The sequence below is a fragment of the Coffea arabica genome, chromosome 11c (genome assembly GCF_036785885.1).
Source record: "Coffea arabica cultivar ET-39 chromosome 11c, Coffea Arabica ET-39 HiFi, whole genome shotgun sequence".
In the NCBI taxonomy this organism is placed as follows: domain Eukaryota; kingdom Viridiplantae; phylum Streptophyta; class Magnoliopsida; order Gentianales; family Rubiaceae; genus Coffea; species Coffea arabica.
In genome coordinates this window covers 30,611,577-30,673,449 of record NC_092330.1, presented here as the reverse complement: position 1 = coordinate 30,673,449, position 61,873 = coordinate 30,611,577, and the positions used below count along the sequence as shown (strand labels likewise).

Sequence of the window (61,873 nt, the reverse complement as noted above, 5' to 3'; positions counted from 1 at the left end):
GTATCAATGGAAGTAAGGAAGCACAAACAAAAGGAAAGGAGGCAAGGAGATAGCGGAAGTACAAGTTATGCTCAACAGAACTCCAAAGTTTGGAAGAATGTGTGGGCATTACAACTGAAACACAAACTGAAGCACTTCATATGGAGGTGCCTACATCATAGCCTGCCAGTGAATGAGCAAATACAGAAGCGAACAGGCAAAGGCAGTCCAATATGTAGCAGCTGTGGGGAAGAGGTGGAAACGTTAGAACACATGTTGTTCTTTTGTAACATGGCTGAAACGACCTGGAAACTTGCACCCATACAATGGGATGGGTTGAAGGATATGAGAGGAAATTTTGTAAGACGGTGGGAAGGGATATTAGGAGCGAAAACTAGGGAGCAAGGACAGGAGCATATAGCGCTGACTGTGAATATCCTATGGCAAATATGGAAGGCAAGGAACAGGACAGCTTTTGATGTATATGAGACAGACCCAAGGAAAACAATGCAGAAAGCTGTGGGTGAGTGGAATGAGTATATAGAAGCCTAACAAGATATAACAGAAGAGTTCATTCAACAAACAACAAACTCAAGCAGAAGTAAGAAATGGAGGCCACCATCAAGAGGTACGATAAAACTAAATACTGATGCTGCATTTTCACAAAATTTGGAGAGAACAGGCATAGGTGTTGTGGCCAGAAATGTTGAAGGGGAGCTGATGAAAGTCTGGGCAAGAGCTGAACTAAAATATAGTGAGCCACGGGTGGAGGAAGCAGCAGCAATTAGGATGGGAATGCAAATGGCCTGGGAAGCAAACTAGAGGGCAGTTGAGATTCAATCAGACTGCAAAGACGTGGTGGACATGCTAAACAAGAAACAAAAGCAGCAAAACAACATCGTGGTCATCCTTGAGGATATAGCAAATATGAGAGGTTTGTTTGAACAATGTACTTTCTCTTTTGTGCATAGAGATAGGAATAGATGTGCACATAGTGTAGCAAAATTTGCTGTAAAGCTAACAACAAATGTTGAATGGGATGTATGTTTTCCCATGTGGCTCCAAGAGGAAGCCCAAAGTGACTTTAGAGGAAGCGAATCTGATGTATCTAAGTCTTGTACTCCCTCCCTTTTTTTATAACTGACGTTTAAGGTTTTGCACACCAATTAAGAAAAGCTTTTCATTACTTAAATTTGTACACTACTTTCTTTTTGTACCTTCATTAATTGTCCAATTATTAGGAGAGAAGCAATAATTACTAGGAGTAGTAATTAAGAACCATGTACTGGAAAAGAGAGATAAAAGGGTAAAATTGTGAAAAAATAATTAATACTGCATGGGGAAAGTAAAACGACAGATAAAAGTACACTGGAGCAAATTTCTTAAACGTCAGTTATAAAAAAAGGGAGGAAGTAATATCAAGTTTACAAAATGAAATGAAGTTATGATGTTTCGACCAAAAAAAAAAAAAAAAAAATCGAGACATGTGCACATATCTCCACTTATTTGTGCTCGTACGATCCTATGTGTACACAAGTATTAATATGTGCACTAAAGGTAATTTCATAGTTTTACTTACAAAATATATTTTTTTGCTATTCATGAACAATAACCCATATCTCAAAAGCCAAAACCAAATTAAGTAGAAGTTGAACCCTCTTGAGTATCCATTCTTCCCATTATTTTTTTTTTCATTTTAAATATTCCAGAAAAAAAGAGCCCAAACTCTGAAATGTGAAGAATTGCCGTCCCTACTTCGGTGGCTTATGTTTTCCTGTCTCCTCTCCCAAACTTTCTCCTCCTTCCTCTTCCAGACACTCAGCCGCCGATCTTTCCACTGCCCGCCTCTCTTCCTGGCCGTCCCTTCTGCTTCCGGCAACTGCCAGTCCAGTCGCTGCAGCTCCCCTTCTACAAAACAAGTAAGAACTACTAATTCAATTGTTTTTTTTTTCTTAATTGATTTTCTAGTTGTATACATTTAGTCAATCCGTTGATTCTTATTTCTGGGATATGAGTAGAGTTTTGAGAGAATAATTTAGAATTCATAAACCCTCAAAGAATCCTATGGTGCCCTTTCTCTGAAGCTATTTTATTTCTTGTAGAAAGCACCATGAATGCCCCTTCTCCTGCTCATGATGAGGATCCAGTAGAAGATGAAGAACAACTTTTTCTTGATGAAAATGATATTATCCAGGAAATCCCTGTTGATGAAGAAGGTCATTTTCTTTATTTCACTGTTTAAATTGATAAAGTACGTGTATAATCATCCAGTGTTTGATGTCTTAGTTCATGCTCATTTGGTTTTTATGTAATAGATTGGTTTTATGTTACTCGAACTCTGTAAAGTGTCTAATTAGTCAAGTGCCTGAAAACAGGATTTGGGGACATTTCTAAGACTGGATACGGGTTGTCCAAGAGAATAGTATAGGCTACAATCATTTAGCAGACAAACAACAGTAGTTTGATCAATATATAGGACCAGTATGCAGATGATTATAAACACCTGAGTTCGGCTTTTGATTCTAAAAAAGCTGTTATCTTCAATTCACGATTGCTTTTCAAAATCTAGTTTTAGCAGCCAAAAAGCTGAAAATCAGAAGCAGCAAAATAGGTGATTTTAGCTTCTGCTTCTAATTAGAAAATCAGAAGCAATTGAGAACATGCCAATAATTGCTAGTAGCCAAACATTGAAGAACTTGTGTGATTCCAGCGACATTGAATGCTTGCAAGCATTTAGAAGAACTTATCTTTTCTCCTCAATTATCATGCTGGGGGGAAAATAGACCCTTGCAGCAAGGCATCCTCAGAAAGTCAAAGCACGTAATGTATATTGACCGTGTCAAGTAGGTATCAGGTATCAGTACCAGTGTTGTCAAGTCTCGATGCAGGTAGTGGGCTATTGAAGAGTCCGAGTAACATATGATTGACTTGTTCATTCTGTTTAGAACTTGTACACAGGAGAAAAGTTTATATGTATCTCGTTTTTTCCCTTTGACTTGGTGCAGAGCTTCCAGACATGGATAATGATGAAGGTTCTGATGCTGAGCCCCGTGGTAAAAATTCTTTTAGACTTTCTCTTGATACATGGCTACTCTTGTTATTATACTAGAAATTTTGTTTTGATACACAATATTTATCTCCTCATTTAGTTGTTGGTCAATGCAATTCTTTCTGACAAATTCTAAGATCATGGATATTCCCTCTGATATTCATTACTGCTCTTCTTGTTAAACATTTGGTAGTCTGATAGAAGCATATGTTTCTCTGTTAAAGCTACTTTTGTCATCGAAGATTAGTTATTAATGTGATTGAATTTCTCCTTTTCCTCCAATTCGTAGTGCTCATTGTTACACTGTCTTGTTTTGCTGGTTTCAGATGAACCTGATGACTCAATTCACATATTCACTGGTCATACTGGTATGGAATGTATTTCTGTATTGTTTTCGTTTATATTTCATTGGAGTATGTCTTTATTCTCCTGGATCTATATGTTGGATTTGACAATTTTAATAAACTCCATAGATCATGTCATATAATTATATTCTTCTTTTTATAAAAATATGTTCTGTTCAGGAATGTCACCACATTCAAAACGAGTTTTTCAGGTAGTTTCTCGAAAAGAAACTTTTCTGAAACACTATCGGAAAAGGGGCTAACTGCACCTGATGTTTGTATGAATAGCTTGTTCTTTCAATAGTTGATTTGCAATGACCTTCAGCTTTGTAGTTACATGATTTGCATATATTTCTGGTTGCTTGTCTGCAAGTAGTTTCCTCCTAGACAGAAAATGTTATTGATACTATTTTCTAAGGCACTTCATCATGCTACTTTTAACATATTATCACTTTTTTTTTCCTGAAACAAGTACTTCTGTTTTTCTCTTACAGGCGAACTGTACACTGTGGTGTGCAGCCCAACAGATCCTAACTTAGTGGCTACTGGGGGTGGAGATGATAAGGGATTTCTTTGGAATATTGGTCAAGGTGATTGGGCTTTTGAGTTACAAGGTATATAACAAATCAGGAAAATTTAGTTCTTTTTGCTCTACTTGCTTTTGGCATCAAAACAAGGTTCAATGTCTTCTTTTACTCATAATGCGTTAAGTAAATTTTTTTGGCCATGCACGTTGGTCTTTAAAATTTTTGTGCAGGTCACTCGGATTCAATATCAAGTTTAGGATTTAGCAATGATGGTCAGTTGCTTGCATCTGGAAGCTTTGATGGACTTGTAAAAGTGTGGGACATGTCATCGCGAAATCTGAAATGCACACTTGATGGTCCTGGAGGGGGTATTGAGGTGAAACTTAGAAAGTATCCCCAGTATGAATCAATTTGATGTACTGTGAGTAGCGTATTAACATCAAGTATGATTGTTCAGTGGGTCAGGTGGCATCCAAGGGGACATCTAATATTGGCTGGTTCAGAGGATTCCACTGTATGGATGTGGAATGCTGACAGGGGTGTTTATCTCAACATGTTTGCAGGTCATAACAGTACTGTCACTTGTGGTGATTTCACTCCAGATGGTAATGCCTTTTTCTTTTTCTGTTCTGAGGATGAATGTATGCCTCCTATATGTGATAACATTTGCTTTTTAAGGTAGAATAATTTGTACTGGCTCTGATGATGCAACAATGAGGATATGGAACCCAAAGAGCGGAGAAATCATTCACGTTGTCAGAGGTATACTTCTATTTATTTTATTCTAATTTATTTTTTCTGCAAATTTTTTTTGGCAACTTAATGCATCATTATTTTTAGGCATGAGATTGTATATCAAGCTGAATATTTGTGTGGAAAAGTAGGCTTAGGTGTCAGAGTGATAGCCTTTCCTCCCTCACTTTGTTACTGTTTAAAAATATTTTATGGTATGTAGTTAAGGTAAATGGATACTGGCATTATATGGCATTATATGCATATGCTGAGGTATCAGTGGAGCAAATGATGTATATTAGCCATCATACTGAAATAGGTTGTGAGACCAAGATATAACTTGCGCAGTCTCAGTGCAGATGTGAAGAGATATACTGCTTAGATTGGGTGTATTCAGTGGGTTTACATAGCTTTTTTTCAAGCTGCCTACTTGTTATAGTTCATGAATGAGTTGGGTCAAATTTAGGTCAAATCTGTTGACCTGACTGACCAACTTTTTTCCTCTTTACTCCCTTTGGGCTAATATTTTAACATTTATCAGTAGTAAAGTAGTTCTGCTGAAAGAATTCTAATTGTTTTAATAGAAAGTAGATCCAGTGAGGGACATTGTTTTGCAAAATGGTTTCATAAGTTAGAAGTTCACTGGTAGGATGTGTTGTTGCTGAAGAATTGAAATGAAACTGGTAACTAAGTCGAAGTTTTTACTTATTTAAATTCTTAAAGCTACTTTCCTAATTGGTCAATGTACCACGAAGAGATAGTATTGCCCAACATGCAGACTTTGGTCACTTTGTGTGTTTGAATTCAGTTTAGAACAGCTTCATAACTGTTCTCGTATGGACTATTTTGTGCATACCTGAAACCAGCTTTTTACCATAGATTCCAGCCACTTTTGTTGGCCTCAAATTGGTGCTAGGTGCCTGTTACCATCTTTAGGGCTGGGAAACTTGTTAGACAGTTAGAATCTCCTTATTTTTTTGACTGACACATTAAGTTCATATCTCATTACTTCTCCCATGTAATATGAGGAAAAGATAGAACTGCATTGTGGATGTCTTGAACATATGAGCTGAAATAACAGAACCTAATTGAGCAATAAGGTACTGTTTACAAAAGCAGTTACTATGAGAGAATGCCAAAACATTTGAGCATGTCCTTGCATTCAGAGTAAAACCCACTGAAGACATCTTTCGAGTATGTTTGTTAGTCTTCTTGAACTTGGACCTTAATGCAACTGTTGTTCCTGGAAACGTTCTTCTGGGCAAACAAGAGCAGTCATGATGCGTGGCAGATTGTCATGTAGTTCCTACCCTAGCAGTGACTGTAAATATTATGACTGCATGTTGTAGGGCTTTGAGCCTATGTAAAGAAATGAAGGTAATGTATGGGTTAGCAGATTGCCACTTGTCAAGTACTTATTGGTAGAGTTACTAAGCTCTAGTACTAGCTATACTGCATTTATTGTCATGCCATGTCAAAAGGTTATTTGCCCACAATAGCCTGGAGTTCATGCCTGTCAGCCTCGGATCTTGTATTTTGAGCATTTCAATGTGCATGTACTTTGACCTTTTTCCTAGTAGAAGTGTTGTACATTTGTTCTCAGGATTGTCGCCGAGGTTTCTGTATGCATTGGATGAACATGTTAGCCAAACATCTTGGATAATCAGGGAGTTAGTAGGATCCTTACTAGGGTATATGGGTGCTCTATCATATTTAATAAGAACCTCTTAGTAGGATCCTTGCTAGGAATATGGGTACTCTAGTATGGGTTTTAATTTTAATAGCAGGGGGGGGGGGGTGTGATTTAAGAAGCTGGGAGGGAGAAGGGGGATTTGAACCCTAGTCCTCTAAGTCTTGGTGCCTTAACCTAAGCCACTAGACCAAGGCCGTTTTGGTGGGTGCTCTAGTGTAGTTAATAGTAAGCTCTATATCTGTATGATATGGTCATGCAAGCCCAAAGCAGGGATTGGAAGGATATGGTTTTTTTCCAGGAATACACACTGCAATCTTCAAAGACAAAATGGAATAGAATTTTACAAGAAGGGAAGTTCAAAGGCTAATGACCTCTTCAGGACTAGAAGGTTCTGAGAGCTTGAGCTGGAAGACAGCAGCAAAGCTATCAAATTTGCCCTCCTAACTATGTCATGGAAATTTGTTAGCAGAGAGTTTGTCTTGGATTAGAATGTCAACCATAGCTTAAGTACATAGGACCTTATGAATTAACAAAAGTACATGGTAGGACCTTCTGAATTAACAATGTATGATATGGTCATGATTGATGACTTATCTCTCTTTCCATTTTCATACCTCCATTTGTTTATCTGCTGACAAGTCATCTTTGTGTAAAAGTTAGTTTTCACTGCCTGTATTGGCTGTGTCTTTTATTTTGTGCTTTTTGCCTTATATCTTTTGTTCTGGGTAGACATTGGCTCATCTTTATTTTGCTAACAAGTTCTGAACTTCTATCATCTTCAGGCCATCCATATCACACTGAGGGATTGACATGCTTGAGTTTAAGTTCTGATTCAGCTGTTGCTCTTAGTGGTTCAAAGGACAGTTCTGCTCACGTGGTAAATATAACAACAGGAAAGGTTTGTGTCCTTATTGTACTAGTCAAATATTTCTCTGTCTTTTGCTCTACTTGGATTAACCAAGATTTTATGGCATTATATCATTAGTTTATAACTTCTTTTTTTCTGGTTGTCATACACAGGTTGTTGGTTCACTGAGTGGTCATTCAGATTCTGTTGAATGTGTTGGATTTGCTTCTTCAAGGTTTGTTTTACTTCTGACATTTGTCACTACATTTCTTAGCATGTTCTTTATATTCTTAGTTAGTGGTAGGGGGAGAGCATAAATAGCTAACTCTCACTAAGAGCACCATATATTCTTAAGAATAGAAATGCGGCCAGGATATTTGACTATGGTGAACCATACACATAGCTATTTGTAAACTTTTAAAAAGAAAAGGAAATAAACAAAAAACTCTGCTTTTCTTTGTTTTCCCACACATCAAATATGCTTACAAGGTAGGCATTTATAGGACAGCCCTATCATAGTTCTGCCACAACTTAAGGTAATAGAACCATGATTTTATGGATTACATAATCAACTCATATCCTATCTTTTATTTTAGTTAATCTATTCAAACTTGATTGATCATAAGCAAAAAAATCCCATAATCATGGGAGGTAATATCTCTCATAATCATGGGAGATAATATCTCCCATAATCATGAGAGATAATCATGGGAGATAATATGTCCCATAATCATAGGAGATAATATCTTCGACACCCCCCCTCAAGTTGGTGCATATATATTTATCATGCCCAACTTGCTTGTAAGAAGTTCAAAATTGGTCTGAAGAGTCCTTTGGTGAGAATGTCAGCTATCTGCTGAGCTGATGGAACGAATGGCATGCAGATAATTCCTCCTTCAAGTTTCTCTTTTATGAAGTAGCGGTCAATCTCAATATGTTTGGTTCAATCATGTTGCACAGGATTGTGAACTATGCTAATTGCCACCTAGTTATCATAATAGAGCCTCATTGGAAGTTCAATAGGTCTTTTCAGCTCCTCTAAAACTCTCTTCAGCCATAACATCTCACACACACCATGAGCCATAGCTCGGTACTCTGCCTCTGCACTACTGCGAGCTACAATACTTTGTTTCTTACTTCTCCAAGTAACCAAATTGCCCCATACAAAGGTACAATACCCCAAGGTTGATCTTCTATCAATGACTGATCCTGCCCAATCAGCATATGTGTAAGCTTCAATGGTCTTTCGATCTCCCCTTTTAAAGAACAATCTCTTTCTTGGAGTACTTTTTAAGTAACCTCAGAATTCGATATACTGCATCAAGGTGCTCTTCATATGGAGAATGCATAAACTGGCTCACAACACTCACTGAAAAAGCTGTATTAGGACAAGTGTGAGCCAAGTAAATTAGCTTGCCTACTAACTTTTGGTATCGAGTAGTATTAACTGGTGTTCCATCTTTTATATCTGCTAACTTGTGATTCGGATCCATAGAAGTGTCTGCAGGTCGACATCCACTCATCCCTGTTTCCTTTAAAAGATCCAAAACATACTTGCGTTGGGACACAACTATGCCCTTCTTGGACTGAGCTACCTCCATCCCTAAGAAATATCGTAGGGTTCCCAAATCTTTGATTTCAAAGCTAGAAGCAAGACTTTTCTTCAACCGCTCCATCTCAATTAAATCATCTCTTGTGAGAATGATATCATCTACGTACACAATGAGTACTGCTATCTTCTCGTCCTTGGAGTGTTTAACAAACATGGTGTGATCACTCTGAGCTTGGGTATAGCCTTGATCCTTTACCGACCTAGTAAATTTGTCAAACCAGGCCCTAGGAGATTGTTTGAGACCATATAACGATTTTTTTAGCTTGCAAACTCTAGACTGAAACTTCCCTTCAAATCCAGGGGGAGAATCCATGTACACTTCTTCCTCTAGATCTCCATTTAAAAATGCATTCTTGACATCAAGTTGTTGGAGTGGCCAATCAAGGTTTACTGCTATTGAGAGAAGCACCCTAATACTGTTTAATTTTGCTACTGGAGCAAAAGTTTCAAGATAATCGATCCCGTAGGTTTGAGTAAATCCTTTAGCCACCAATCGATTTTTGTACTGTTCCAATGTCCCATCGGAATTATACTTGATGGTAAAGACCCATTTACACCCTACTGTCTTTTTCCCTTGTGGCAGGTTTGTTACTTCCCATGTTTGATGCTTCTCAAGAGCATACATCTCCTCTTCAATAGCCTTTCTTCACTCTGGAACCTGTAATGCTTCCTGTACATTCTTTGGAATTTCCATAAAAGAAAGTTGTGAAGTAAATGCCAAGAAAGTAGGGATAACTTTTCATAAGAGACATTGTTAGTCATGGGGTGTTTGGCACAAGAACGCACTCCCTTTCGAAGTGCAATAGGAAGATCCAAATCAGCAATCTTTGAATCAGAGGAAACTTTATCTGAGGATTCAAAAACATCAAATTCTGCCCTAGGTTCAGATTCCTTGTTGTGAAGAGAAGGGGGAGCTTTATCTTTTCCTCGATGATTTTTCCTGACATAGGTTTTCAGGGTTTTTTCAGTTACATTCTCATCTTTTTCACTAAGAGAATTCGACTCTGTTATTGGCACTAAAGACAAGAGATCCTCTTCTAACTTCTGATCAATTTTTTCAAGTTTTTCAAAATCCTTTTGACGGGCAAATTGAAGAGTATCATTTGATTTTTCATGATTATTATCTTGAAAAGATTCTTGTTGAGGAAATTGTGATGTAGATTCTTCTAAAAAAATCAGAAAAATCGATTCTCTTGTCAACAAAATTTTGATCAGGAATTTGATTTTCAATACGCAAAACATCATCATCTTCTACAAGTTCTTCTACATGCCGAGTCCCCCCTTGAAGAGGATCTCCAAAAAAAGTTTTATCTTCAAAAAATATTACATCCATGGTTACAAACATTTTTTTTGGAAATGGGATCAAAGCATTTATACCCCTTTTGTGTGGGTGCATATCCAACAAAAATGCATATTCTTGCTTGAGGGTCTAACTTACTTCGACCTTGTTCATGATTGTGAACGAAGGCTATGCACCTAAACACCTCTAATGAGACTTCATATGTTAATCGAGAAATGGGATAAAGTGTTTTGAAAAAATTCAGAGGAGTTTGGAAATTCAAAGTTCTTGAGGGCATTCCGTTTATGAGATATGTAGCAGTTAAAATTGTTTCACCCCATAGATATTTAGGAACATTTCTTGAAAAAAGTAATGCCCTTGCCACTTCTAAAAGGTGTTTATTTTTTCTTTCAGCTACCCCATTCTGTTGTGGGGTATCATTGCAGGAGCTTTGATGCACAATCCCTTTTTCAAGAAAAAAACTTCCCAAAATTTTATTGAAATGTTCTTTTCCATTGTCACTCCGAACAATTTTGATTTTTTCTTGAAATTGGGTCAAAACCATGCTGTAGAAATTTTGAAACACACTTGCAACCTCTAATTTCTCTCTTAACAAATACACCCAACAAACTCTTGTTTGATCATCGATGAATGTAACAAACCACTTTTTTTCCAGATGGAGTTGAAATTCTAGAGGGACCCCAAACATCAGTATGTAATAGAAAAAACGGTTTTGAGGGTTGATAAGGCCGTATAGAAAATGTAGACCGATGATGTTTAGTCAATTCGCAGATTTCACATTGAAAGGAAGATGAATCTTTATTTTTAAACAAATCTGGCAATAAGTATTTCATGTCATAAAAACTAGGATGTCCTAGTCTAAAGTGCCATAACATAATCTCTTTATTACTAGTACTAGTAATAGAGACAGACCCATAAAAAAAAAAATAGAGACAGACCCGTAACATGTGTTTTTGATTGGTGTTGCCATATTTGATCCATCTTCAAGGAAGTAAAGTCCCCCATTTTCTCTAGCACATCCAATCATCCACCCCGTGGTCAGTTCCTGAAACTCACAAAAAGAGGGGAAAAAATTAATCCGACTCTTGAGATCCCTAGTTAATTTACTTATGGACAGCAAATTGCATGATAAATTTGGAACATGAAAAACTCTATGAAGTGTTAAGAGTAGGAGAGATGACAACGGAACCTATGCCAGCTATGACGGATAATGATCTGTCAGCAACCTTGACCCTTTTATTACCTGCACATGGACTGTAGGTAGAAAATAATTGTGATGAACTAGTCATATGGTCAGTGGCCCCAAAATCAATAACCCATACAATCCGTGGACAAGATGCATTTGATGTTTTACATGAAAGAGCAACAGTAAAAGGATTATCATTTTTAGCAAAAGAACAGAAAGGAGTGAAGCTTTTTGGCTCAGTGACTGAAAATTGTGGAGACTTAAAGAGTTTGTACAGTTGGCTTAATTGTTCCTTTGTGAAGGCCGGTGTTTCAGAGTCAGTTTGTTGCTTTTGAGAATCCTCATTCACAGTCTGCAACACCTTGCTATCACCTCCATTTTTCTTCTTGAAATTCGATGGTTTCTCATGTAATTTCCAGCACGTGTCCTTTGTGTGCCATGGCTTTTTACAGTGTTCACGCCAAGGCTCCCTTCATTTATCTCCGTCAAAATCTGTCCCCTTAGAAACCAATGCTGAAGTCTCAACTTCATACTCTGCCTTGGACTTTAGCATCACCTTACGCCTTGATTCTTCTCTTCTGACCTCAGAAAATACTTCACGAATGGAGGGAAGAGGCTTCCTGCCCAAAATACGACCTCATACCTCATCAAGTTCTTGATTTAGTCCGGCCAGGAAGACATAGACTCTGTCGTTCTCCTCCCGTTTCTTGTATCGAACACTGTCTACACGGCAGTCCCATCCATCTTCATAACAAATATCCAATTCTTGCCATAAAGTTACCATCTGATTGTAATAGATTGTAACATCTCTATCTTCTTGTCTTGATTCCCACAATTTCGTCTTGAGATTGAAAATTTGAGAGGAATTCTCTATATCCCGGACAGCGTCCCACACATCTTTGGCTGTGGGCAGAAATAAGTGTGGCTTTCCTATCGCTGGTTCCATAGAGTTTATCAACCAAGCGATAACCGGAGAGTTCTCTGAATGCCATCTCTTCAAATTGGGATCTTCAGCTGCTGGTTGTTGAATTTCTCCAGTAAGGTAGCCGAGTTTACCTCTGCCATCAATAGCCAGTTTTACGGATTGAGTCCATTCCAGATAATTGGAACCATTTAATTTATGAACGGTTATTTGTAGGGAAGAAGAATTTGAAGTAGAGTAATCTGTAGTTTGGATAACTACTGAAGACGAGGATGAGTCTTCTCGTGTGAGCAGTAGATCCAGTCATGGCTGCTCGGTAGTTCATGGCAGGAATTGGTACAGAGCTGGAGCTCTGATACCATGTAAACTTTTAAAAAGAAAAGGAAATAAACAAAAAACTCTGCTTTTCTTTATTTTCCCACACATCAAATATGCTTACAAGGTTGGCATTTATAGGATAACCCTATCATAGTTCTGCCACAACTTAAGGTTATAGAACCATGATTTTAGGGATTACATAATCAACTCATATCCTATCTTTTATTTTAGTTAGTCTATTCAAACTTGATTGATCATAAGCAATAAAATCCCATAATCATGGGAGGTTGGCATTTATAGGACAACCCTATCATAGTTCTGCCACAACTTAAGGTTATAGAACCATGATTTTAGGGATTACATAATCAACTCATATCCTATCTTTTATTTTAGTTAATCTATTCAAACTTGATTGATCATAAGCAATAAAATCCCATAATCATGGGAGGTAATATCTCTCATAATCATGGGAGATAATATCTCCCGTTGTCATGAGAGATAATCATGGGAGATAATATCTCCCATAATCATAGGAGATAATATCTTCGACACTATTATATGCATATAACCTGTTTATTGGGAAACACTTATATTTAGTTATGGTGAACCCGGCAATCTAGTCTATTGCCCACTTTGTCGAAATTGATATATCAGACAAGTTTGACTTTTGATCTTTGTATGGAACTTCAATGCTAAATTAATACATCAGAATTATTTTTGTGAGATCATACAAGATAGCAATTTCCAAGTTTTGTCAACTGCAAAGTTCTCTGCATTCTAGGTGCAAGTATTTGGATAGTATAAAAAAACTGGGGCAAAATTCAATTTCCTTAAGAAGGCTGTCTGTGTTTCATGTTGGTTGAAATGCTTTAGGAGCTTGTTTGGAGGTTCATAAGACATCTTTTATATGTTCCAAGTGCTCATACATGTAACTGTATGAGCTGCCAGGGTTGGATTCAAGTGGAGCTGTAATGCAGCTTTAAGTTTCAAATTATCTATCCCACACCTAATCCACTGATATTTCCATTGCTCTGCATAAAAGATCAGGTCAACAATTTCATGAGATTATTTAAGTGAAACTTTTTGTTGAACTTTGTTAACATGAGAATGGATTGTAACAATCTCCTGAGAGTTCGTTCTGCAGGACTCCTGTTTGTTGTTTCTTTCTTGTTTGAAGCCATTATGCAGTTAATAAACTCGATTTTTTCACCCATTTGTTGGCTACCATTATATAATACCTTAAACTACTATCTTGATTCAAACTTCGTCTGGCAGCTCTCCATGGGCAGCAACAGGAGGCATGGATCAGAAGCTCATTGTATGGGATCTTCAGCATCTGAGTTCTCGGTGCACCTGTGAACATGAGGTTGTCTTGAGTTGCTTTGGTTTTATATCCAATAAAGATGTTTCCCCCTTCATTTCTAGAATTACATTTACATTAGCTTTTTGACGAGTGACTAACGACTTGTGTTGGTTAATGCCATTGCTCAAATAAGCTTTGTGATTATCATCTGTCTTTTTCTTGCTGCTTTCCTATTAATTTATAATCTTCTGTCATGCAGGAAGGCGTTGCATGCTTGTTATGGCTGGGTGCATCCAGATTTTTGGCAACCGGAAGTGTTGATGGTAAAGTACGAATATGGGACAGTCTCTCTGGGGATTGCGTGAGAACGTTTAGTGGGCATGATCATGCCATTCAATCTTTGGCTTTGTCTGCCAGTGGGGATTTCCTGGTTTCAGTTTCTCTTGATACTACTGCCCGTGTATTTGAAATTGCAGAATTCAAGTAAGAAGACTCTTGTGACAGTGGAGGGTTAGTAATATGAAAAACAGACTTGTTTGTTTTCTTTCCCTAGATAATGTGCAACGGATGTTCATTTTTGAGTGCTGGTAGAATTTTTCCCATACAGCTTGATATAGATACGTAAGGCCTGATCTTGAATGCTTATTATTTCTGTATAAAAAATAATAATTTAAGAAGCATATATGTAATTGGTTTTATGGTTCCAAAATCAGCTTAATTGAAATGCAATGTAACTAAAAATTCTATCCATCTGTGCTGGAATTTTCATTTGATATTAGGGCATCCACAATAGTTTACACTCTTTACAGTGTAATTCACATGCCACGTCAGTATTTCATTTTCTCCTCTTTTATTACTTTCACTCACAATAGATTACACTCCACAAGGTGCAATAGCATGGATTCACAATTAAATCAAATATTTATTTTAATAATGAATAACTCATATCCCATAAATAAATAAGTAATTTTTAAAAATAATTTTTTAATTTTCAAAAAATAAAGTATAAACTTTCATTAATTTTTTTACCTTTTGAATTTTTTATTTTCTAAAAAGAATATTATTAATTTCTAAGTTTGAACAATATATCTTTTTCTATCTCTCAAAAATAATCTATTGTTATTTTTTAAAAAATAATTATGTAGAACATTAAACAAATATGTGATACCTCAAAATGCGAAGATATCATAATAATCCATACTTAATTAATAATTCTTTATGTAATTAGTTGAACTCCATAACATGATATTACATAATTTAAATCAAATAACATACAAATAATAACAAAATGAATACTAGTTTGAAACAAGTTGCAAAAAAATGAACGTTGGAACAAGTTTGTTGGGCAAAATTTTGTCTACCTGCTAAATTTTGTAATGAGTGGCTCACCCATTACACGTATCATTCTGATGATGCGTGTAATGGGTATTATACGGCCATAATAGGTGGCCGTGTAACCAACCCTTAAACTGTCAGATATTACACCGCTTATTGTACGCGGTTGGAGATGCTCTTAGTATGGTTAAATTAGAATTCAGAAGATTAGTTAATCATATCATTGTTTCTGTTCTTTTTCCTGATGTCATGTTTATAAAAATTTGAAATGGGTCTCAAAAGCAAATGAGCTAAGCTTTATCGGGTCTTGAAGCTAATGACTCTCTTGCTTGTCCAGAATCCCTAATTACCTTGTGTGTTTTCTCAAGTGGGAAGAACCAAGACTTGGTTGCCAGGTACTGAATTCGATTGTTTTCTATGCAGGAATTAGAACAAGAAAAACTGTGGCCCAAGAATTTAGTTTTGAAAGATGTGGCACAGTTCAAAAACTCAAACCAATATCAAATGTTGATGCTAGTCTGATCAATTGGAAGAGAGACCTTGATGCTTTTGAGCAGGAGTTTTGCAGTAATTGAAAAGGATAGCAACTGTTGTATCAAAGCACTGATTATACAAAAGAGAATACACTGTAAACTTTGAACACTATTGTGTGAGCTTCACACACCATTTTAAAATATACAATTATTTTTTTTCCAAATCTTAAATTCTCTGGAAATCCAAACTCTTGATCTCCCAAACTATCCCGACAAATTGTCTTTTGGGCATCATTGAGTCCCAAAAGGATTGAGTTGCATGCATTGCGAGAGGAGGAGAAATAATATGTCGAGTTGTTCAAATGCCTCCCATTCTGAGCCAGATTCAGAAATTTGTTTTTCCTAAAGGAACCTATGAAGGGAGTTAATCTTTGCTTCTGCACCTAATACCATTGTTCCCTAAAAGCGAAAGGATAAAAATGGGGGAAAACTGAACCCCAAACAAAAAAAATTAACAACTCGAACAAGCTTTATTTCTGGGGATTGGTCCAAAAAGATCTATGATCAGAAGATTAGTACAAAAAAAAAAAAGAAGATTAGTACAAAAAATTGTTCATTTTCAACATTTTCCAATTGTTAAGAGTGGGCTGAATTGGTCTCTGAATTTTATGAGATCACGAGCTTTTTTCCATTGCATCCAAAACCGAGGGTGCAATAGTTCAACCCTGCATTCTTGGCCTATGCATGTGATGTTCTAATCTTTTCGTTGAGAATGCATTGCCTGCGGATGATGAAACACCATCCGACCACTGTCTTCGATGTCTAAATCAGAGAACCTTGAAGGAATTTCAAGTGAAATGGTGCATAATTCTCCTGGTGCAGCTGGTTTATTCTTTCTCTCAAGTCATGTTGCTATGTTTTCTTCTTCATTCCAAAAGCTTGATGAGCAGGAGTTGAGACTTATACAAAACTATGAGGGAAATGGTATTAAGAAATGATATCACAGGCCATAGTTCATCATATAGGCAGATTTATAACTGTTTACGACCAAATAGGAAGCAAAAGAAAGAAATATAGGAAGAAGCAACAGTGTTTTTCTATTGATAGCAATGTAAAACTTGGGATCAGCTGATTCTTCAGCAATGGTCTCAAGCCTAGGAGCATTGATGGACGGTTTCAGAGGGCAAATCATTGCGGATGGAGCAACTTCAAGGACATAGCTCAGTTCCTTCCTCATTTTATCAATATAGAAGATCAGGAAGAGAATTTTTTCTTTTTTTCCAAAACTAGAAGGGTTTTGTTTCGGAAGTTCTTTGTAATGGGATGCTGGATGGTCTTGGGGGTTTAACCTTTTCTTTTGGCAAGAAAGAAACCTGGGATGGGGATGAATAATTGGAAGACTATAAATACTATTGTAGACATGGAAAAGTAGGGGAAGCAGTTGAAAATTATTTGTTGGCATTGGAGAACAGATGGTACAGCATGAGGCAAGAATTTAGCCAGATTTCTAGTGAGATCCATTCCTAAAAAAGATAAGTTTCCTGATGACCGAGGTCAATGTAAAAACCTAGTGGCAGAGGTTTTTGTTGCCTGGCAAAAGAAACGAATTTTTTGGTCAGAACCTGAAAAGCAGGGGCAAAATTTAAGGGCATCCTCTCGAATTGTTCTTTCACCAAATAAGCAGGATCCTTCCTTTTCATGATTCTTTGTTTTGATTGAAAATTGAATACTTCTCTCACCACTCACAAGATGCAGGTGTACGATTGGAGGGGGCATCAATTAATTAATTTATGTGATATTAAAAACTTTTAACCTGATTTAGACAAGCTAAAATAGCACATAATAAGATAGCAACACACAAACTGCTTCTTCTTCCTCATCCTGTCAACTATAAATTAGGCATTCTTATTTTCATCGTCACTAGAATGTGGTGCTATCCTGTAATTAAAAAAAAAATGGTTAACTGCAGTTCTTGTTCCCCAAAGTAAACAGGCTTATTAGCTCTACTATCATGCACCTGTAGAAGACGAAAAAGTGAGAAGTTTCAAGTATTGATTCGTCCATTTTCCAGATTACCATGCTCGGTAAAAAATTTATAACAAAACCAAGAATCAACGCTACCAACAACGATATAACAAAACCAATTACCTGACTGATGAACTAAATGCAATACTATCACTTTTTTGTACTGATTATCTTTTCTATACAGTGACCCAAAACCATTTTGGCATATAACTCGTGTCTACATCATCGCAATGTTCAAACTTCTATCAATCCTGTTACGTTAAGCTTCTGCAAGTCATGGACATCGACAATAAATTAGATCTTTTAAACTCAATATGGCTGGCAATTTCAGCCATACAGAAGCTTTTCAATTGAGCCATACTTTGCTTCTTCACTCGACTACCTCAAAAGGACACATGACATTGCACAAAGAACATGGTGTTTCCCTTCAATCACACAACGTCTTTCAGTTCTGCGAAGGCAATTCCACTGTTAAGCATCAGAATGCCCTATGAGCAGAGAAAACAACCCAAAACTGCTCCAGAGCACGTAGCAGATTTCTGAGCATGTGACTGCTCCAATGTGCAGAACCAGCTAAAGAGCACCAAGCCCGATATTTTAGAAAGTTACTGATGATCACCAGCAATATCCGTTCCTTGATCTGTATTCAACGCTGCAGTAGACAGTGAGACAAATTCAGCTCCAGAACCAAGTATTTTGGTACACCAATATGGACTAAGGTTCGTCCCTGACCTGAAAGTCAGAAATATATACTTGCACAACACAAAGGAATAAAGAATTTATTTCACCTCATGCATTTTATGCTCTATAAGAATTTCTAAAAAACCAAAAGAATCCAAAAAACCTATGTTTTCTACTCTTCACTTTGGTAAATTTTCCACAATCAATGTACACAAGGAAACTACTATATCTTTCCATGGGGCCTTACCATGGCAAGCCTGATTGTCCTTCCTGAGAGTTGTCTGACATTGGATAATAGTACCAGTATTTACCTTTAAAAATGCCCCATGACCCAATTTCTAAATTTTTTTCTCCATCTGATTTTGCAATTTCCTTAACAGTACAAGACAAAGATACAAATCATATATAGAGCTTAAAAGAAGTGACTGACTACAAATAGACCAGAACTAGCAACTGAACAAAAACATCCAATCACAACCAAAGGAGTCGTAGATATCAAGATTTTCTGCTAATATTTAGTAAGACCACATTACATGAAAAAGTGGATAATATCTGTGAAAGCATTGCATAGTTATATCTAAGCCACCAAAAAGAATGGATGATTATAATTAACGATTTTAGCATCTGTATGATATCATACTTGAAACAAGTAAAATGGGAAATAGACTGAGAAAACACTTTCTCACGCATATTTTAAAATGCAGTGAGAAGAGCATGAATATTTAGATTCATAAAAGAATTCGAGAATTGAGTACCTCTCTGACTAACATACATATCACCTTTAATCTATCGGTAATATTCATGGAACACATTAGCAACATGTTCTGAACCAAAAGCACGTGTATCTGAAGCTCCCTTCTGTCATGCATTGAGATAGACCTTTTTGAAAACTGTAAGCGAAGCATCCGACAACATTTATATTTTTAGGTCACATTTATCATTTTGTCTCCACTAAATGAGAAGATTGGTCTATGGCGCGAGGAACCATTTAGAGAACATAACTCAAAGATGCCGTTGTCCCAAGCGGCTTTTCTGATCCTGCTCAATCAAGGTCACCATCTTTTGATCAGGCCAAAAGCTATTATGCCACCACAGTTACTCCATCCACTTTTGGTCTCTCTCTAACTCAAGGTACAGCACTCTCAAATCCAATACATGGATTATTTGTAATTCATTTATAGTGAAGGTCACTAGTTGAAATTATACTGGTCAAGTAAATTGAACTATCAAAGTTCAATTAGAACCACATAAGTTTGACTAAACAAAGAGATGATATAGGCATTCAAAATGTTGACTTCCTTTGGTAATTGTTGCATTTGATGAAGAAATATAAAGATCATTAAAATGATTTGTATCTTATATGTTGACATTCACATAGGAGCAAAAAGCAAAATGTAAATTTCACATTGACAATTTGAACTTATTTACAAATACAAATATGACAACTTATCAAAACTTTTTCTTACATTCTAAAACAAAAACAATAATAGGTATTCCTACTTACAACATTCATCAAGCATTTTATGAATTATAGCAAATTAAATTTAAGTACATTCGCTAAATTCATGCATACCTTTTCTTTTCCAAATTACACTTGCGCTTTGCGCTTCCTGTGAACTTCTGATTCGACACTCTCTTTTAGTTTCTCCAAAGCTGGCAAAAGATAATTAATCAGTTAAGGTAGGATATGCAGACACTGGATTTCCAGATTAATAACTCTTTTATGTAAAGTTCTTCGCACTTCTGTAAGCATATCTATAATTTGTGAGGTTTTCAATAGTTAAATCCCACAGTTCCTCAACAATAGTGAGTTTGATGTCTCCCACTTTCCCTGTCTCATAGAATCATTGGCTCAATGAAAGAAAACTATTCCTTAATACACCCTTCGTGTGATGGTAAATAGCACAAAGTTTAAACATTAATACCGAATGGTCTTGCATTGAAACCCCACCAGTAGGTTGATACTAGCCCAACTCTAAGATGATTATAGTTCATGTGCTTGTATGTGGGTCTCCTATTACTCTAGGAACTGGCAAAAGTAGACAGAATACCTGAAGTGTAAATGGAGCGACGTGACTCCACTGATTGTGGAGGAATGTGATACAAGGGACACGAATTGTTGTCAGCTTTCTGTAATAGCTTTTTGAATCGCTTAACCTGAAACAAGCATAAAAAAAGTTAATTACACACATACTGCAGGATTCCCCATGGGTGTTGGGGACATAATGTAGGTGAACTTAGAGAATTACAAGTCTTTACCAATATAATAATCCAAATAGATTATATCAATGTGTAAACCCAGAAACTGCCCAAATGACTGCATTTGGAGTTGAATTAGTCATTTCACCAACAAACTTATTACCGCTAAAAGCAAACCCCAAAGATACTGTCAAATACAAATAAACATGTGTGCCCTACGCCCAACAAACAAAAAGAATTCTTGCTATCAATAAGCAAAAAAAATTCACAACTAAACTGGTAAGACCCTTCTTAATTTAAAGTTGCAATGGCTTTTGCAGGACAAAGACCGTCAAGAGGAACGGACAGCATGGCTTGTAAACACTAGAAGAGACTTGAAATTTGACAGAACTCCAACTTGAGTTTTAACTAAATGTTCTTTTGCAATTCTGCATGTTTAGGGGCTTTTAGTAACTTCTCTCATAGGTTCTGTTCTTAGGCAGATGCAGCACTTATGTAATTTTTGCTTTCTTGGAGCATAAGCCAACTCTACAAATATATCTGCCATAGGCAAATGCTACCAGATTTTCAGTACCAAGTTTTACTTGGAGCAGTTCTCTTTCTTGAAGTCTGCATGCCCTATAAAAGTAACATGTATGTATTAAGTCTTATGAGAAAAACTTAGGAACTGAAGAATATTTTGCAGAAATCAAACCCTCTTCTGTCACTGTGAAGCCTAAGGTCTCATGTCTTCTCTTCTACTTCTTCCTGTTCTTGTCTGATTTCTGAGCTTTCTGCACTCCAGTCATACAACCGCCAAAACTCTCCTCTCAACGTCACCTTTCATACCAAATTCACAGCATTCAAGCTAAACATTCTTAGTCCACAAATTTAGCAATCCCCTAAATCTTACAGCCTTGAAATACAGATAGACATTTGCTGGTTAGCTAAGTTTTGCTGCCAAAAGTAAAATCCTTCATAATAAAGAAGAAGAGTTTGCCACAGAAGTGGATAATATAAGTAAACAATGATGTCTCAAGGAGGGAAATATAGGTTAGTTCTCTCCATTTGATAGGTAAGTAGTACACTTTTCCCCAGTTGAGGGCTACACAGCCGAACGTGGAGGATGGGATAATCTACCATGTGCTGCTTGCTTGGTGTGACAACAAAACAATATGGATCCTTCACTTTTTCAGCAACTAAACTATAATCCCATCCTACCAATCTTTTAAAAGGACTATTTATGGCATATCCAATCAATAATTCAATACTTGACCAAACTTGAAAAAAATGTTTAAAGAGCATGAATAATTGCAACAGAGTCTTCCCACGAAATTCAATCTGAGGGTGACGCATCATCCCTTGTCCAATATGTGAACCAAAAGAGCTCTAAGAGAAGTAAAATAGGCCCCCAGAGAAGGACTTCAAAGTGGATAGGATCCTATAATTGATAGACAACAAGAAAGAAAGACAACTAACCTCATCTTTGTGAAGCAGTGTGAAACAGCAACCAGATTTACCCGCTCTGGCAGTTCGACCGGCTCGATGAATATAAGTCTTAATATATGGAGGCATGTCATAATTGATGACATTTCTAACCTCTTCAACATCCATTCCACGAGTCATTGCATCAGAGGAAACAAGAACACGGATTTCCCCTGCTCGGAATGCCTTCAAAGTTTTGCTGTAGAAGATTTACATTCTTAATGAAGTTCCATATTGTAAATATGCTAGTGGAAAAAAGGTATGAGGAAATTTAGGATTGTTCTTAAGCATCCAAGATCTGCTTTTTGCTTATTAAACTACTAGTACCATTTAAAGATATGATAGAAGTGCATTGATATTGGACAGTTGGTATACACCTTCTACAGGTTACCTTGCAAAAATTCATCCCAACCACAATAATACACAAAAGATTCAAGAAACCAACAAATATCATTTTGTTTTTTCTTTCCATCATGTGAATGATTTCTTTCTTTGTTGGTTAGAAAACTCTCACACATTCGATATCTACCAAAGAAGCACTTCTCTGAAAACAACACATATTAAATTACATAATCTGTGGCATCATTCTCGAACCAAACTAAATTTTGGTGAATATGGGCGATTATGGAAAATTTTTTTGTCATCCTAAGCAACTCTAGCTTGATTAATTGTATGGAGGAAAAAAAAAGGCTGAAGAGTTTCTAAGAAACATATGTGAACCTTTTAACAGTGGAGGGATTAGTGGGTTATAGATTTGGCCATCAAAGTTATATTGGCTCTTTATAGAAAGTGACCAAGAAGCATATTATATTCAGAACAACATGACAATGCAAAATGATTTTGAAGCTAATGAGAACATTAATGTTGTAGATCATGACAAGATCTATGCTTCATACTAATTCAGTACATCGCTTTTTCTAACACCCATTTCTAACCGGAAGGGAGCCTCGTAGGATTTAGTAGTTTTAACACTATTGTTGGTAAAAGAATGCTCATAACCACATTATTTCTAGTTTCTCTGTTCTTGTTTGAAAGAATACAAAACATCAATGAAGCTGTCTCTTTTTCTGTTCCATATTTTCAAAAAATAATCTAAAGAGAAGCATCATGAATACACATTCACTCAAGCACTGTGCCACTTAAAATATTTCATCATAAAGGCTTCTCAGCAACATAAATTTGTTCAGAATTAGAGTGCATAACATCTTCCTGTCAAAGGATGGCTTACCATCAAATTCAGCAGCCAAATTCGAAACCCAACATTAACCTGTGCATTGCTTCCTTTCTCAGGACAACAAAAAACCCAATAAAGTCTCAGTCCAACTAAAAACCCCTCAAGCAAAAAATCCACCTCAGTTTGTATATTTCCTGGGTCACTCCCTAGTCCAGTCTCCTACCAACAACATTGCTATATGAATGGCTATGTAGTTTTCAACAAGCCATCACTCACATCAAATAATATCCACCATCCCACAATTTTATGATCCCTGTTGCCAATGCCATCACTCTGTACAACCAACAACCACAACCTCCAATTAAATACACAACTTCTTCATGCCAGAAGCTTTCCCCAAGGAAGTACTTACTCGTGATAAAATGAGTGCCACAGCTACATTTTCAGGTAGGTTTTGAAATTATATTCTTGTTTTTTCATACTTAAAGAATCATGGAAAGGTACACTCACTAAGTGAAGGAATCAATGGCTTAGTTAACTCATTGTAAAAGAATAGGGCCAGCAGTTATAAGGTTTTGATATTCAGAAACCCCTGGTAAAAAGTAACAACAACAAAGCAAACATTTCTCTATCCAACTGTAGAGAAGACTAGGAGTTTCTCTTCCACAAGGTTAAAAATTATGCATCATTCTCATGATGGTAGCAAAGCTTTGATAGGTCATATCAATCTGTTAGTTGAGAAATATAGAAGGTCCATGAGCCAATATCTACTATAAAGGGGCCAAGCACAAAATCTACAAAGCTATATGAGCCAACTCCAAGACAATGACTTGGGCATAGCTAACTCCTTTAGGTACTTGAAAATTGTGCTTGGGCAAATTCACTGTTCTATTAGTAAAAAGTACAAGAATAGCCAGCATCTAGTTTGTGCCACTTCACATTGAAGATCTTGATAGCAGCTTAAGAACAATGTTCATAGGAAAATTTAAAGGCAATAGGATGTAAATGTTGGACGTCGGTGATGCAGAAGAGACCAAAGTTCTTCTCTTATGATTTTCTCCAAATTCATTGATAAATTAGTAGTGCCCTCTTGTGCTGGGCTTAAAGTTGCTTTAACAAAACGAAGATGATTACCTCACAAAAGAGGGCAATTAAACAACACCATCCAGCCAAAAGTTACTTCAACAATGTGAACTATTGGTACAACAGCTTAAAAAGATGATGAACAATATCCAAACATACGTTGCTTACCTTCTTACAGATTGGCGTTGAAGACGGGAATACTCCTTGATCTCAAAATTCAAGTCATCAAAAAAATTAAGTAATGTGCATAGCCTATGAGTTGACTCCACCGATGATGTAAAAACAATGCATTTCTCCCCTTGCAAACTCTGCAGAAGAGCTACCAAATAAAGGGGTTTAAGCTTTGATTCACATATCTGCAGAAAACAATCACATTCATTTAATAGTTTGTCTTGAAACACAGATATATAGCTATATGCGTACATGACTATATCCATATACATGCACAAATATATATATATATATATATATATATTCCAAAAATAAGTAGATTCATCATAATTAACACACCCCATTAGAAGAAAACTTGGATGCTTGTGAAGTAACCAAATTACTCATTATTGGAAGGAGAAAACTCCATTTCATAATATCCAACAGTTTGATAAAAACCACTATTATTCCCAACACATTAAGCTGTATATGGAACGAAAGATGATGTACCAATTTTCAGCCTAGCAATGTTTAAAACAAAAGGAAGAAATTTTCACTGCTTCATCAACATGGCAAGTTGAAGCTTCAATAGGTCTTTTATTCAGATTGGTAATGGAAGAATGTGTGGTAAAGTGTCAAAATCACTAGTTTACGTACGTCGCCAGACTAAAGCAAACGAGTTCCTGAAAACTATTACTTCACAATGAGGAGGAAGTAGGCTGGAACTGTACAAGAGAAATAAGAGGAATGCATGTTCTATTACCTATTCTAAAATATCTCCATCTAAAAACTGTAAGGGTGAAACAGATAGAAAGTAATTCCTATAGCAAGATGATTTGCTATTGCTATAGCCAATCATATATAGTAGATATTATTTTATACTCCCTCCACATTTCATCAGTCATAACTACTATTTTTGTCCTTGCCAATATACTTGTCATGGTTTAAAAAATCAAATAAACGAAAACTATTTATCCATTTCAACCTTTGTGCAATCTCCAAAGCAAGAACCTTATAGTAGAAACCAACTTTAAATCAAGGTTAACAGTAGAAATCAGAGTTTGATAGGTGATTTGTCTTGGTCAGACTTAAAATGCCGCAAACTATGCAGCAGTTACAATGACAAACAAAATGGGGTAGATAGTATTTTAAATTATGTTCAAGCAAGAACTGCAAATTCTTGATGCTGACACTAAAAACTTCTAAACCAGACATATACCAGCTTAAAACTCAAAAGCAGTACAGGTAGTATGTATAATTCACTTGTGCTTTTCAAGAACCAACTCCAAAAGCAAACCCTTTTAAGGGGAGATAATTATCAAACCCCATTTTTTAGGCTTTCAACTACCAAGTCTTTAACTGAACAAGTACCTCATCATCACACACTATTTTTGAATTGAAAACATTAGCACTAAGAAATTCCAATGCATCTGTTTAGCTCGTAAATCAACCTCAGTAGTAATTGAAGATCATATAGACAAAACATATATAATTCCAAGATACATGTGCCTGACTAAAAATGATTCAAGCTTCGGACTTGTCGAAGTCAAAATGTAATTTGTTTTTATGGACCCTGGAATACTTTTGACAGCTTTGAGGTAAATATATAATCCTAGTAAATGATTTAACAACATAAGAGTAATACAGTCATTAAACTGACTAGCAGGAAGTGTATGGAGGTAGGTGTTCCAACCCTACAGCACTTCACCACCACTATCAACAGTCAAACTTTATCTGGGGGGAAAAAATTTCACGTTTCTTTCATACCTTAAGAAATCAAATGGCAAGAATTTTAATGTCGTTTGGTGAAGGCTAAGTGAGATGAATGCTGGAAGGGGCCAAGTAAAGAGTGCTTTTATTATTCTTCTAATGACCTGGACAGATAATTTACAACTAGATATTATTAATGTTGTTTCACCTTGTATCTTGCTTGAAGATCTTTATGCCAAAGACTAAAATAATCTCCGTCTAACGAAGTAAATGAAATATGTTTGCTAGCTCACAAGATGGTCACAGGGTGATGCCCTTTGGGATTTACCACAAGCCCAGTAAGTTTGGTGGGGCATCACAGCTTGGAAGATTGACTTGCAACTTGTAGGGGGCAAATATTCATCAAGAGTGATGATTGAAACTTATTAAAGCTGTGCAGTGAAATTATACCAGCTACTTTGTTTTTCTAGTTGAGATGCCAAAATTAATGGACGACAGATATAAACAATTGCTAAAGAATTGGATCCAGGGAATACCAGAACTAACACTTAATGAGCCTAGAGGTGCCTAGGTAATAGCTAGTGGCAAAGGAAAATTATGTCAAGGGAGATCAATCAGTATAAACAAGGTGGCTTCCATTGGTGCCTATGATGAAGAAATATATAATTATCATAAAATGATTAATGTAAGACAGAGAAAGCCCCACTGTTCTCCTAGTACAATTCAGAGAGTTGTCAGTGTTCATACCACTTTAAAGGACTTCAACTGATCAGGGAGTTGATAACGCTTTTCTCCAGTAGTCAAGAACAAAGGATGATGCAAATCAAGCTGTGCAAGTTTGCCTGGGTCTTGTGTTAGAGTGGCAGATAGAACCATTTTCACAAGCCTTGGGTAAAGCTTACCCTTGAAGCCTCTTTCTACCCCACTGCACAATTCACCATATAACAAAGCCAAGTATAAGAGAGAGCACAGTATGAATCTTTGAACAGTAATGCATTTTGAGGAAAACAAAATATTCAAAAACTTTGATGAAAGAATATAATGAGAGATTTCAGGACAGCATGGACACAAGGTACACTCTCACATACTCCCAATGCCCATCTAGTCCAAACTTTAGAGGGACAAACAAATTCTGAAAAATAATAAAAAGGCAACAAGCTGGCATTTAAAAAGATCCTAAAAAATGCAAAACCAATTACAATTAACATTGCAACTAAGAGCATTACTAGTATAGTTCCCTTTCAGATAATACCACAATTTTCACTCTAATGTAAGAACACAGAACCATAACAATCTGGGTCCAAAATCTAGCAGCAAGCCATGTGCATTCTCCATAAGATATCTGCAAAAGGACCAAGTGTCTAGGTGCTCGGTGGGCATGTAAATTATGATCAGTGTGTTTCAGGTGGCTTACACAGGATTAGGGCAGGCCTGGTAGCATCTGAATGCAGGAGTCAAAGCAATTCAAGGAAGGGAAAAAGAGCTGAGAACGATAAAGTAGGCAGAACTCTAAAAGAAAAAAAAAACTCCTCTGAGCTGAGAAGTCTGCCATTTTGTAGTCAATGTGCCAAAGAAGCTTCATTCTTACAATAAAGATGGTCCTTTAGCCAAAGGCGGCAAAAACCATGTACATGAAGCAAACATGCTCAATGTTCTGTTCTACAATAAATAAAAAGAGATATAACAAAATGCATAGATGCTATACGAAATATGAAAAGTAAAAGGTACATTTCACGTATAGCGCTCTTTCTCCAACAAGGATGGTGAGTGTGGGGAACTTGCTGACAATGCCTTACTGATAAACTCCAAGCCACAAGACCACAAATCCTGTGCAAGGTCTAATAACCCCTAGACCAGTCTGATTTTTGATGCATGAATGCATGATAAGAGTAGCATATTGGCAAACATTGAATGACCTCGAGAAATCCATTAAGAGAATTAGTTAGATCAGTGGCTAGTGGTGGTATAAAAATGTGATTGCCCTTGGCAGGGCAAGCATGAACAGTCTGTGCCATGTAGGCGATGAAAAAACAATATGCTTCCACGATATTATCTAATGAACAAGGGTAAGGCTAGCTGGCAACTGTACTCAGACAGATCCGTTGAATTCGATGCGAATACTAACTCGTGTAACACATGCTACACCACACATTTTGTTAGCATTGACCTTCCACACCAAGGAACCATATTCATAAAAGTAACCTACTAAATTTGTAAAGGAAGCTGAAAACCAAAAACTCACTTTCTGCGAATGGTCCTCAGTGAACCAAATGTAGATGCACAACTGCCAGCAGAGGGGAAGAAATTGTTGTTGCAACATTGGGCCACTTGGAGGACTGTTGGCAACCAAGATTGATAAGCCTCCCTAAGTAGCCTATCTGTTTCATCAACCACCTATAAATAGTGACCTGTTAGAGAAATGTTTTTTAACATGAGAAAAAATTAATTCAATACCAATCTAAAGTATGAATACGAGGTTCACAGTCCTGATATGTCTCAACCTAGCCAGGTCTAGATTCAGTTGTAACTTTTGTAAGTCCAGCTTTAAGGGACATCAATCCAATGAAAGCATCAAAACAGTTATATAAATGGTGTTGAAATTCAGAATGTAACATTGATTTGTTATAAGCAATCAACAAGGCTGAACAACATTTGATCTGAAAGTCAACTTCAAATCCTTTGACAAATAAAAGAAGAAAAGAAACAAGAAATCCAGATCTAAACAATCTATAGAAGAGACGGCTATCAGTAGACAAGATGCCAGACAATTATTTCAAATTTACCATCAGCAGGCTAATCAAGATAGAGAATTTATACTGATGGCAAATGCACTGTGAATTCCTAAAATCAAAGAATAAAAAAATTCACATGCAGAACTAGATATAACAGAGTAAATGCCTTACAAGAAAAGAAAGGTGTTCCAACGTAAAACCCTTTGTGTTGCTGATATGATCCATCAACCTTCCAGGTGTAGCCACCAGTATATCCACAGAACTTTGGAACTTCTGCACAACATCTTCAGGGTCGTAACACATTCCTGCCTCAAGCTTAGGCTTCTTAATGAGCTGTGAGATCTCATCAGCAATAGAAGACTGACCAACAGCTAAACCCACAGACAGACCAACTGCAGGTGCAAAAGCAGCAAAGACATCCTTGACCTACAAAAAGGAAATGAAACCATATAAACATGTCCTTTAAACATTTGAAGGATAAAGGATGAGACAGTCTAACATCCAAGTGGTTTAGTTAGTCTGCACATCTTTCAAAAGAACCGAATTCAATTGACATAAAACTCCATACATGCTAATACCACTCCACTTGACCTAAAAGTCACTTTAAAAATAATAATAATAACAAGCCAAAACACTTTGATAAGATCACAAGAAAAAGATTGTGCAAGAATTCAACACATGATCTAGGACCAATCACTGTCCAATGAAAACTATTACCAAACTGAAACACCTTCAAATAATAATAATAATAAACAGCCATCGACCACTTCAGCCGAGTCAACAAATTCAGCAGAATTAGTAAATATTAACGTTTTAGGAAAAATGTACATCACGAGATAAATTTTCCATGAGACACAGTACGCATATAAACCTGCAAAGCCAAGTCACGAGTAGGCAAGACCACCAAAGCACGAAGACATTTTACTGCACGAGTCGACAACATTTGCACAATTGGCAGAGCATAAGCCAGAGTTTTCCCACTTCCTGTTGGTGAATTTATACAAAGGTCTCGCTCAAACGAACCAGGGCCAATCGTCTCTTGCCATGCCGCTAATTGCACCGGAAACAAAGAACTAATGCCCATTTTTTGCAAAGCCTCTTCCAGCCTAGGACATAGAAATGCGTAATTTAAAACAGATACAGAAACATTACAATCTGGAGAAATAAAACATATATCCGACTCAAAAAAGACCAAAGCTAAAATTCTAAGTCGAATTCCAATACAAGTCTTTTTTTGTTTTTCCTAAACATCAAAAATCAAAGCCCAAATCCACGTTATCACTATAACAAAACAACAATCTGCTTAGCTGCAAGAAACAAAATACTTAAACTAACTGGTACAATCATGATTTTAATATTTACTACCTCATGCATTTCTCACATTAGAACAACCCAATACAGAATAGAGCAGAACCCAACAAAAACAACGGCAATTCAGTAATAAAAAAAAAGAAAAAAAAAACTGCTCCAGGAAACTACATTGTTACCTGTGCCTTATAAAAATTGAAAACAAAAAAATAAATTAAATTAGACAAAGGGTACCTGGGGTCAAGAAAAGGGAGGAGCTTAAGAGGGCATTGATCAAAAGTTGTGATGTCAATTGGGTCTCTCATCCATGGAAGAACTGGGGCGGCACTACCGCTAGTAGTAGTACTAGTACTACTAGTGGTAGATTTTCTTTTGCTTTTTTGACCCTCCATCAGTTAATTTTACCACTATAACTAGCAATCACCACTGGAAATACTCGAGCAGATTTGTAAGAAAAAATGGCGGAGTTTTTGGGTGGGAGAAGGCCGACGGAAGCGAGTTTGAGGCTTTTATGGAAGGGGTGGCAAAGAATGGAAAATTGCCAGTTTGGTGATTTAACTTTTTTTTTTTAAATTTAAGCCAATTTATTTTCCCATCTTCCATCTTTAGTCAATGTAGTCCCTCAAGTTTAATTTTGTCATTTTTTTTTCACTTTGCATCACCAAGTAAAATTGGTTGAGCATAAAAATCACCAACAGATGAAGGCAATCTAGGAAATCCACAATTGTTCTATATTAAAATTTCAACCAAAAAAATTAGTCAATTATATTTGGAAGAAATAGGAGTGAAAAGAATCAAGTAAAAATTAAAGCTATATTTGAGTAGGAAATTGAGGGTTTCGAATAATTAGTATTGACTATTTTGCTATCAAAAATCGGAAAAAAAAAAAAGACGGAGGCAATTTTTAGGATAGGAAGTTTAAATAACTTTCTTGTGTAGTTAATCTTTTCAAGAGTTTAATCATGAGTCAAATAGATTATTTTTAACTTAATTTTATTTTACTTGTGTGAAGTTCTTTTTTTTTAAGCTAATCCTATGTACGGGGGAGGATGCCACCCCTATATTTCATTAAATAATTAAAAAAAAAAAGGAAGGGAACATAAGACTTTACCTCCAAAATACATGGGAAAGAAATTGGATCTGACATAACCAATTTGAGGTAAGGTTTCTTGGCAGAAAGGTTACTCAAAATGCTGCAAATTAGTTGAAGCAAAACCAGGCTTGAAATCGGCCCTTGCAAGCCTTGATTCCTGCCCCAGTTCCTCCTAGCTGAAATTCAACATGCAAGTTGCGCAAGTTGGACAGCTTGATTTCTTTTAGAGCCATCATTTCCTACTTTTGACTAGAAGTTTGACAAAACAATTTCATGGTTAGAAGTAAGTTCAAGCATTATCAAGAAATAACTTTATGTCACTTTAATCCTTGGAGATTCCATTAGCATCACAACTTTTGACCTTTTGGAAGCTATATTCATATTAAAGAAGAAAAAGACAAAAAAAGCTTATATAGAATTTTCTCTATAAATAAGGCATTTGTTCAGCTTGCTTTTGTAACTTTGGAGGCTAGGAAAATACTACACAAAATGTAGATTTTAACTAGAACTTCTTAGTTCATTAGTTTAACGTAGTGTAGGACTAGTTTTCATCCATTCTTCTACTAGCTAAGACATAGATGAAAATTAAGGATTGAAGGTGGAGAAGTTCATGTTTACAAGTGACAAGGGATTTAATCTCTTCAACTCTTTACTTCTTGTATTTGACTCTTAGGTTTAGTTATAGTACAAGTTTAGTATTTGCTTTTATGTTTTGTTAGTTTTTATACATAGGGGATGGATGAACTATCTATGATTGTTATGTGATATTTTCATGGCTAATTGAATTATTTCTTGAACAAGTTATATGACACTTTTGCTCTTACAATCATGATTAACTTGGTACCATTAATTGTGATTATCTAAAGATATTACTTTATCAATGACACTTGGGAACTAACACTAGTTCATGGAAGTGTTAAATCTAAGGAGTTAACTCACAAATGTAGGATTGCACGTTTGTGGTTTTAACCATATAATTTTATATAAAATTTAATGAATCTATAACTAGTTTCAACATCTTGTTAGTAGGTGTGGAGTAGTTATATGTATAGTTGGTATATCGGCGAAAGCATGTATCACGTACATTTGAAAATTATGCCATAAATACTCAAAATAAATAAAATCATTTAATTAGTAATTTTTCACTTGCATGAATAGTTAGGAATTCCATAACCTTAGAAACATCTTCATTGTCATTTTTACTACTTTTATTACGTGTTTATAGTATAAATTTACTTGCTCTATTTGTGGTAATCTAAATAATAGAGGAGTTCGAATCACAACGGTAATGGATAATCTTTTCTGTAGGATCGACCCTCAAATATTCCCTATACTCTCATGTACGATTTGTGCCCTTGTAGTAGTTGAAGTTTAAGTTACATTTAAAAATTGAGAGCAAATAAGATTCAGATTCCCTATATATCAAGTTTTTGCTGCCATTGCCAAGAAAGGTTTGGTTCAATATTAGTGTTAAAAACAACTTTATTAGTTTAAACAATTTCACTTATTTTTCTTGTTTTTGTTGTGTCTAGTATCTTGTGGAGTCTTTTGTTTTGTATTTAGTATCTTATTTTGATTGTGTCTTTAACCTATTCTTCTTGATTAAATTTATTTTTGAGTTGCTCTGAAAACATGTTTAGGGAGTCAAGAAGGATAGTTCAAATGGGTAGACAAAACTTGAGAGAGAAATTCGGCAATGGATCCTCAATACTTTCAAAGCTTCAACAATAGAGGCAACCATGGAAGAGTCGCAGGTATGCCTTTAAAGATGGCATGCGAATAATAGAAACAAGACTCAATTACTTGATAAACACTAGAATGGACAATTTGATGCATTTGATTGAACAAAAGAGGAATGTTAACACTTTCAATATTAATCACGTGAGTTGTGACTTATGTGAAGGTTATTACGCTACTCATACATGTAGACAAGTGCAAAATGCAGATTACTATGATAAATTTGGGCATTAAAATTCTTGTTTTATTCAATGCAACCCTAATTGGTGTAACTCTTATGATTATGATTGGAATAATCAATGTGCTTATAGTAATTCTTCAATTTATATGACTACTAATTCGAATATGTCCAATATGAATATAAGTCATATTAGAAGTTAACTATTGAAAAACTAGCTCATGAGACTTCTGACCAAGGTTCTGAAACCCAAACCATTCATTGACCCAAAAAACGAATGGGTCAAGGGTTATTGGTTCAACCGTTGGGCAGATAGTTATTAACCGGCGATGTCATAAATATTGCTAATAAACATTAAACATCTAAAAAACAAACAAATATTTGTAGAAACTTAAGTCAAATTGTTAATGTAATCACTGCAATTCTCATTCCTAAATTATATGAGTACTAGTTTATATGACAAAAATTGAAACACTTAAAAAGGCATTAACAAATAAATGAAATGCATTCAAGTTTTAAAAAAAACTAATATAGTCAATTATATGTTATAAATGTTAAATAAGAGTAAATATGTAATTATGGAGGAGAGAGAGAAATAAGTAGAATATGCAATAATTGTTATTGTCTAATTAATTGAGAATAATTATGCATGGAAAATTGGTAAAATATTAAATTTGGAATGTCATAATAAGATTAGTTGACAAAATTCAAAATTATTGGCTTAATTAAGGTTGGATATTGAATCGGTCGTTCTTACAAAACCGTTCCGGGTCAACGGTTCAATGGTTGAACCGGACGGTTCAGTGATACAAACTAGTTTTTTATACAAACCCAGACCGGAAAGAAGGTCGGTCAACAGTTCAATTGGTTTGACCAGCTAGTTTGGGCAGGGTTTTAAAACATTGTTTCTGACCATTTCGAGCAATATGCTGATAAAATCGATAAGGTTGATGCTATAATGGATGAATTTAACAAGTGCCATGCTAAAATACAAGAGCATTCGAATGTTATATGCGAATCTATTTCATCCAAGATAGTGAATTCAATTTTAACATGAATGGTAGGAATGTTACATGTAAAAATGGATTACATTTTGATGATAATAATACATCTAATATAAGTTTTAATGAGTATATATCCATTTCCCATGATAATATCTTTGGAATTAACTTTGAACCTGAAAAGGAAAGCATGAATGATGTATATTTAATCCCTCTTGAAGAGTGTGGTGAAAGTGAAGGTTCTAGGAACATTATTCTCCAAGAAATTCATGCCGACGTTCCTTTGGTGAGTTTTTAAGTGGTGCAAATTCAACGATATGAATCCAGATGCTTAAGGGTCCCAAATTCAACCAAGCTATTTGAGAGGACCTTTAAAAGTGCGTAAAGTCTCAATTCAAGCTTTGTTTCATGCTAAACAAGAGCCAATTGGAACATGCATGATACAATTCTCGATATGCCAAGACGAGCCCTAGGCCTAGATTAGGATCAATGTTTGGGGGTGGATGTTTTCAATCTATCTTGGACCACTCAAGAGAGATCAAAACGGGTAGAATGATACCACAGGTGAATACTTGATCGATAAGTTGATAAAACACTTTAAACCAACTCTAAGATTTTCAAAGATGGCTATCACAAGCCAAAAGAACTGTTTCTCGCAAGAAAGAAATTCTAAAACTTTATCAACAAAATTCTTATTCCATGTCTTATCTTACGTACAAACGTATAACTAAGGCTTTTATATAGCCTTTACAAGATTGAAAAATCCTAATCAAACTTGGAAACAATTAACTAATTTTTAAATCCTAACTTGGTTTAACTATGGTCAACATGACCTTAACCATTTAGCAAACCATACTAACAATTCAATATTAATTCCAAACTAATAACAATAATTGACTAACATGGCTAGAACTAACTTAAACTAACAATTGGAATTAACAAAACAAATGACAACAAGACTAAATAACAATGATAAGCTAAATAAACACACTAAACTTAAGGAAGGGACGGCTGGAATGTTGGATTTTATTTAGTCAACCACTTGTATGATTTGAACATGAACCATCGAGTACTAGATTCGTATCATTTCCCTCCTTTTGAAAGCAATTTGCTCACAAATCGATGGATTGTAGAGAATGTAATAGCTCTGGTATTACCTTCATGTGAAAATACCATGTTACATGCCGCTTATGCAATTGCAAAAACTTATGAGCAAAGTCTTCAACCAAGGGTTGTACCAATGTACACGAAACTGGTTACAACGCTATTTTGCTTTTTGTCTCTCACGAACTTTCTCTATAAGCTCTTAATCAGCCCTTTGTCATGAATTGTCATATTTGGACCTACAAAAGAAATCACACAATTAGTATTTGTAGATATGAAATCATTTGAAAACTCACCATTTGCATTCACTAGAAAAGGATCTTCATAGCAATGCTCAAAGAGACAAGGAAAACTCCTAATCTGATTATGCAAAGTACTAAAATCCATCACTAGTTGATGTTTAACCGGCACATCTTGCATGGATGAAACTAGATAAGAATGGACAGCCTAGAATCTACAAATGAAACAACAAAGTTAGTACTTAAAGAACCAGAAATTGGACAAAGAAAGTATGGAACATCAATATCAAATTTATAAGTATGGAACAAATCTCAAGTGCAGTTACTCCCTGTGAAGCGTCATTAAGCTTATGAACAAGCAAACTAGATCGAGATGAAAGATTGAACATATGTTGATAGCAACAAGAAACAACACTCAAGATTCCAACTCCATGAAAGCTCTTTAACTCTTCAATGGATGTAGGAATGAAAAAATTCAAGATCAAGGTGATTGTACTTTGCTTAACCTACACAAAATAAGAAACACTAAACAAAACAAAGTTAAGACCGTTAGTAAAATCATAAACTCTTCTCACATCATTGGCTTTGGCAATAAGTCATTGCTTTCTCTCTTGTTTTTCCACTAGAGCCGAATCACTTATGGAATTTTCTCACTCAACTCTTTTGAATGTTCATCCTCTCTTTCTTTGACAATTCCCTCGATTTTCACCTTATGTACATTCTCAAGTTTCACCTCTACACTCTTACTACCACGCTTAGCTTTCTCTTTCTCAAGCTTTTGTTGTAAGAGGTGTTGATAAGTCTCCCATACTCGACTAAATCCACCATCTATGAATGATGTATCTGCATGCTTAATTGTCACATGAACCTCCTCCCTTCTCCTTGAATATGTCAACCTTGAGGAGTAGATCGGACCTTGGAATTAAATTGCGTAGATCCCCTCCTCTTGACATCATTATTCACCATGCAGTCAAGACATCTATGAAGAGGCTTGAAAACTTCATGCAAAATTTGTTTAAATGCACCCCTCATATCCTCCATAGTAGCATCATATTCAACTTGTGGGAAACTTCTTACACCTTTATTTGACATGTCAAGGCAACCTGCAAAAGAGTAAGCAAAGAAACAAGTGCATATTTCCTCACACATTCTCTTGGTATTTACTCTCAACACTCGTGCTTTCACTCAACGCTTTAATAAGCTCACAATCAAGTTCTAATGGATGTTACTTGGTTGCCTTGAATAAATTAGAACTATCCTCAAGATGAAACTCTACTTATCAAGTAATATTCACAAAATTGAAGCACAGTCAGATTTTAATAAGCAAAAACAAGGATTAAACTCAGACAAAGGTGCTGGAAATTTGCAGATTTATTGGTGCAAAGATGAACCCTAACAACACTAAGAAACTCTAGACGATTAGCTTAGGATCCGACTAGATTTGATGTTAATGGTGCGGATTTTGAACCAAAAAATTTAACACACTTGACACGAAGAAATATTGTTGGAAATCTACTCTACAAAACCTGATTTGACTTGGACAAGAATGACTCAAAAATCTGGAAAGTAAAACAACTAGAATTAGGAAACTATGACTCTTGTAATCCAAAACTGATTTGGCCTTGTTTTGGACTATTAAAACTCGATTATATCCCAGAAAAAAATAACTCAAAGACGGACATAATGTGGTTGGACAAACCGGATTTTAAAATTGGAACAAAGATACTATGCAGCAGAAATTTCGAAAACTAGAAAAAACACTCTACTTGATTGCATATGTTTCTGGAAAATTGAAAGCCTAATCTGAATGGCCTTTGGACTCAATCCTAAGAATCAATATGCTGTTGTAGGATGTTTTTTTGAGTATATTTCGGATGTGTAGCTGGAAACAAGTAACCAATCCCAACAAGGAGTCTATGTCCAACTTTTGGAACAAAAACCCAAGTCGATTTCGATTTCCAATTTCGATTTGCCTTCTTATTTCTAAACTCAAAGGTATGATCCGATTGTGGTTCTTTTTTTTTTTGATCTAATTCTTTTTCTTTTCTTTTCTTTTTACTTTGGATCACCAACTTTCAAGAAACAAGAACAGCCGCTATACAATATTCAAGAAGATGAACTTAGGATTTTCAAAAGTTTAAGATTTGGGAACTTTTTTCAAGAATTTCAAGAAACCCTACTTTACAACCTAAGAACTTCAAGATTTTCAAGAAAAGGTTCAAGAAATTCAAGATTTTTGGTTCGAAAATTCAAGAACTACAATCGCCCTTCAAGGAATCAAAAAAACCAGTCACAAATTGACTTTGAATCACAAGAACAACCACTGATCACCCAACAAAAGAAGTACAACCAGAATCTTTTTTTTGTTATTTTTGACTCTTTAAGACTCCACAAAACAAGACAATCAAGTCACAATTTTAAGACAACACACGAGTTAAACAAAAACACAACAACAGATAGCAAACAAAGAAGACACGGACAATAATAACCAATGCAAAACGCCTAGCATTTTAACAAGGTAATGTAGGATAGATTTTAGGCAAATCAACACAACACAATTATTGTTGAAAAACACAAAAAAGTCATGAATTAGACTGCACAAATTCGAACAACAAGGTTGAAAAAAAGGAAACCTTAGAAACTAAACAAACAAAGGATATAACGATGATACCTTCAACTAGCTCTTGATACCAATTAATACGATTCTCGATACATCAAGACGAATTAAGAACATGAACCACAAGCCCTGGACCTAGATTAGGATCAATATTTGGAGATGGATGTTTTTCATCTATCTTGGACCACTCAAGAGAGATCAAAATAGGTAGAATGATGCCACCATTAAGGTAAATACTTGATCGATAAGTTGACAAAACACCTTAAACCAACTTTAAGATGTTCAAAGATGGCTATCACAAGCGAAAATAACTCTTTCTCACAAGAAAGAAATTCTAAAAAATTTCTCAACAAAATTCTTATTCCATGTCATATCTTACGTACAAACGTATAACTAAAGCTTTTATATAGCCTTTACAAGACTCAAAAATCCAAATCAAACTACGAAACAATTAACTAATTCCTAAATCCTAACTCGGCTTAACTATGGTCAACATGACCTTAGCTATTTAGTAAACCATACTAACAACTCAATATTAATTCCAAACTAATAACAATAATCGACTAACATGGTTGAAACTAACTTAAACTAATGACTGGAATTAACAAAACAAATGACAAGAAGACTAATAACAATGATAAGCTAAATAAACACACTAAACTTAAGGAAGGGACGGTTGGAATATTGGACTTTATTTAGTTAACCACTTGTTTGAGTTGAACAGGAATCATCAAGTCCTAGACTCGCATCAGTGCAGGTTCAGACTAAGAGCAGAAATAACTAGAGATGAGTTTTGCACATTGATTGAATTGAGGATCCATGTGAATCTAGTACCTTGAAGCTTTTCGGTTTCGTTTTTCTTTGGTTCATTTTTTGCCTCCAATTCACATGTGAATCCGACCACTAATCCCTACACAGATTTAGTTCAAATAAATTTTAAGGCTTTTCCCAAAAATACTTCAGACAAATTTTTTTAATGGATGAACAGTAATATTATATGAACAATACCTCAGATGAATAGTGATGGTAAACAGTGCGATGAATAACATTTATGAACAATAACATTTTTTTTAGGACGAAAGACAACACACGACTCAAAGAAACACGAAACAAGAAATCAAAACACGACTAAAAACCCTAGTGACTCAAGAAATAAAGTGCAGACAGATTTGAACTAAAGACAAGAACAACTCAAAAATCAAGAAAAACGAATACGAACAAGACTCAAACATGATAACTAAAAGGATATAACTTGATACATCAACCAACTCTAATGCCAACTGATATGAATTGTGTTCGACTCGTTAAACAACCCATAACATGATAAGTCCCAAACCTAAAATTAGACGGTATCAAGGTTTGGTAACGAAAACTTAGCTTAATCTTGGACAACACAAGAACGAATTAAGGTTGGGTAGAACGATACCACAATCAAGTGTAATTCTTGATTAATAATGAACATCTTAGGAATAGCTCTAAGTTGTTCAAAGAAAACTTTCAAAGAAGCCAAAGAGAATTCTCTCTTAACCTTATGTAATGGAAAATTGTCTAACCATACAAAGTAAGAGTAAGGTTATTTATAGCCAAAAGTCCTAAATTAGTCCAAATCTGAATCGAACATGGATTACATTACTTATTACAATTAAATGACTAATCTAATGGCATAATAGCTAGTGTAACTGGCCATTTATTCCTAATAACCAACAATTACGTAATTAAACAAAATCCTAACAAATTGTGTGAAAATAAAAAACTCTAAAATTTATCTGAACTGAATCCGTGCAGGGTTGGCGGTAGGATTCATGTATGGATTTGTTAGGACCCGAATTTTATTTTACTTAACATTATTTTACTAGCTTATTTAATTATTTATTTATTCGTTTACTCCAATTAACTTATTTCATCCATTTTAATTGCTTTTGCATGGAACAATGTCTCATTTTATATTTTTAAACCGTTTGCTAGAAAATTTAAATTTTCTGCAGTTCGATTAGTGAGAAATAGTGAATACACATTTTTCGAGACAAAATTGGATTCGAGAGTGCAGTAGTCTTGAAGAATTAAGGATGATCAATACTAGACTAAGAAAAGTTAATTGAGAGATTAGAGGTGAGTGAGTTGAATTAATCTCAGTTAGGAGCACTAATGGTCCACTATTCATATGTTGACTTTTTGCACCAAAAGCACCTTTATGTCATGTTTTTCTTTCACTCTATCACTTCACCAACAACTCACACAAACCCTTTCTTCTCCCCCTCTTGGCCAGCTACTCTTGCTCAATTTCTTACCTAAATTTCAGCTAGCTTTCCTTCCACTTTTGCTCCAAAAACACACACTAATTTTGCTCACTTCCTTGGAGTATCACTCAAGTTTGAAGGGAGACTTGAAGGAGGAAGGAACCTGGGTGGTTTAGAGCTTAAACATTAGTGGTTTGGTGTTCATCTCTTGGAAGTAAGGTAACACTCCAAAGCTCTCATCTTTTCTTCAACTTATGGTTAGTTTAGTTAGTTATAACTAGGTTAAGCTTGGGTTGTTGATGGGTTCAAAGAACCTTGACACTAGGTAGATGTCTTGAGGTGACTTCTTAGGTAGTGGCCTTAAGAAATTGCTTGTTTAGTTGCTATTTTGATGAGTTATGGTAACTTGGTTTTGGTTAAGAGTTGAAAAGAAAACTTGAAGAGAGAAAGAAGCATGCTATCCGAAATTTATGCTGGTTATTTCCTTCATGTTAATTTCTAATTTTTTGGTTATTTGGATGCCAAAATGCTTGTTATATGTGGTGTTTATATGTGTAAATTATCTCCTTAAAAGCATTTCATTTGATTGAGTGAAAGTTGGGTTAAAGTAAAGAAGAAAATCTGGAAAATTACTGACCGGGTTATCAAACCAGTGTGTACGTTTCAACCAATAACTTGTTGTCCAGGAGTCTAAATCAAGTGTCATTTGTGGCATATGAAACTAGACTCCGAGAAATTTCCAACGATATAAAATTCATCTTCTAGTTCGTTTCCTATGAGCCGTAGTGAACCAGCAAAGTTGACTGAATTTTCTCACTATCTTCATCCGAGAAACAAGCGTAACTGTAGTTTGTACCTCGTTTTCACTTATCTTGCAAAACGAATTTTAAGATGGTTTCTTCCAGTGAATTTTAGCATTGAATCTAGTTTCCAATGCCACAGACCACATTAAATTTTGATTTGTGAAGCTTTAGTTATGACCTGATTTATACACTGTGGTAAGTGCTCCAAAACTGGAATTTTTGTGAAACAAGTTCTAAAAATTAGCTTTCCTAAATCTGTTGTATCTTGGAATAGGAAGGTCCAAATTTAGTTCTGTTTGTTGCGTTTGAAACTAGATTTGGAGTTCTTTCAATGATATAAATTTCAGGAGCTGATTCTATTTCTATGAATTTTGCCGAATATTGAGTTGGAGCTAAAATTTGAATGATTTTGGATTTGAATATGAGAAAAATGTCTTCTAGAGAGTTTTAGTATATTGAATCTAGTTTCCAAGGATATAAAGTTTTCAATTTTTGGACTTACAGAACTCGAGTTATGATTTTTCTAAGTGGCATCGCACAAAGCTGGAATTTTTTGGTTTCAAGCAAAATGCTCTTTTAAGAACTTTTAACTTTTCGTTGAGATTGTTAGTTCGTTTTAAGTTTGATTTCATGGTTGGATACAAAGTCTCTTTGAACTTTAGACCTTCACTTTGAATCTTGGTTTCCAAAGGATTAAACCTTTCTTGATGCGTTTTCTTGGTTGCCTAATTTTCTTGGTTAATTGCACCTCACTTCATGCTTGAGAAATGGATTTCAACCCTTAGTCTTATGCCCTTGATTTCCACGACATTGAACTCTAAAAATGGAGCGTTTTAACTAAAATAATTCTTGGAGAATTTCACTAGTTTTATACTCAAAATTTGGAATCTTTAACTTTGACATTTACTATGAAAATGAGTGGAGTTTTGATGAATTTTAACTCCATTAGTTTAGAAAATGTGAACGCTCCTTATATTCTAAAACTTGAACATAGGACTAGATGTTTTGAGAGATGAAAACTATCTACTCTTTTCTCGATTTTTGTGTCGAAAGTAAATGTAGTACTTTCTTTTGGAACTGAGAGTTCTTGCCAAGACTTGACTCGAAAATGGCTTTTGAGTTTCCTTTGTATATTATTTCAATGATTTAGCGAGAAAATCTCCTTTAACTTGACTCGAACTTGTAATCTTGAGAAAGGGTAACAAGAAAATATGTTTTTCTTATTAGCCTTGGTCGAGTACCTAGGTAATCGTGATTGTGATTGTGCATGTTTCAGGTGGTCACGAGGACTCCGAGGAGTTTGTCTGATCTCTCGCTTTGCTCTTGTTTTGCTCTTAGCTCTTAATAAGTGTCAAGTGCATGTTCAATGTTAATATGATTGAAATGATATTTGTACAAGTGCTATATGATACGTGAACTTGCTGAGGCAAGAGTGTACTTTACCGCCCTCATCCTTTCTCTCTCTTGATTGAATGATACTTGTTAAATGAATGTATATGACTTGCACTTGTACTCGAACATGTTTTTACTCGTGAGCACTGAGCGGCAGCATGTACCATAGTCTACTCGGGTGGGAGGTGCCTCTTATATCGACTCAGTGCTATGATCGATTCTCTGAGCGGCAACATGTACCACACCCTATTCGGATGGGAGGTGTCTCTCATACCGACTCAGAGCCATGAACAATTCTAATGATTGGAGCATTGTCTCATCGACCAATTATATTTGTGGGAACACCCCAATCAATTGGCTAACCTCGTAACTCGAGTCGACAAGGGATTGGTCGAGAAATTTGGTGAACCATGAGAAATTTTGTAACTTGATCTTTTGAGATCTTGCTTGACATACTCGATTAGTATTGCCACTTCATGCATGTTTAGTTCCGGATCTGAGAGGGTGTTATGTTAGATGGAGAAAGTAAGTGGAGCACTACAGTCATGTTACTACTTGAGTTGACGGAGAGCCAATTTCAGATGGTTTGAAGCGATCGAGACGTGAAAATAGCTCCTGAGAGCTCCTGTATCCTTCCATGTGTGTTTATTTCCTACTTGTGCACTTAAATGAAAGTTCATATTAAAATTGCTGTCAAGAATACTATTTGATTAATTGGTGCTACTTGCTTATTTGCTTGATTTTTTTGGCCTCATTGAGCATTAGTTCATCCCTTTAAATTTGTTTTCCTTAACAGGATTTGGAGGTGGAAGTTGGAAGTTCTAAACTAGCGACTTTTGGTTAAAACTAGTATGCTTTTGTATGTTATTGGAGACCATTAAAGTGTAAATTTTGTTATACTTGGAATTTGTGGTTTGTAATTACTAGGAGGAGAACACTGCGCGATGCTCGGTGTAATTTTCAGACTTGCCCAGAAATGCGTAGTAAGATTTCATATTATTCCTCATTTATGCCCAGCGTGCAAATGCAAATGGAAAATTACTGTACATCAGAAGGTGAAAAAATATTTGCAAATGCTACCAAATATTCTCAACCTTGTGTAATCATGCCTGTTCAGGCAACAGCATGAAAGAATACAACTGCAAACTGGAACAATGAAGAACATCTCGCAAAATTGCAGGTCTGGTCTGACCATTAGGATTGGACTCACAATCTCATCTTCGAGTATAGTCTATTAATGAGACTCGCCAAATATCGTGCTCTTCTTCTCCCACCATTAGTTTAAATACCTAATATTCACAATTCATAAATTGCATCCAAATTAATTGACTATATAAGAATTATATCCGAATCCACAGTAATCATCATAAAAAATAATAATAACTATATAATTTTGGAATAGTTTTGGAAATTATATCTCATTCTAAAACCACCCATGCCACACTTTTCTCAATTGGAAGCAAGGTCTACAAACTCACCAACAAACTATATTACAACCCTCGGCTAAATTCACAAAGAAGTTTCGAATTACAAATGCTTGTAAAACTCAAGAGGACAGTCTTGCATGGTTTGTTTGGACATTTTATGGAACACTTGTACGAGATGAAAGTGGCATAACAAAATATGCATGATGAATTGACCAATCTTTCTCAATTTTCATATATATATATATATATATATTTAAGCACTAATATCATTTTCCCCCAAAACTGCATAGTTTCAATTTCAACACCAGGCAGTAAAAATAAAAATCTCTTGATCACAAGGTAAAACATCAATGAAAAGAAAGTACCCAAACAAAAAGGAGAAAAAAGAAACTGTTAATAAAATACTGCTTGTAATTGCACCGATAGGAAGACATATTGATCAAGAAATAGGGAGAAGAATAGCTGCAACTTACAAGTGGGTAGAATATAGCCATAACTCCATAGCTAACCAGAGGAGAAAAAGAATACAGCTAGAATACAAGGGGATCCTAAAAGACAATTATAAAAATACAAACGAATAATCAATAATGCATCTCAAAAAAACAGCAAAAGACTAAAATAAATGTATTCTAATTGCTTTGAATTTCAAAGCACCCCTTACAAATTTAAAAAGTTTTCTTCTGCTAAAAGGCTTCAGCCCCATATATTCATCAAATAAAATCTTCCCTGTTTGCTGTGAGAGACTGCATAGTGACTTTAGTGACTAAGAGCATTAGTACTTTCGCATCTTTTGTCAATAAAAAAAACTTTCATTTAATAGAAACTAATCGTATAAAAGTTTGACAACCTCAACCATTCAGCCGTGTACGAACCAAACTACCAATGTAGGTGAAGGATATAGAAAACAAAAAACAATGATCATCTATACGACGTAGGTAATAATTTACTTAATCACCAACAAATCTGACTGAGAAATCCAAATTACCATGCAAGCATTAGAAAGGGAAGAACACACACCAAGAACTACTTGTACACAAAGACAGAGAATCAACGCCTAAAGCCCCACTACCTTCAATAATATTTTGTCTAGGAATACGATCCAGAATTAGACTTCTTATAGCATATCACAAAGTAAAAGAGGCGTGCAGGGGAATTTTTTATTGGAGGCGGGAAAGGGGAGAGGAAAAAGAGGAACAAGTTGGGCCAATAGGAATGCGGTAGTTTCAAGTTGAAAATACACAGTTCAATGACAATCTAGTAATTGTAAACATGTTAATAGTATCATCAAATAAACTATATGTAATTTTCTGGAGTGAAAATTCTAAAGGAGAATTTGAACTCCAATTAGATTTTAGAAATATGTATTGAAACAAAAGGAAAATAATAAAGAAAATTTTACTAAAACCAGCAAAAAAATCCAGTTTGATTAAAAAAGGCCAGCCTCTAGTCCAAACTCAAATCCGAAAGATTTCATTAATATCTGAGAAACATAAAATTAAGGACACGATCTTTTATCTAAATTATAGCAAATAGGACACAACAAATAAATATTAAAATTCCACCATGTAGTCAAAACAATAGTAAGCATACATCCATGTAAGAAGCAAAAAATTTACTGCTTTTTTAATATAGGAAATAAACCCAATAACATAAACTTGTAGGCAACCTAGAAGGCAAGAGCTAATTATCATTAAATCACAAAAATTGAGAACTTTATCTTCTTGAAATATTAAAATCTATTTCACCTGGAAGAAGAAACTTAATAGGAGTATTGAGCAGACAAAATCTTTATCATTTGCACCTGCAAAACCAGAAAAATACATTATTAACAAAAATAAATTCATAAAAGAATAGAAAAGAAGAAACTTTGAAAAATAGAAACCAAAGGCTAAGAAATATGCGCATGTCACCATTTAATTTGAGAGTAAGAAGAAGAAACACTAACATCATAACAATCCCGAAATGTTCGGGAACACTTAACTCACATTTCATGTTCAGTCAACCTCTCCTGGTCCTAGTAGTATGCAACAAAATTAGCAAAGGCTACAACAACACATTAAGGATCTTACCAGGTGTGAACAAGGGACATCTTAATTCAAATTTTAGGTTGTTTATGATGTGGAGATTGACACGACGATATGCCCCTTGTATCCAATGCTCTTAGCAATTAAGAACACCTAAGAAAGTGCTTAAAATGTTAAATTTGCACCCAAAAAGAAAGGACTTGGCAAAGTGCAATACTCACAAGTGTGTCCATCGGGAAATTATCTTGTGTAAGATGAAACAATAAGACACATGGCACCTATTTAGCACAAAAGTTTATTAAATCTATCGACAAACACCAGGCCACGTAATTATTTCTTGAAAGGTTTGGATTACAAGCTATATTATAAACTAAGTACTTTTATACGATTATGGTCCATTTTTCTCTACAAATTCGAGTTCTATGGACCTTACCAGTGAATACACCAACTTCACAAACACATCTTTATTCAAAATCCATCAGTTCTAAGAAGAAGAGACATTATCACTTGTAGAGCAACATGAACCGCATCATTAGTATATGTCTTTTTCTTACCTTTATAGCTTATAATAGTTGACAAAGTATATAACTTTTAGATATCCATTTGAAAAATAGAGGGACTTGCTTAGGGAAACAAAAAACATATATAACAAAATTAAACAAAAATACATGGCTGACAGCTGAAATCTAATTAAATTAGACAAAAGGAAAGAAAGATCAAAAGATCCAAATATCCAAATACATTATTAACAAAAATAAATTCATAAAAGAATAGAAAAGAAGAAATTTTGAAAAATAGAAACCAAAGGCTAAGAAATATGCGCATGTCACCATTTAATTTGAGAGCAAGAAGAAGAAGCACTAACATCATAATAATCCCGAAATGTTCGGGAACACTTAACTCACATTTCATGTTCAGTCAACCTCTCCTGGTCCTAGCAGTATGCAACAAAATTAGCAAAGGCTACAACAATACATTAAGGATCTTACCAGGTGTGAACAAGGGACATCTTAATTCAAATTTTAGGTTGTCTATGATGTGGCTATTGACATGACGATATGCCCCTTGTATCCAATGCTCTTAGTAATTAAGAACACCTAAGAAAGTGCTTAAAATGTTAAATTTGCACCCAAAAAGAAAGGACTTGGCAAAGTGCAATACTCACAAGTGTGTCCATCGGGAAATTATCTTGTGTAAGATGAAACAATAAAACACATGGCACCTATTTAGCACAAAAGTTTATTAAATCTATCGACAAACACCAGGCCACGTAATTATTTCTTGAAAGGTTTGGATTACAAGCTATATTATAAACTAAGTACTTTTATCCGATTATGGTCCATTTTTCTCTACAAATTTGAGTTCTATGGACCTTACCAGTGAATACACCAACTTCACAAACACATCTTTATTCAAAATCCATCATTTCTAAGAAGAAGAGACATTATCACTTGTAGAGCAGCATGAACCGCATCATTAGTATATGCCTTCTTCTTACCTTTATAGCTTATAATAGTTGACAAAGTATATAACTTTTAGCTATCCATTTGAAAAATAGAGGGACTTGCTTAGGAAAACAAAAAACATATATAACAAAATTAAACAAAAATACATGGCTGACAACTGAAATCTAATTAAATTAGACAAAAGGAAAGAGAGATCAAAAGATCCAAATATCCCAATATGCACACAATAAAATGCAGTATAGCCCCAATCTTCTAGACTCGTGGGAAAGTATCATAACTTCTAAAATCAGATTTTGACATCTTTTTTGTTATTTTGGCTTCAAAAAATTCTGCAAAAAAATTTCACCATTCTAACAGATCAAGAAATTGGAAAGATCAAATTGCAAAATGAACTAACTATAATTTCTCGTGACCCCTCTTTCTTTCTGGACCCATCACAATCACAAAAAATAACTAGTAAAATCAAAATAACCATCAAGTGATAGTTGGAGACTAAAACTGTGACAGCCCATCTTCCCCTAAGGTGAACCAAAGGGGTTAGCGGACTGCCTGTCTAACTCTCGCCAGGACTAACGGTTCAGCTTACATCGATCTAAATCGTTCCGGAACATACCAACGCGCGTAAACAAGTCAAAATCACAAAATAAGAAAAACGAAAATCGGAGCCGGCCATGAACAGTACCGGCCACGTCAGAATCCAACCAAACATCACGCAACCATACACATCTTGAAATTCAACATTTACATACCAAAATGGCATACAAAATTATCCCACAAGTTTATATATGTATGGTTGCAAATTACAATTCAACGATGGGTTGGGTCAAAATACGTTTAGGATTTTGCACCAAAAGGAGCTATTCAAAATATATATATACATAAGCTCAACTCGGCAATTCATATTAATCGCCTTTTCAAAAGTATTCAATTTCCTGTAAGGAAAACAAAAGAACAAGAGTGAGCTTACGCCCAGTGAAATACTATCACTCAAGCAGCAAAGTTCATATAAGCATCAAGTTTTAAATTCCAATACATCAAAAGTGAGCCAAGGCACACATCAATAATGTTGATAAAAGGATACGGGCGGCTCTCAAGAGCCTTTTTTCTCGTTTGCATTCTTGATCGGATCTCATTGACTCTCCGTCAATGTTTAAGAGTAACCAACCGTAGGCTCCACTTTACTTCCATTCTTTCTACCCAACATACCCCTATCGGGCCCGAACTCCAAACAGTAGAAAATTTGGTAATACTCGAGATACCGGAATCAAGAGTCTCACTACTACAAGATTCCATATAACAGTCCCCATGACTCGTCAATTTTCACGACCAAACCCTCGCCGGTTTGATTCAATTGACTACCAGTGGGGTTGAGCTCAGTAGTAACCGTAATGGCCGTTAGATACTCGTCCAAACGACACCAAATCTAGTATATCAGGTATCATTTAAATACCACAGTGAAACAGTAAACAGTCGTATATAGTACCAAAAGGGGTGAGGGCAATCAAGTACACCCTCACTTTAATCAGTTTCAATGGCAAATAGACCCTCAAGGCATCAAGTTCAAATATAGCAAAGCCACATTGTAAACAAACAAGTGAGTAGTACACTCACCAACCAAGCAAATGAAATTTCATCAATTTCCGCCCAAAGAGCGTCTTGGACCACCGTTACGTCCTAAAACATTCAAATAAGCATAATAAGACTCGATTACAAGTTATAACCAAATCCACATACTACCAAAACAAGGTTCCACTAGAATGTATAAGTACTAAAGTAAACTAGGAAAAGTCCGGAAATGAAGTTAAACTTTAAACTCTAAAAATAGTTTTTGACATTATTTTACGGTTTTGGCACCATTGGCACTACGATTATCGGATGGAGGTGTAAGATACACCGTTTCGAAACTAACAGATAGGGCTACAATGTTGCAAAATATCACTCAGTCCAGTTCATAGTGCCACTAGGTCAAAAATTCAGTATACTAAACCAAAACTGCAAAAACAGGTAAACAAACCGCATTCTGGTTAACGAGCCGTGATTCAGGCTACCCAAGTTCAAATCAAGTTATTCCAAAACCATCCGAAAGCTAAGACACCAGGCTACATTTCTTAAGAAGACATCAACAACCAAATCAGAAGTATTCCCAACCAAAATAACCAATTACAGAAGCAATTACCAAGTTCGGGTAGAAACAGAGCAGCAGGGGTATTTCAATCTTTTCATAAGCTACACTACTCCGATTGGTCTGAAATTTTGCAGGCATCTCTAAAATATCATTCCCTACAACTTTCATGTTTTAACCCACGGCTAATTCGGCCTCTAACTATGATGAACAGTGCTAGGCAGAATGAGGGGAAATGAAACCCTAGTTTCCACAATTTTCTTCCAAAACAGAAATTTTCTGCAATTAACCACACTTTCCACCTTCTAACTTCCTTCAATATTATTTCCAATCATCATCCATGGCCACAACATATGAATCATATTAAAACAGAAAAATCATGAATAATTATAAAATTTCACCCATTTCACCCAAAATCAAGATATAATCTACACAATTACCTCTTACGCTACCACAAGTCATTAATTAGACATCATTAGATAGAGGAGAGGGGTTCCTTTACTACTCACCTTAGTAACCAAAGGAAAAGAGTAACTTGCCACCTTAATCCTCCAAACAACTCCACTAATCACCTCACAACCACTCACTTAAGGATTTTTATGGAGTAAACACAAGATTAAATGGTTGGTTTGTTGGATTTGAACAAGATTGAATCAAGAATTTGGAGAGTTTTCTTTCTTTCTTCCTTGGAGAGATGGCCGGCCACAAGAGCTTGGAAATGAAGTGTTTTTGGTCATTTTTTTTGGTTTATTTGGTCAATTGGTAAAAAGGTGAATAGTAATCAACATGCAAGATTTAATCATATGGTAACACTTGTCACCCTATTTAATGCATGCATATCACTTTGTTTTCTCTCACACCAATCCACTTGGCAATCTCTAATTATCTTTTAGCACCCGATAATTTAAACCCAATATCCAAAATTTGACCTAGTTGATCGAATTTTTTCGAACTTTTCGCACTAGCGGGTCCCACATCCGGTATACGCTCTTAATTTCTCAAAAACTAACCAATACTAGGAAAATCATCTAAAAACTATATTTACTCATAAAAATTATCGAAAAAATTTTTCTAATAAAGAAAATGCAGAAAACATGCCATTAAAGAGAATAAAACCTAGAAAATGAGAAAATTACGGGTTCTCACACTCTCTCCCCCTTAAAAGAATTTCGCTCTCGAAATTTCTCACTTTAACTCACGAAAAGTTCAAGATATTTCTTTTGCATCTCTTCTTCCATCTCCCAGGTAGCTTCCTCTACCCCATGATTTCTCCACAGTATTTTAACCAACGAAATCTGTTTGTTTCTTAACTCTTTGACTTTCCGGTCAAGCACTTGGACAGGTTTCTCTTCGTAAGCAAGCGATTCGTTTACGTCGATCTCTTCTGGTTGTAAGATATGAGATGGGTCGGGATAGTACTTCTTGAGCATCGAAACGTGGAAGACGTCGTGAATTCGAGAGAGACTAGACGGCAACTCTAATTGATACGCGACCGTTCCTACCTTCTGAAGGATCTTGTAAGGTCCAACGTACCTCGATTGGAGCTTCTTTCCTCTACCTGCTGTGAGGCTCCGTAATGGTGTGACTTTAAGAAACACATGGTCTCCAACTTCGAACTCCAAGTCTTTTCTTCGATTGTCTGCATAACTTTTTTGTCGGTTTTGAGTTGTTTGGAGTCGTTTCCGTATCAACTGACTTTTTCTCGCGCCTCTTCCATCCATGGAATAGTTGCTGGATCTAGCGCCTTTCTCTCGCCAACTTCATTCCAGTAGATCGGTGACCGGCATTTTCGTCCATATAGTGCCTCGTATGGAGCCATTTGAATCGACGAATGGTAGTTGTTGTTGTACGCAAACTCTACTAGGGTCATGTGTTGACCTAGTTGCTTCCAAAATCCAGAATACAAGTCCGTAACATGTCCTCAAGAGTCTGGATTGTCCGCTCCGATTGTCCATCCGTCTGAGGGTGATAAGTCGTGCTCAAGTTGAGTTTAGTCCCCAGAGTTTCTTGGAATTTCTGCCAAAATCGAGATACGAACCGGGAATCTCTATCGGAAACGATGCTCACAAGAACGCCATGTACCTTTACAATCTCGTTCATGTACAGTTGGGCCAACTTGTCCATGGAGTACTTCATGTTTACTGGCAAGAAATGGGTCGATTTGATTAATCGATCGACGATCACCCAAACGGCATCGTACTCTCTTTGCATCTGCGGCAAACCTGAAACGAAATCCATGGTGATGTTTTCCCACTTCCACTCGGGTATTTCAAGGGGCTGTAGCAAGTCCGATGGTTTTTTATACTCTGCTTTCACCTGTTGGCAAACGAGACATTTTTGCACGTACAGAACGATTTTCTTTTTCATATTGTCCCACCAATAGGTTTCTTTCAAGTCTTGATACATCTTGCTACTATCCGGATGGATTGTATATTTGGGCCGATGGGCTTCCTCTAAGATCTCCGTTTTCAATGATTCATCCATCGGTACCACTATTCGGTTCCGGTATTTTAAGATATCCACGGAACTCAAATTAAAATCAGTTGTTTCCCTTTTTTTCACATTCTCTCCCCACTTCTGCACCATCAAATCCTTCTTTTGTGCTTCTTTAACGCGTTCTAGTAGAGTGGTGGTTATTTTAACATTGTCAAAACTCACTTTATGACTCCCAAGGTAGGATTTCCACTCACAAACGGATTCAAACAAATCCCACTCTTTGATCATCAACCCTGCTATTTGAACCTTATGACTCAAGGCATCGGCTACCACGTTTGCCTTCCCCGGATGGTAGTTAATTGTACAGTCGTAATCTTCCAGAAATTCCATCCACCGTCGTTGCCTCATGTTCAATTCCTTCTGTGAGAAGAGGTACCTAAGACACTTGTGATCCGAGTAAACCTCAAAGGTCACCCCATATAGGTAGTGCCTCCACTTTTTCAGCGCAAAAACAACGGCGGCTAGTTCTAAATCGTGGGTCGGGTAATTCTGCTCGTGGAGTTTCAATTTCCTAGAGGCAAAAGAAATCATATTACGGTTCTACATTAAAACGTATCCCAGGCCTTCTCGCGATGCATCAGTATACACAGCAAATCCGTCCACTCCGTTAGGCAAGACTAGCACTGGAACCATGGTCAATCTTTTCTTTAACTCTTGAAAACTTGTCTCACATCGGGCATTCCATACGAACCAACCATGTTTCTTTGTTAGGTTAGTTAAAGGACCTGCTAATTTGGAGAAATCTTTAATGAAACGTCAGTAATACCCAGTTAGCCCTAAAAAACTGCGGATCTCTGTGGGGTTTTTTGGCCTCTTTCAATTTGGCACGGCCTCTACTTTCGCCGAGTCAACCGAGATGCCTTCGTGGGAGATTACGTGCCCTAAAAAAACGATTTTCTCCAGCCAAAACTCGCACTTACTGAATTTGGGCGTACAACTGATGTTCCCTTAGGGTCTGCAACACCACCCTCAAATGCTGCTCATGCTCCTCGCGAGTTTTGGAGTAGACCAAGATATCATCAATAAAAACAACGACAAATCGGTCCAAATAGACCTTAAAAACCCTATGCATTAAGTCCATGAAAGCGGTAGGAGCATTGGTTAGTCCGAAGGGCATAACTGCGAACTCATAATGCCCATATCTTGAATTGAAAGCGATTTTTAGAATATCCTCCCTGCTAATCAACAACTGGTAATACCCCTGGCGGAGGTCCAGTTTCGAGAAAACCACTACTCCTTGCAACTGGTCGAACAACTCATCAATGTGGGGCAGTGGATATTTATTTTTAACCGTGACGTTGTTCAGCCCCCGGTAGTCGATACACATTCTCAAACTTCCGTCCTTTTTCTTGACAAACAGGACAGGAGCTCCCCAAGGAGACCCACTCTCTTGAATGAATCCCCGCTCCAGGAGGTCTTGTAATTGCAACTTTAGTTCCTTGAGCTCTGCGGGGGCCATTTGGTATGGTGTTTTTGAGATAGGTGAGGTTCCAGGTAACAGGTCTATCTTGAATTCTATCTCTCTTTCCGGAAACAGGGCTACTAACTTATTAGGAAATAGATCCGAAAATTCCTTTACTATGGCCACGTCTTCCACCTTTAACTTATCCGTTGGGGTGTTAATTAGAAAGATTAGAAATTCTTGCGCCCCTCTACTTAGTAATTTCCTAACCCGAATGCCCGAAATCAAAGCAGATGAGACTAACCTACCCCTTATGTCCAACCTTAAGGTTGCCTTACCAGGAATGCGGAATTCTACCACTTTCGTTTTACAATCCAGTTGGACATTATACTTGGCTAGCCAGTCCATACCCAAGATCACATCACACCCCTTAATGGACAAGCTTATTAAGTCTCCTAAAAATCTCTTTTCTCCTACCCACACTTCACAATCCCTATAAACCATACTAGTAATCAAACGTTGATTCCCCATAGGTGTACTAACTTCTAGGTTGTATGGTAAACTAGTAGATTTTATATCGATGTCACACATGAAATCAGGGTTAACAAAGGAATGAGTGGCACCAGGATCAATTAAAACTTTGGCAAAACGGTGGAAAATAGGGATCGTACCTTCTACGACCTCCGAGGAATCTGGGACCTATTGGGGTTCTAATAAATACACTCGAGCTGGCACCTTAGGTTTGGACCCATCTCCCTTAGCTGGTCCAACATTGGTCCTCGGCGATGGTTGGCTCCCCTTTCCATCCTGTTTTAGGACCGGACAAGTGGCCAACTGATGGTTTGCGCTTCCGCAACGCAAACATTTGTCTTCCTTCCTCCAGCAGTTATCTTCCGTGTGATTTGGCTTCCCACAATGCCCACAGGGACCGCGAGGTGCTGAAGTTGAGCCTCCCTGAAAATTTTCTCTTTGGCCTCGCCCAACTTGGCCACCCCTAGACGGAGTCCCTCTGCCTGTACCCGACTGTCGTCCACCTCCCATTGCTCGTCCAAACTTGGAGGGGGTACCTTTGTCCCCTTGCCCCAAACTGCTTCCAGGAAAGCCACGCTTTTTCGCCTGGAAGTTTCTTACTTGCAACCTAGCACTCTCTACCCGTTGGGCCTTTTCTACGACCTCGCTAAAAGCATTGATTTGAGCCACTGTGAGGTCTTTCTGGATTTCGACATTCAAACCCTGGATAAATCGCCTGATTCGCCGTTGCTCGGTCATGATTAGCTCAGGAGCAAATTTGGACAGACGGGTGAATTGGGTCTCGTATTCCGCCACCGACTGGGCCCCTTGGCGGAGTCGGATAAACTCGTCTTCCTTCCTCTCCTGAACTAGAGGAGGGAAGAATTTCGCGTTGAATTTCCTTATAAAATTTACCCAAGTCCTGGGCATTTGTTCCCGTTCCTATTTTTGTCGAATGACGTTCCACCAGGACCAAGCCGCCCCCTCTAGTTGAAAGGCAGTAAAAGTCATCTGCCTTTCTTCAGTGTAGTGCAAGGCCGCAAAAATATCGACCATCTTCTCAAGCCACCTTTCGGCGACATCCGGATCGAGCCCCCCAATAAACTTGGGTGGAGCAAACTTTTGAAATCGTTCGAGAGTTCTATCTTCGCTCTCGACGTGGTTGCTAGGGTTTCCAGGGTTAGGAGTAGGGTTCTGACCCTGTTGCTGCACCACTTGTGCCAGCAGGTTAGTCATTTGCTGCATAGCGGCAGCGATTTGCACTTTGGGGTCAACCCTGGGTTCAGGATTAGGTCCAGATGAAGTTTCCCCAGCACCCCTGTCCGGCATACGTTGTTTATTCCCGCGCCCACGTCCCCGTCCACTACGTGTCCCTTCCATCAGTCTAAATCAATCTAGGCAAACGTACTAGAACAATAAAATAACAATGCATGTAAGTAAAATTCCAAAAACTTTACAACCACATATATATACATTCCAAACAAGGTCAAACAGCACACCTATCAACAACCAGTCAAGCCAGGTACAATCAACTCAAGTACAAACATGGACAATCCATAAGGGAATGGCCTTATAAAAAAAATACACGTAGCTAATCCAAACGTACAAAACGATTAGCTAAGACTCTTTTCCCTATCCGCCCTATATGCACACAACCATTCAAAAGACCTAGGAGTCATGATCTAATCCGTCGTCGGGCTAGTAGACCCATCCGACGGGATGGATTCGACCCCAGCCCCGGGCCCCGCACACGAGGTCTCGTCGCTCTCGTCATCGGTCAAATCATCACAGAGGTGCAGAATCGACTCGGCTCGAACCCTAACCTTCCGCGCTCGCTTAGTCTCACGCTCACGTGCCTCCCTAAACTGAGTGCACAAGTCATCCACCCGATCTTCTACCTCAAGCACATCGTACTCTAAATCCTTGATTCGTTTGGCTTATTTCTCATTGTCCGTCCTCAACTGATTCACCTCGGTCTCAAGCCTAGAGTTATTTGCGGCCAACTCCTTACGTTCCTCTGCCACGGCCAACACTAAGGCATTAGGGTAGGGGTACGTATGGTGACACTCGCAACGTTGGAGGCGGTTAGCCGGGCTCCAACGCACAACGGCCCTTCTTGACCGGATCTAGTACGGAATCACCAGAAGCACCCCCTGTGGTCGCTCCCCAGTAGGGCTATCACTAGGCTCACCACTTCCGTCCATCCTACACCAAAAGAAAAATTAGCATCAATAATCTTAACGGACACAATCAAAAGAATTCTCAAATCGAGCATTTCTAATACACCCAGGCCAATTCAAACCTAAGCTCTGATACCACCTATGACATCCCTACCTTCCCCTAAGGCGAACCAAAGGAGTTAGCGGACTGCCTGCCCAACTCTTGCCAGGACTAACGGTTTAGCTTACATCGATCTAAATCGTTCCGAAACATACCAACGCGCGTAAACAAGTCAAAATCACAAAATAAGAAAAACAAAAACCGGAGCCGGCCATGAATAGTACCGGCCACGTCAGAATCCGGCCAAACATCACGCAACCATACACATCTTGAAATTCAACATTTACATACCAAAATGGCATACAAAATTATCCCATAAGTTTATACATGTACGGTTGCAAATTACAATTCAACGATGGGTTGGGTCAAAATGCGTTTAGGGTTTTGCCCCAAAAGGAGCTATTCAAAATATATATATACATAAGCTCAACTAGGCAATCCATATTAATCGCCTTTCCAAAAGTATTCAATTTCCTGTAAGAAAAATAAAAGAACAAGAGTGAGCTTACGCCCAGTGAGATACTATCACTCAAGCAGCAAAGTTCATATAAGCATCAAGTTTCTCATTCCAATACATCAAAAGTAAGCCAAGGCACACATCAATAGTGTTGATAAAAGGATATGGGCGGCTCTCAAGAGCCATTTTTCTCGCTTGCATTCTTGATCGGATTTCATTGACTCTCCGTCAATGTTTAAGAGTAACCAACTGTAGGTTTCACTTTACTTCCATTCCTTCCACCCAACATACCCCTACCGGGCCCAAACTCCAAACAGTAAAAAATTTGGTAATACTCGAGTATACCGAAATCAAGAGTCTCATTACTACAAGATTCCATATAATAGTCCCCATGGCTCGTCAATTTTCACGACCAATCCCTCGCCGGCTCGATTCAATTGACTACCAATGGGGTTGAGCTCAGTAGTAACCGTAATGGCCGTTGGATACTCGTCCAAATGACACCAAATTCAGTATATTAGGTATCATTTAAATACCACAGTGAAACAGTATACAGTCGTATATAGTACCAAAAGGGGTGAGGGCGATCAAGTACACCCTCACTTTAATCAGTTTCAATGGCCAATAGGCCCTCAAGGCATCAAGTTCAAGTATAGCAAAGCCACATTGTAAACAAACAAGTGAGTAGTACACTCACCAAGCAAGAAAGTGAAATTTCATCAATTTCCGCCCAAAGAGCGTCTTGGACCACCGTCGTTACGTCCTAAAACATTCAAATAAGCATAATAAGACTCGATTACAAGTCATAACCAAATCCATATACTACCAAAACGAGGTTCCACTAGAATGTATAAGTGCTAAAGTAAACTAGGAAAAGTCCGGAAATGAAGTTAAACTTTAAACCTTAAAAACAGTTTTTGACATCATTTTGCGGTTTTGGCACCATTGGCACTACGATTATCGGATGGAGGTACAAGTTACACCATTTCGAAGCTAACAGATAGGGCTACAATATTACAGAAGGTCACTCAGTCCAGTTCATAGTGCTACTAGGTCAAAAATTCAGTATACTAAACTAGAACCGTAAAAACAGGTAAACAAACCGCATTCTGGTTAACAAGCCGTAATTCAGGCTACCCAAGTCCAAATCAAGTGATTCCAAAGCCATCCGAAAGCTAAGACACCAGGCTACATTTCGTAAGAAGACATCAACAACCAAATCAGAAGTATTCCCAACCAAAATAACCAATTATAGAAGCAATTACCAAGTTCGGGTAGAAACAGGGCAGCGGGGGTGTTTTAGTCTTTTCATAAGCTACACTACTCTGATTGCCCTGAAATTTTGAAAGCATCTCTAAAATATCATTCCCTATAACTTTTATGTTTTAACCCAAGGCTAATTCGGCCTCTAACTATGATAAACAGTGCCAGCCAGAATGAGGGGAAATGAAACCCTAGTTTCCACAATTTCCTTCCAAAACAGAAATTTTCTACAATTAACCACACTTTCACCTTCTAGCTTCTTTCAATATCATTTCCAATCGTTGTCCATGGCCACAATATATGAATCATATTAAAACAAAAAAATCATGAATAATTATAAAACTTCACCAATTTCACCCAAAATCAAGATATAATCCACAAAATTACCTCTTAGGCTACCACAAGTCATTAATTAGACATCACTAGATAGAGGAGAGGGGTTCCTTCACTACTCACCTTAGTAACCAAAGGAAAAGAGCAACTTGGCACCTTAATCCTCCAAACAACTCCACTAATCACCTCACAACCACTTACTTAAGGGTTTTTATGGAGTAAATGCAAGATTAAATGGTTGGTTTGTTGGATTTGAGCAAGATTGAATCAAGAATTTGGAGAACTTTTCTTTCTTTCTTCCTTGGAGAGATGGCCGGCCACAAGAGCTTGGAAATGAAGTGTTTTTGGTCATTTTTTTTGGTTTATTTGGTCAATTAGTAAAAAAATGAATAGTAGTCAACATGCAATATTTAATCATATGGTGACACTTGTCACCCTATTTAATGCATGCATATCACTTTGTTTCCTCTCACACCAATCCACTTAGTAACCTCTAATTATCTCTTAGCACTCGATAATTTAAACCCAATATCCAAAACTTAACCTAATTGGCCGAATTTTTTCGAACTTTTCGCATTAGCGGGTCCCACATCCGGTATACGCTCTTAATTTCTCAAAAACTAACCGATATTAGGAAAATCATTTGAAAACTATATTTACTCATAAAAATTATCGAAAAAATTTTTCTAATAAAGAAAATGCAGAAAATATGCCATTAAAGAGAATAAAACCTAGAAAATGAGAAACTTACGGGTTCTCACAAAAACTATAAGGGAAAAAAATAAAAAATCACAGCCAACAAAAATATACACAATGATAGAAAAGAAAACCTTAGAAGTGACTTGATTACCATGCACAAGTTTGATTTAGTCAAAGTGAGCATGTCAGTGAAAGCTCAACTGCGAAGGAAAAACAAAAAATTTTAGAGAAAGAAAAATCAACCAATAAGTTTGCTAACATTCTCTTGAGAGCTTTAGCTCATAGAGAGGGCATTTAGAAAAAATTGAAAATCAGTAATTTAAACAAATGTGGTCTCCATTGTTGAGAGCATCATAATAATTCTTACAAACTGCAACAACACAATTGAAAAGCAGTAGCTACAAAACATGAACTTTGGTATTTAAGACCACGTTTTCTTTTCCTCTATTTCACAAACTCAAAAATGGAGATTTATATAAACGCTACCTGTTTGTTTTGGTATTTTGCAAATAAACGATCTAGTATGCTGTGCTACTTGAAGTGAATGATTAGGAAATAAGCTGAGGGGAAATTTTGAAAAAATCATAGAAAACTCTTTAGCAAGGAAAGTAGATATTAAGACATTAAAATCCATTATATTTTCATGAGTTCTTTTAGCCTTCAAGATAAAAACATGAAATCAAACAAAAAGATAATAACCTTTTTTTGCCACGTTTAATGAGTTTTTGACCTTAAAGATAAAAACCTGAAATCAAATATAAAGGTAGGAACTACTGTTTGCTACTCATATATAGAGAAAAATATATAGAAACCATAACTGCAAATTAAAAGAGTGGACAAAAAAAATCCTCCAAATATAAACAGCAACAACACCTATAACAATAATAAAAAACTTAAAATAGAGCTCAGGAAAAAAATAAAAGTTGGGGTTCTCCAGCGGCGCATTCAGTGCCCGTGGCAGATCCGAAGGGAAGTCCGACAGATTTGGCGGTTGGTCGAGGACCCTGCCCGATTCTCACATTGCTTTAGGGAGGTTAATAAAGTTGCTGATGTATTATCCAATGTGGGCATATCTCATCCTGAGCAGCAGGTCAAGGTCTACGACGGTTTTCATATGCTCCCGAGGCTGGCTCGCGGGGCAATTAGACTGGATAGAATAGGAATGCCTTCTGTTCGGAAAATTAGACGTCTGTGAGAGGAACTTATTATTTGTTGCACTGAAATAAAAATTTAATTTTATCCAAAAAAAAAAGGTAATAGTGTATAGGAAAAAAATTGATAATAAAAAAAGTATTTGTCAGATCTTAAAGATAGAAGGGAAAAATAGTCGACTCTCCAAACTAGAAACAAAATGATCACCAATTAATTTGTAGGAAAAAAACTCAGGTCTACCTTTTTTCCCATAAAATATGAGATGAACAACTATTGCCTTCCAATCTGCCAAAAAAAAAAAAGAAAGAAAAAAAAGGATTGAGTAACCTGAAGTAATCATAATTTTTCCCTCTTGTATTAAAAAGATAACTCTATTAAATGAAACAGGAAACATCGAATAGTAGAAAGTTGTAAAAAAAAAGAATGCAAAATTTGAATCCCAAGACTGGAGCAAAAGCTAGTGAATTTCTAATATCTGGGCATCCCTAATTTTGATGCAGACCATCCAAATTAAAATTGGGGGTGTAAAGAAGATGTCTTTGGGATGAATATTAGAGCAGATGGGTTCGAGGAATCATGCGGTGAAAAATGAAAATGGAAAAAAAAATTTAATATGGTTGAGTAATCTGAAGAAAAAATTATGATTAAGTAACCTGAAGTAAAATAAATGTTTGCCTCCCATTCACTGTTATCACTTTGATCAATGGAGAGTAATGAAGCTTGAGAGCCACGAAGAGGAAGATCTGGACAATAGCGAATCAAGGAAAGGGAAGAAGTGAAAATGAGAGAGAAAACAAGGAGAAAGAAACCGAGAAGAAGGATTAGATAGGGAGGCGCAAAAGAGATTCTCGGGCAGCAGTTTCAGAAACCCTATCTATTGAATGCAGAGGTGAAATCTCAATTTTGTTCTCAATTCAATTCATTATCCCAATCAATGGAGGACTACCATCAATTGGCCAATCAGAAGATGCCACGTCAACAATTGAAACTCAATTGGGAAGCCATGGCATTCGCACATAGACTAGATATATTAATAAATGGTTTACTTGGGAGTATTGAGCTTGTATATTCGAAGTACTTATTAATTAAGTCGATGGTTAATTGTGATCCTTTATTAAACTTGAACGAGTACGTAAGTCCTAACGAAAGTTGGGCAGGAGTTCCACTGATACCCTAGGATTCGCCCTAGGGAGAGGTGGGGGCGTCACAGTTGGTATCAGAGCGCTAGGTTTGAAATACCTGGAATAGAATTAGGAATTCTTAGTCATCAACTTTTGGTCATAGAAATTCGTGATAAATCTTAAGTTAAATTTTTGAATGGCACCAGTGATTCTAAGGTCCTAACCTTTAGTTTTGTGGGTTAACTGTAGGTTATGGAAGGAAATGGTGAAAATGAGTCGCTTCCGAGGCACCTTCTAGTGATTCGTTATCGAGAGAGGCCTGGGGGCCCTCTTTGGCAGTGGACCCCTAGTTCGTCGAGCTAAGGCTTTATGCGATTGTTGGAGGACTTACTCATACCCTAACAATGTGGTACTAGCGGTAATCGATGATTAGAGGCAGTTATCTAATGCGAATAGAATAACTCAAAAGGATAATCAAAGGTTGAGGGCGACTGTGGATGCCCAGACCGTTAGGGTTCATAAGCTGGAGATGAATGTACTCGAAGAGCGAAATAGAGTAAAAGTCCTTCGTGAG

The 61,873-nt window shown here is 36.5% G+C and overlaps 2 protein-coding genes across 4 annotated transcripts; one reads left to right on the top strand and one right to left on the bottom strand.

Moving 5' to 3' along the window:
* Positions 1-1,706: 1,706 nt before the first annotated feature.
* On the top strand, positions 1,707-14,562 carry LOC113717320 (uncharacterized). The gene is made up of 12 exons (XM_027242115.2): positions 1,707-1,898; positions 2,082-2,195; positions 2,985-3,032; positions 3,355-3,396; positions 3,867-3,986; positions 4,130-4,275; positions 4,357-4,504; positions 4,578-4,661; positions 7,107-7,222; positions 7,345-7,406; positions 13,785-13,875; positions 14,072-14,562. Exons 2-12 carry the CDS (start codon positions 2,090-2,092, stop codon positions 14,297-14,299), a joined length of 1,191 nt encoding a protein of 396 aa, XP_027097916.1. The 5' UTR covers positions 1,707-1,898; positions 2,082-2,089; the 3' UTR covers positions 14,300-14,562.
* Positions 14,563-17,752: 3,190 nt separating this feature from the next.
* On the bottom strand, positions 17,753-30,685 carry LOC113715386 (DEAD-box ATP-dependent RNA helicase 1). Of its 3 annotated transcripts, XM_027239570.2 has the most exons (10): positions 30,381-30,683; positions 29,710-29,944; positions 29,010-29,264; positions 28,349-28,500; positions 26,854-27,031; positions 24,415-24,602; positions 21,984-22,188; positions 20,378-20,483; positions 19,900-19,979; positions 17,753-18,297 (listed from the first exon to the last, which is right to left on the bottom strand). In XM_027239570.2, the coding sequence occupies exons 1-9, from the start codon at positions 30,536-30,538 to the stop codon at positions 19,915-19,917; spliced, it is 1,542 nt and encodes a 513-aa protein (XP_027095371.1). In that variant the 5' UTR covers positions 30,539-30,683; the 3' UTR covers positions 17,753-18,297; positions 19,900-19,914. The 3 variants fall into 3 exon arrangements, 1 of the variants encoding a protein (XP_027095371.1); XR_011823120.1 differs by lacking the exons at positions 17,753-18,297; positions 19,900-19,979 and adding an exon at positions 21,220-21,420 and having other exon boundaries at positions 30,381-30,685; XR_011823119.1 differs by lacking the exons at positions 17,753-18,297; positions 19,900-19,979; positions 20,378-20,483 and adding exons at positions 21,127-21,143; positions 21,220-21,420 and having other exon boundaries at positions 30,381-30,685.
* Between the last annotated feature and the right edge of the window lie 31,188 nt (positions 30,686-61,873).

Excerpts from the sequence above, each read along its gene's own strand:
- LOC113717320 (XM_027242115.2), top strand. The coding sequence starts at position 2,090 with ATGAATGCCCCTTCTCCTGCTCATGATGAGGATCCAGTAGAAGATGAA. Across the intron at positions 3,397-3,866 it reads CATATTCACTGGTCATACTG|GCGAACTGTACACTGTGGTG; the intron begins GTATGGAATGTA and ends TTTCTCTTACAG. Across the intron at positions 4,276-4,356 it reads GTCCTGGAGGGGGTATTGAG|TGGGTCAGGTGGCATCCAAG; the intron begins GTGAAACTTAGA and ends ATGATTGTTCAG.
- LOC113715386 (XM_027239570.2), bottom strand. The coding sequence starts at position 30,538 with ATGGAGGGTCAAAAAAGCAAAAGAAAATCTACCACTAGTAGTACTAGT. Across the intron at positions 28,501-29,009 it reads TGGAACACCTTTCTTTTCTT|GTGGTTGATGAAACAGATAG; the intron begins GTAAGGCATTTA and ends CACTATTTATAG. Across the intron at positions 20,484-21,983 it reads CACTGCTTCACAAAGATGAG|GTTAAGCGATTCAAAAAGCT; the intron begins GTTAGTTGTCTT and ends TGCTTGTTTCAG.